This window comes from Indicator indicator, chromosome 22 (assembly GCF_027791375.1).
Source record: "Indicator indicator isolate 239-I01 chromosome 22, UM_Iind_1.1, whole genome shotgun sequence".
NCBI lineage: Eukaryota > Metazoa > Chordata > Aves > Piciformes > Indicatoridae > Indicator > Indicator indicator.
In genome coordinates, this window is record NC_072031.1 from 13681039 (window position 1) to 13749931 (window position 68893).

At 49.2% G+C, this 68893-nt stretch overlaps 3 protein-coding genes across 4 annotated transcripts in view; 2 read left to right on the forward strand and 1 right to left on the reverse strand.

Moving 5' to 3' along the window:
- Positions 1–2734: 2734 nt before the first annotated feature.
- On the reverse strand, positions 2735–18917 carry MMD2 (monocyte to macrophage differentiation associated 2). The gene is made up of 7 exons (XM_054390870.1): positions 18895–18917; positions 5449–5530; positions 4620–4780; positions 4449–4523; positions 4041–4142; positions 3328–3397; positions 2735–2938 (listed from the first exon to the last, which is right to left on the reverse strand). The coding sequence occupies exons 2-7, from the start codon at positions 5524–5526 to the stop codon at positions 2735–2737; spliced, it is 690 nt and encodes a 229-aa protein (XP_054246845.1). The 5' UTR covers positions 5527–5530; positions 18895–18917.
- A 3906-nt stretch (positions 18918–22823) lies between these two features.
- WIPI2 (WD repeat domain, phosphoinositide interacting 2) lies at positions 22824–46141 on the forward strand. 2 transcript variants are annotated; one of them, XM_054390859.1, is made up of 12 exons: positions 22824–22897; positions 31643–31725; positions 36322–36491; positions 37742–37838; positions 38436–38533; positions 38977–39069; positions 39913–39983; positions 40904–41011; positions 41773–41937; positions 42915–43022; positions 44516–44646; positions 45464–46141. In XM_054390859.1, the coding sequence occupies exons 1-12, from the start codon at positions 22824–22826 to the stop codon at positions 45574–45576; spliced, it is 1311 nt and encodes a 436-aa protein (XP_054246834.1). In that variant the 3' UTR covers positions 45577–46141. The 2 variants fall into 2 exon arrangements, with proteins under 2 accessions (XP_054246834.1, XP_054246835.1); XM_054390860.1 differs by having other exon boundaries at positions 44516–44613.
- Positions 46142–66005: 19864 nt separating this feature from the next.
- Positions 66006–68893, forward strand: part of SLC29A4 (solute carrier family 29 member 4) — a 4219-nt gene continuing 1331 nt past the window's right edge. The window contains exons 1-6 of the mRNA XM_054391184.1: positions 66006–66168; positions 66848–66979; positions 67103–67216; positions 67297–67425; positions 68162–68236; positions 68631–68893. The exon at positions 68631–68893 is cut by the window's right edge and continues 3 nt beyond it. Coding sequence (XP_054247159.1) covers positions 66009–66168; positions 66848–66979; positions 67103–67216; positions 67297–67425; positions 68162–68236; positions 68631–68893 — 873 coding nt within the window. The 5' untranslated portion in view covers positions 66006–66008. The remainder of the gene's footprint in view (positions 66169–66847; positions 66980–67102; positions 67217–67296; positions 67426–68161; positions 68237–68630) is intronic.

Here is a 68893-nt window from a genome sequence, read left to right on the forward strand (position 1 = left end):
GCTGGGAACAACCTTGCCCCAGCATAACTATGATGGAGAGGTGTGAGCCAGAGGGCAGGCTGGGGCTGGGCAGAGCCCAGGACAGGCAGCACTCCATGAGGAATTCTCCCTCTCCCAGAGAAGCCACTGCCCGTGAGAGAGGCTGGTGGGAGTGGATGGGCGATGAGGAGGAGGAATTTCTCTTCTGTGGTCAAAGTAAGTTCTTATCCTCTGCCCAGTCCACCACAGGTTTTCTTTCTCTCTGGACACATCCTTCCTCCCTGCAGTGGCAGCCTTGGAGCTTGACACCTCAGCCATGAACTTCACCACCACAGGAGGAAAAATAGCAACTAGTGACAGGACAAGAGGGCATGGCCCAAAGCTGTGCCAGGGGGAGGTTTAGGTTGGATATTAGGAAGCAATTCCTCACAGAAAGGCTGATTAGGCACTGGGATGGACTGCCCAGGGGGGTGGTGGAGTTGCCATCACTGGAGGTCTTTAAGAAGAGATTGGATGTGGCACTTGGTGGCATGGTTTAGCTGATGTCGTGGTGTTAGGTCATAGGCTGGACTTGATGATCTCAGAGGTCTTTTCCAGCCTCAATAATTCTGTGATTCTGTGCCAGAACAAGTAGGGCTTCATGCTGAAACCGGAGAGCTGCCAAGCCCTTCATCCAGCACCACCGAGCACTGGGCTGCTGAGGGCAGACTCACCAATTTGTTTGTTTTTAAGAAAACTCTGCAGCTTGGAGCTTAACCCACCCCCCAGCCTCCTGAATTTCCACCATGCAGCTGGTGTGAAGGGCAAAACAGTGCTGTGCCCCCCGGCAAGATGAGCCAGCAGCTGGCGAGGCCATCCATGCACCGGGGTGAGTCAGTGCTCAGCACCAAGCGGGGCCTCGCTACAGCTGTTGAGTGGTTCCTCTCCTCACCAGCAAGTGATGCCACGTGAGGCAAGGCAGAGAGAAAAGGAGTTTATCTCCAGATGCTGATTTTGATTTAATGAGCAGGCAACAGTGAGGTATCTCGAGTTTTTATTTCAGTCCTAGTCACACAGGATACGACGTTCACTAGCGTTATCTGCCTTACGTTTGCTTTTATTTGACCCCAGACTCTGTTAAATACAAAATACTGACCGAAGGAGAAAGGGTGGTGAAAACACAGGAGATGCTAAAAAGATCCCTCAAACCCTCCTCCAGACACCCTGAATGTTACAAGTCATTTGAAATTAGTATAAAATAGGAGGACAATCTGATAACCTGCTCTGTGCCTCCCCCCGACCCCCTGCCCTCCATTGCAAGGGAAGGATTTAGGAAGCCAGAGAAGAATGGGGAGCCCCACTTGGCAAATCTGGGCTCAAGGCAGGGTGGTGATGTCTCCAACAGTGCCTGGCCACCCATTCCCACCTGGGCATCTGGCCTGCCCTGGGTTTTAGCAGGAGGATGAGATGGAAAGGCCTCAGAAAGGTCCTTCTTGCACCTCCCTGAACCTCAGGAGCCCCCAGGTTGGAAGCCTCCCATGGCGAAATGGCTTCTAAGAGAAATACCTTGGGATGAAGCCCATGGACAAAACATGATGGTTGGCTCTGAGCCCCATGAGCATTGGGGCTGCTCCTGATGGCTGGATGTTGTTTCATGGCCCATTCTCATGCTTTGAGGAGCACTTTGTAGCCATAGTTAGGCATTTAAAAAAACAAGCATCACTAGGACTTTCCCATCACAGCTGTCCTCTGAAGATCACACAGAGGCATCTGTGGCGTTCCCAGGAATGTCAGAATTCCTCCCCCAAAGTGGATTTAAGTCTGATACTGAGTGACAGGCTCTTTATCAAAACAGGAGTGGAGAAGGAAGGCAGCCCTGGGATCCCAGTCCAAGGAGTTTCACTTCCCTCCCCTGGTGCCAATGGGCTGATCCCAGCAAGGTGGATGCCAGGAGCCAGGTCCCTGCTTTGCTCCTCACCAAAGGCACACATGTGGCAGAGCCTGGAAGCAGGGCTGTGCTTCAGGGCTGTTGCTGTCACCGGGACTGGAGATGAAAACAAAACACCCCAGAGAGAAAACGTTCATGGGGGCTCCATGGGCCCATCTAGGAAGGACGTACCAAGTTGTGCACTTAATACTGGCTTAGAGAAAGGGCTTTCCAGGCTCTGTGGAGCCCTGGAAGAGATTCAAGTTTCAATCTCGTGTAAGGCTTTGTTGACTCTGGACCTTTCCATCAAGAATTTGGGAGGGGGGGCAGTTGATGCTGACATGACTTAGGACTGTTTTGGGTGGTATGAGGATGCTGACGTGCCCCACTCCCAGCTGGGGCAGCCACACACGCAGGCAGTGCAAAAGAGGCTGGGTTTCTGCCTCGACCCAAACACCTCCAGACCCCTGGGTGGCCCTCACTAAGGTAGCCAAGCCCAGGGTGTTACTAGCCAGAGGCATGTGGGCCTCCCATAGGATGCTCAGGGTCAGCAGGTGAGTGAAGCCCCCCCCAACTCCCCAGTGAGGGGTCACTCCCCTATCACCTGCAGTCCGTTGGTCAGTCACCACCTCCTGACACCTTTGCCTAAAAAGATGAACAGTTCCCCAGGTTAAAAAAGGAAAATCTGTTTAAAATCAACCTCCAGGTTCCTCTGGCTGCACGGGAAGGGCACCGGCGGCTGCTGCCCTCGAGGTGAGTAGGTGGTTCAGGGCGAGCCCAGGGCTCTGGCTGGCTCCCCGCTCCCCTCCATGCCCCCACGTGCCAGCTGGCACAAATGTCTTTAAGGTTCTACCAGGACGGTTCAGCCTCCAGCGCGCCAGGCCGGTAGAGGTACCTCCAAATGGCGTAGTAGTGGATGCCAGCCCCGATGGCCACGAAGAGGTGCCAGATGGCATGGGCGAAGGGGATGCGGCCGTCGCTTTTGAAGAAGACCATGCCCAGGCAGTAGAAGAGTCCACCGGCCACCAGCTCTGGGAGGCCATCCCTGTTGGGCTGGGAGCAGGCAGGGAGGCAGGACTCAGTGATGGCCGTGGCATGCCTGCCTTTTCCCCACCTCTCCACCAAGACCTGGTGCCATGGGCAAAACCTTCACTTGACCTTCTGCTATACGCCCTCCCCTCCAGCAAGGCAGCGAGGTCCCAGCAGCCCAGCTTGGCCAGGAGGATTTCAGTGCAATGGAGCCCAGTCAGGAGGTCTGCTGGAGATGCAGGTGGTATCTGCTGGGCACCCAAAGCACTTGCAAAGCCAAGCTGAGCCACATCATATTTGAGGATGGCTTCATCCACTACACAGCCTGGGCCACACCAATACACTGGAGACAAACCAACCCTGCTGAGATTTGTCCCTCATACTGAGTCCAGTGCTTCCCAGCAGTGGCTTACCATGGAGAGAATGACCAAGGCAGGGAAGAAGCCCATGATAACGTAGCACACCAGCTCCACCAGCTTGTACCTGCAATGGATAGCAAAGCTGCTTGGAGGCAGATGCAGAGGGAGAGTCAAGTTTTATGCTTATAATGCCCACTGCCATACTACAGGAAAAGGGGCAGAGGTACCAGCACAGCAGGTCGCAGGTCCTCATGTGTAAGCCATACCACTGCTGTGGAGTTGGCACCCAGCTCCGAGGGTGATGGACCCCAACCCTGACTTGGGAGATGCCAGCTGAGCGCCAGGCTCTCCGGGCTTAGGGGAGACATCTGCGGCTTTTTGCTTTCTATTTGGTGCCACCATGTGGAAGAAGCTACTCATGGCAGCACATCCCTGCTCCGACGTCTCTCCTCACATCCCTCCTCTCGCATCCCTCCTCTCACATCCCTCCTCTCACATCTCTCCTCTCACATCCCTCTTCTCACATCCCTCCTCTCACATCCCTGCCACTAAAACTCCTAAAACCAGGGTGCAGATGGGGGAAGACATGGTCCAAGGAAGCTCTGCACTGCTAGCTGACCAGGAGGCTGTGCCTACCTGTCCACCTACCTTCCTGTCTATTGCCATCCTTCTTGCTCTCCCCTGCATCTAAACTACAGTTGAGACATTAAGAAGGGCTGGCAGAGCTGAGCTGGGCTCTGCAGTACCCACCAGGTGAAGGTACTCACCTCTCATGGAAGAAGAAGACATAGACAGTCCCAACAGAAGCCATGATCCAGATGATCCAACGCATGTGGGCAGCCCAAGGACCCAGCTCCCTCAGGTTCAGCCTGTAGGACCCATGTTTGAGGTGAGGTAGGTCTAGGGCAGCACCCTGGTCCAGGCTGCCAGCAGCCAGGTGCCAAGGAAATGCTGTCCTCACCCCCACGATCATCCCATCAATAGGTCTTCCCAGCTTGTAACTTCAGCTTCAAGGGGCTGAAGTCTATAGGATAGGAAGGTTTTGTGGAAAGGGGTAGGGTACTGCCTCAATGCAGAGGCAAACCCAGAGAAGGAAACCCTATTTGTTGGAACCAGGCTGAGCTTCTCCCCACCTCTGGGGCCAAGCAATGGCCCCCCACCTGCTGGCAACTCACCAGGGAGCATATGATGCAGCAATGAAGAAGTAGATCACCATCCTGTCAAACATGTGCAAGCAGTGCTCCACAGTCCTGTGGGACAGACAGACAGAGGGGTCACTGCTGGTGGCACTAAGGCCCTCTAGACCTTCTCCCTCTTTCCAAGCCCTGAGTGACCATGGCTGGTACCTGAGATGCCTCTTCTTCCAGGAGATGGTGTGGAAGATGGTGGAGACAATGAAGAGGCTGGACAAGCCAAAGCCATAGATCCAGGCTGAGATAGTTTCCCACTGGTCATCAGAGAGGATGTAGAGGATGGAGCTGCCAAGGATGCTGGGCAAGATCCAGAACTGGAAGGGAGAAACAAGTCTGTTGTTGACTCTCTGTGTTTCCACTGAGCAGCTGCCATTCAGTTTTTGCTTTTCCTTTTAGGTGCTTCTGGTCAAAGCTACCTCCTATAAGGGGCAGGCTGGCCACCTGCTCTGGCCAGGCAGGGTCTCTCACTGCATGCTCCAGCTCCAAAATTGATTCTCCAGGAGAAGATAGAAAGGAGAAGGAAGGCACAAGGAAGATGACTACCTCTGAGTCATCTCCTGGGGCTTGGAGTGGAAGTTGCCAGCTCCTGAGGGAAACCCTGATGTGGGCAGTGCTCATTTCCACTGCCACATAGGCTGCCCCATGGGTGCCTGCCACCATTCCTCCTGTGAAAACCACTCCATTTGCAGGGAGTTTTGCAAAACACTTCTGCTCCACTAAGCCCACAGCTGGCACCTCTGGGGACACAGGCCCATGGTGGGTGAGAGCAAGGGAGATGCACATCAGCTGCCCAAGGCAGGAAGAGGGCTAAAGCATCCTCACTCCCTGGGGAGCACTTGGGGCACATCTGCCTCATCACAGCCCCAGAAGCCTCAGCAGCTGCTCCATGGCTTGAACACAGGCATTTTTAGGTGTTTCTTGAGATTCCCCAGGGGATCCCCAGAGAGCTGAACAGAGAACTGGGCTGGGGACAGGGACTCACTGCGTGGGTGGCACAGTTGGCAGCGTGCTCGTACTCGGTTGGCTGGTACCTGCAGTTGGATGGGACACGGTGGTTCATAAACCTGCAGCAAGGAGAGAAACACTCTCAGGGAACAGGGTGGAGGAAAGTCCTTTTGGAGGAGTCTGCACTGAATACCCACCAGCCCTCCAGAGTGGTCCCCACTTCAGCTCAGCTTTGCTCCAGCCACCCTGCAGAAGTGAGCCCAGCACTGGACATGGCTTGTGCATCTGACTGGCCCTAAACACCAGGACCTCTGGGCTTGCTCAGCTACATCTCAGGCTGAAGCCTTTCCCCGTAGCTGCTTGTTGAGCAGAAGGCAGGAGCCAGCTCTGCCCCCTGCTGCAAGCAGGAGCAGACAGAAAACAGCAGTGGTGGGAAGGGCCCCAGAAGTGGATGGGGGCAGGTGGGGTATCACAGAACCATCAAATGGTAGGGGTTGGAAGGGACCTCCAGGCATCATCAAGACCTAGCCCCCTGCCAAAGCAGGATCACCTAGGGCAGGTCAGACAGGAACGTGTCCAGATGGGTATTGAAAGTCTCTAGAGAAGACTCCACAACCTCCCTGGGCAGCCTGCTCCAGTGCTCTGTCATCCTTACAGTAAAGAAGTTTTTCCTCATGCTGAGATGGAACTTCCTGTGGTCCAGTTTGCCTCCTTTGCCCCTTGTACTGTCACAAGGGGTTGGGGAGGGACCTGCTGCTTGTCCCCAATCCATCCAGCAGTGACACCCTTATGTCACAGTAGCATCCCCAGCTCCAACAACTGTATCCCTGTGATGTCTGTGATTTCTGGGTACCACCTGCATCTCCCTCTTGCCAGCAGAGCTTGGTGCTGGGGGCCCAACCCACCACGCTCCCTTGGAAGCCTGCATCTTTATTTCTGTTTCTCTCAGTCTGTGGCATCAGCTTGTTCTTGGCACTCAGAGGAACATATTGATTGCCCCTGACAGATCAACACACAGCAATGAAAAATAGTGTGGGCTTGGCTGGACACTGCTGGGTACATAATGCTCTATTAAGAGGCAAATTAAATGTGCACCATGATAACAGGTTGGGGCTAAGTGCTGCCTTGTCCAGTGTCCTCTTTTGACAGGGGCCAGCCTTAGTGAAAGGGAGTAAGAAATGGGAAAATGGAGTGATCCTTCCCTGGCTGCTCCTGGTGCTGAGGGTTTTGAAGACTTCTGCTGCTGTGGCTCAGGTCAGGATAGCCAAGCTAAATGGGCACTGATGGGGCTGTCCTGCAGGACCTGGGCTAATTGTTTCCTGACCTTGTTTGCTCTCACCCTGGCACCATCTGCAGCATGTTTCACAGCTGAGCTGTGCCCAGTGAAGGGGCTCAAGGTCTGGCCGGACTTTGCTGTTGGGCACAGAGTGACCCCTCAGTCTGGGACACTGAGAAAGGCAGTAGAAGTCCCCTCTCCCCATCCCCAAGCCACCCACATCCATATGGACTCCCATCTCCCCTTGCATGCTCAGCCCCACCACCTGATCCCCTCAGTCCATTGAAAGTGAGCCAGGATGGATTGAATCCCTCAAATGGCCAGGGTTTGAGTGTGTGTGTGGGGGTGGCCACAGCAGGAAAAGGTATGTGAGGTGCTCCCCAGCCCATGACAACCCACAGGCACCCTGTCCCCAGTCCCTGCCCTGCCTGCTGCTGGGCACTGCTGGACCCTGCATGGTCCTCCTCACCCAAAAATGTCTTGAATTCAGTGGGCTCAAATAGAGGGGGTCAAACTCCCACTGCCCTGCAAATCAAGAGAAACCAAAGCTTAGCAAGGCTGCTGTGGCTGGGAAGCAGCCAGGCATCCCTGGGGATGTAGTGGTGCCCAGCATGCTGCCACCTCCATCCCAGGAGACACCAGGGATGCCCTCCCCATCCTGCCATGAGTGCTGGCCAGGCTCCCAGTGCTGAAGCCATGTCCCCCTGGCAGGAGAACATCACTGACCCCTGGGTTGCCAGGACACTGTCCCCAGCTCCCCTTGGCTTTCTGCTTCCCTTTCTTCTCCCCTGAAGGGTAAGGTGCTGGGGAGGGGGAGGCCAGACACCCCGCATGACGTCATGGTTGCTGAGGAAACCTGTTCCAGGCCTTTCCCTTGAATTTATTTGTTCTAACAAAGCCATGCATCATCTCCTTTCCAGCCTGCTGGTTGCTGTTCAGAGCAGTCAAAGGGAGCAGCAGTGGGGCCAGCTTCTACAGCCTTAGGAATGAGGGACACCCAGACCTTTTAGGAAGGGGTCCCCGGGGTGATGCTCCCCAGCTCTAGCACGGCATGCAGAAGCCTGGAAGGGCCACCCCAGCTTGTCTCCATGGGAAGAGGTCAAATAGCATGTGTGCTCCATGCCTGGCATGTGCTTTTCCCAGAGGGAGAAGTAACCTTCAGAAGGAACTTTTTTCTGACGTGGGGAAAAGTTGTTCTTGTCTTCCAGCCTTGCTTTCTAATAAGCATCATCCCATGAAGGGTGGGAAATGGAGCATCACAGGTGTGGGACCTGCCTGGAAGTGCTGAGCCAGCCTGGGTACAGCAGGGCCCTCCTGGAGCAGCCTCATTTGGGGGCTAGTTGGACACTTTTTTGGTGGTCTTCTATGCTCAAGAGCAGTGCTGTGCAAACAGGCACAGGGCAGCCAGTATTTGCACATCTCCTGGCAGGGCAGGATGAGTCCCTGGCTCCCTGCAGGCCCTCACTCCTCAGGGGAGAGGACGCAATCATTTCCTTACCTTCTCTTCTCTCCTGGGACTTGATCTATCAGTCTATCCTGGGATGCCAAGTGAACATCCAGTTCATGTCATCCCTGTGCACGCTGGCATGAGTGCAGGGCAGACTACAAGGAGCTATGCATCAGTCCCACCTTGCAGAAACTTTCCATATCAGTGCATAAAATGAGACTCAAACCTGGGCTCCAGCCCAGAGAGATGGACAGACACACTTGGAGAGGGCACCTGCAACCCTTATTAGAGCTGATGAAAGCCAAGAGCCCTGGGAGTGGCTGCTCTGTGTTTCCCAGCCCCTGCTCTGTGTGACTGGGGTCAGGAGAAGGGGAATTGCTGGCAGCCAGACAGAGCTCCAGGGTTTTTCAAAGCAGGAAAAATAAGGAGAGGAAGGGATACACCTCTCCAGACTTAGAGCTGATCCCTGCAAAAGTCTCCTCCATGGCTGGCTGAATCCACAACCATTGCCAGCTCTGTGTTGTTGCACTCATACGCTCAGGGACACTTTGGCAGAGTCCCTGGGGTGGGAGGGGAGAGAAGAGCAACTTGTCCCAGCAGCCTCCAGCCTATTCTGCCACCTGCCCAGGGACAAGCAAAGCTATGGTGATGTGGCTCACTCGACACCCTTGATCTGTGAAGCCACAGGCAGGTGGCTACACACCAGCTGAGTGCTCCAAAGCCTTTTGGGAGGTGCTCTAGGATTGCAAAGTCCAAAAGGCACGGAGAATTTCAAAACCTCCTGCACAGCAGGAGTAGAAGCATGTTTAGGTGTCCAGCTTTGGGCTCCTGAACACAAGAAAGACCTAGACCTGCTGGAGCACATCTGGAGAAGGCCACAAAAATTATCAGAGAGTTGGAACCCCTCTGGTTGTGAGGCCAGGCTGAGAGAGTGGAGTTGTTCAGCCTGGAGAAGAAAAGGCTCCAGGGAGACCTTCTGGTGGCCTTTCAGTACTCAAAGGGACCAATAAGAAAGATGGGGACAGACTTTTTAGTAGGCCCTGTTGTGACAGAACAGGGGCTGTTGGGTTTAAACAGGAAGAGGGAGATTTAGACTAGATCTAAGGAAGGAATTTTTCACACTGAGGTTGGTGAGTCACTGTCCCAGGTGGCAGCTGCCCCATCCAGGTGAGGTCATGTGGGGCTCTGAGCAACCTGCTCTAGTTGCAGCAGGGTTGGATTAGGTGACCTTTAAAGGTTCCCTTCCAACCCAGACCACTCTATGACTCTATGTTCATCTCAAGAGGTGGTGCATGGGAAGCAGAGACCCAAGGAGCTCCCAGGCAGCTTTTTTTTTATTCTCCCCAGTGTTAGTTCTGGCAGCTGCTATACAGACTGGCTATATGAAGATGGGGGGCCTGGTGGGGGTCCAAGCAGGGGTTATTCACTGAAGCCCCAGGGTTTTTGCTGCCCTGCTTCCCCCTGGCCCCTTTCCCAGGGAGAGAGACAGAAAAGGGCCAGGGCACCAGGCTCTGGCCAGGGAAACAAAGAGCCCCTTGTCCCAGGCAGCCAGGGCAAAGTGCAGAGCCAGCTTCCCAGGCTTGTTCCTTTCTCCTTCTCTCTCTCCCACCCTGTTTTTTTTTTTTTGTTTGGTTGGGTTTTTTTGTTGTTGTTGTTACTTTGGGGGGCTTTTTAGAGTTTGGAGGTTTTTTAAGACTTTTATCCAAGAACAAAGTTCTGACCTCAAAAATCATGGAGATCTGCCTGGCTGATGCTTTTCCTTGGTAAGGCAGAAGAAGGTAAAAAGGGAATTACATTGAAGTATTCTTCAGAGTGGCACATGTGTGAGCATCTGAGATGTCTTGGGGACAGCAAGACGACATCCATCATCCCTTTTGGAGGCACCATGCACTCACATGGGCAGAGCCATTGGGACACTTTGGAGGCAAGCTGTCCTCTACACACATGGAAGGGAAACAGCCCTGATGGAGATCCAGGCCAGTCTGCAGGTTGGGAGAGATGGTATTTAGTTCTACCTTCAATACCAACTCTCTGGCTGGCTTTTGCCACATCATTTCTCTCTTGCCTCCTTTCCCCTCCTCCAAGTGACATCCTTTAGGCAAGCCAGGGGAAGAATAATGTGAGGAGGTTGTAAAATCACCACTAAGGTATGGATGGAGAGGTGGAGGGTGGGCTCCCTCCTGGTCCTTGGAAAGAGCTGGTCCAACCCAACCATGCTGTGAATCAGGCCACAGGTGGCTGTGTGTCCATGCACTGAGGAACTGGGCTCCCCCTGCACAGTGCTGAGGCTGTGGCCAGGGCTATTGCACTTGAAGAGGCAACACATCCCCTTCACAACCCCTGAAGCACTAAATGCCAGAGCTGTGCATTGCACCACAGGCTGGGTGCTGTGGGGACAAAGGAGCAGCTGGCACAGTGATAAAATAAGAGGGAACAGCATCATTTTGCACCAGGGGAGGTTTAGGTTGGACATTAGCAACAATTTCTTCTGCAAAAGGGTTGTCAAGCCTTGGAACAAGCTGTCCAGGGAGGTGGTAGAGTCCCCACCCATGAAGGGATTGAAAAGCTGTGCAGCTGTGGTGCTGAGGGCCATGGTTCAGTGGTGACCTGGCAGTGCTGGGTTAATGGTTGGACTCAATGATCTGAAAGGTCTCTTCCAACCAAAACAATTCTGTGACTCTATAGCCAAGGTTGCTCCCAGGTGATGTGAATCTCCCCAGGCCAGCTAATGGCTACAGGTTTCACCTGCAAGTGGCTTATAAAAGTGCTGGGCATGGGCAGTATCTGGTTATGTCTGTGCAGGAGGGCTGGGGAGCTGTTGGGGTCTACCCTCCTGCCTAGGAAGCTGAGGCACTTCCAGGCTGTGTGGCTCCCAGGAGACTTGACTGCAAAAGGAGGGGATTTCTCCTTCTCTTTGTGACTGGGTGTCACAACTGCTTTTAGAGCAATGGAGGAGCAGGACTGTATCCTGGTGATGGTAGTGTCAGAGAGGAAGGATGGAGAAGGCATTTGCTGCATGCTGCCTGGCAGTGGTGGTAAGTCCTGCTGGGGCTCTTTGGGTTGTCGCTGGGTAGAGCAAATGTTGTGATGCTTGAGGTGACAGTGATGGAGCAGATGTGTCCCTGCAGAGCAGACTGGCTCCAGATCCCTCCCCAGTGCATGGTCTGGATTTGCCCTAATGAGCCCAGAGGCTGCACACACAGTACAGATGCTGGGGCTTGGTCCTTCAGCTTGTGCTCACGTGTGAGCTGCTGTGGCAGCAGCATCCCTTGTCAGCTGGGGTTTACTGTGTGCTGTGCCCCTTGATCTGGTAATGCTCCAGCTGTAGTCCCTGGTAGAAGCTTCATACCCTTGAGTTTCTCTGTGCCTTGTAATGCTCTCAGTCCCTGGGAGCAGTGTATGATGTTGTGGTGCAGGACCCAAAGTGTTGCTTCCTCATGGGACACAATCACAGGAGCCAGAGTAGGGCCACTCAGGGTCCCCCCTCAAGGCCAGGTCATCAATAATTCAGTTTGGCACCATGAGAAAGGCTCATCAGCCCTTCCTTCTGTCCTTGTGGCTGCAGCTCTCAGTGCAGAACCCCAGACTCTGTAGTACCAAAAAGCTGCTTTTTGGCGCTCAGGAGCACACAAGAAATTCTGGTTTTTCCCTCCTTCCCCTCGGCATGGGAGTGCCTGCCACTAGGAAGCAAGAATGCAAGGGCTCAGCTTGGTGCTGCCCAGCACTGCCATCTGCAGAGCCACCCACACAGGCACGTGTGTGACCGTGTGGCACCCCAGGAGGAGCTGCAACCTCTATTTCCATGCCTGCTCCTCAGTGCCCAAATGTTCCTACACAAACACATGGAGCTCCTGGTTGGGAAAGCTGAGCTGTGTGTGCTGTAAGCTTGTGGGTTGGCTTCCTGGGCTGAGGGAGAAGGGAGAGCTGGGACAAGCCAGTTCTGTGGGTTTGCTCCTTTGACTGCAGCCCATCCCATTGGGAAGGGGCAGGAGGGCTGATGGAACAAGACAGTGCAGGGTTTTCTGTACTGCTGCCTGGCACTGTGCAAAGAGCTGGCAGCCTGGGTAGGGAGCAGAAGATGAAAGGATTTTCATCCAAACCTTTCTCCTGGGTAAATTAGCTGATCACCACAGTTCTGGAGCAGCCTGCCCAGATGCCCCAGGGCAAGCCTTGCTTCCACAAAGCTGCAGATTGAGCATCATTCATCATCTCTGACTACCCTCATCCTGATTTTGCTCATTCCCAGCACTCTAACATGTAGCAGCACCCTGGGCTGGCTGTAGACCATCCCCTGGCACTACAGAGCTTCCATGCCATGAGAAATGCTGAATGAGTCTGCTTGCCAACTTAGAGATGCTCCAAGACAGGGACCATGTGCTCAGCTGCATCCATGCTGTACTTGGCTCTAAACTCCAGGCACAGCTGTCCCCCATGAGGGGACAGGGAAGACATTCCCCACCACATCCTGCTGCCACAGCAGCTGGGTACCCAAGGGGCCAAGCCTGGCAGGAGGCAATATCACAGAATCCCAGCATGGTAGTTGTTGGAAGGGACCTCTGGGGATCATCTAGTCTGATCTCCCTGCTAGAGCAGGTTGCCCAGGATCACACACAGGTGTTGAAAGTCTCTGGAGGAGACTCCACAGCCTCTCTGGGCAGCCTGTTCCAGTGTTCTGCTGTTTCCTTGAGCATACCCCATTCCTCTTCCTTGCTTCTCAGCCTAGTAGAGACAAGTGTGGGAGGCTCCAAGCCAGACTGGATGCAGGTATGGACCATGCCTTCACCCATGAGAGCCCATACAGAGCTAGAAGGGCTTAGCTGGTGGGTGGAAACTCAGCAGGTAATTCCCAGCAGGGCCATAACTGTCCACATTCCCATCCTTTGTGAAGGGATATTTATTTTTCTCTCCAGCAGGCTTTCTACTTTTTCTGTAGATGGTATCTCTAACTCTTCCAAGTCAACTACAGCAGAGCTGTTTGTTTATTCACAGCAGATGGGGTTGGTGAGTGCTTCCCAAATTACTTTCTGAGCAGGGACTTCTTGTTTCCTTCAGTACTCATGAGACCTCCAACAGCAGCTGATTAGTCACAAAATGACTCTGATGTCCCAGGTGTTCCATGAATGTTAGGAGCACTGTTTCCAGAACTAAAAATTCTCTATTATTCACTGGTTGCTTGTTTGAAAAGTCATTGTGAATGTTCCTTGCTGCCTTGCCTGTGCTGCACTGAGCACTGAAGTTAGTGGCACAAATCCTGCCTGCTTAGACTCTGCCACCACCCAAGGTGGGCAGGAGTGAGCATGAGCACTGCTGGCAGAGTTATTGGGCAGTTTGGGGGCTGCAGCCTTCCTAGCCTCTATTCCTGGCTGCCACTGTGACTGTAAAATTACAGGGGCATGCCATAGTTTTTTTTCAGGTCCATAAGGTCTTCCCATAGCATCCTCTGAGTGACGGAGCCAGGCTCTCATTGGGGATTCCTGGATGCTACTCAAGTACAAATGATATTTGTAAATTATTCAGCAGATGTCTCTAGACCACAAAGGCACAGAAGGAGAATCATGGATTTCACCAGCCAGGCCAGCACATAGTAGGTTTTCCATTAGTATTACTTGCAAGAGAGAGCAAGGCTGTGTCTGGAGCTGTGGTACCAGCTGGTGCTGCTCAGCACAACAGAGGAGGTGACTCCTTGCCCCTGGCTTACTGATCTTTCTCTGCATAAAATCCTTTCCTCAGCAAGCCTGAATTAGGAACTTGAACAGGAGCACAGACTTGGGTCCAGACTCTCTTGAAGGTCAGCACTGCCCAGCTCAACTCACTGGCATCTGAAGCAAACATCAGGAATGTGATGCTCATGGTATCAGGTTATCACAGAATGCTAGGGGTTGGAAGGGACCTCTGGGATTGCCTCCAACCTCCCTGCTAAAGCAGGGTCACCTGCAGCAGGCCACAAACTGTGTTCCAGATTGTCCATTGTCCCTCATTGTGCTGCAGGGCACCACTGAAAATCACAAGAATCTGCAGTGCACCCTATTGAGTCCACCCAAATCTGAATCTTTGCTGCATGTTGAGGTTCAATTACACCTGGAAAACCCCAAAGGGAGACCTGAGCTCTGTGTGTTTGGCCATGCACAGCCCCTGCCCTAAGCATCCAGCCCCTTGCAGCATCTCTCTGGGCATTCCACCAATCTCCTTTAGCAGCTGCAGCCAAGCACCCCCCAAGAGCAATGAACTGAAATAACCATTGTGCTCTTGTCCCTTTCTTTCTGTAGGAGTTGTAGTTGGTCTGCATCTCTTTGTCTCACTGTGGAGCTGGGGTTGTGGGAAGAGAGGAGGAGGGAAGGCAAGCCTGGGAGCAGTCCTGGCAGAGCCCCACTTCTTGCATTCACTGACTGCCACTCTGGGCAGCAGCTCGAGTTTCCCATGCATCGTGTTGGCTGATACCTCCTGAAGCTGGCAACAGTGAGCTGTGCCAAAGAATCACATCAGGCTGACATCCAACACCAGCTGAAGGAGGGAAAAGACCATCGTGTATCCATCTCCCAGGCAGCCAAGAGACTGACTGTCCTTCCTTCCCCCAAAAGCACAAGGCACAGAGCTTGGCTTGCCTGCTGCTGCACAGCTCCTGTCTGGTGATCCCCACGTGAGCCTGCCCTGCCAGGTCCCTCAACCTTCTCAAAGGAGGAAAAGAGGCAGTTTTAGGGAATATCCCATTGCAAATGCTCTCAGAACACTTCTTGTCTTCTAAAGACTTGGTTCAAATGATAACTGCACTTATGTGAGGTGAATCTTATCTTGAGAGGGTATCTGAGTCAACCTGGCCCCCACAGAGCAAACAATATGGAACTGGTCAGTGACAACAGATGATCCTGGTTTTCCCTACCTGTTTTGGAGGAAGTACCATCTCCATCTCTTGGAGCAGCACCTTTTGTAGCAAAGGGTTCTGCTAAGCTGGGGGCAGTCTGGCAGATCTTAGTGGGGATGGTGGAAGGAACACAGTGAGGAGCCCCTGCCTCTTGAGCCGCTCTGAGCTGCAACATCAAGGCTGAAAGCATTTCCCTTCTCAGTGCTTCATCCCACAGGGGCTGTGGGGGAAGCAGAGCTCTTGGAAAGCATCTTGGCATGTGTGGGAGCAGGCAAGGGCTGCTTGTGCTTTCATTGCAAAGCAAATGGGGACCAGGTCTTCCCAATGGGGTACCCCTGCTCAGGCTGTCAACCTGGTGTTGTTTTTCTTGTGTTTGGGGTCTGAGCACCCCAGTTTGCTCTCTCCCTCCTAGTCCTGTTGGTTCTCCTCTCCCTTTCTTGCCTGGAGATGCTGGAGGAGGAGTCAGCAAATGTCTCCTTGCTTAGCAATTACAGGGAGCAACAAGGAAGGTCTGCCCAGCTGCCTTCCCCCAAACTTGAGAGCAAGTGTAGAGTTCAGATCTCCACACCTCTGTGCCAGTGAGGAGGTAGCAGTGTCTACACTGCAGATGCTGTGAAGGTGAGGACAAGCCTGGACCATGCACCTACAGAGACCTTTGCTCTCCATAACTGAGAAATGAATGTGGCTTTTCCTGGCTGCTCCAATCTGTTGCTCTGCACCAGGCAAGAGGAGCAAACGCTGTAAGACTTAGAGCCTTTTACATGATCAAATTGAGAGCTGTTATCAGTTTATTAGGATGATTCAGTGTCCTGTGCAGCCCGCAGTTGCCAGCAAACCTCTCTCCAGCAGCTGTTCCAGAGCTGCTGAAGATGGCCAGACCCAGCAGCTCCCCACTTAATCATGCTTCCTTTCAATTACAGGTCTGAATGACCAAAGTCTTGGGAGCATTCTGTGTTCCTACAGGGAGGCTGGGGCTGAGCTGCGGCCCTACAGCAGCTGTGAGGGCAAGAAGCAGCAGATCATGTCTGAATAGAAAGGGGGTCAAAGCTGGTGGTTAAGTGAAGGAAAGGATCAGATACTGGCTTGGTTTCACCTGGCTGATGAGTTTAAGTGACGAAGATGTTATTTGCACCAATCCGTGCTGTGGAGAAACCAGCATCAGTTTGGTGATCTGGGAGGAAGGGAGGAGGAGAACAAAGAGTGGAGGCATAACTGCCCAGTAAGTGGATAAAGCAGGAGGGATTACATCTGCTTGCACCCTGTCACTGTGGGCTGCTGCCAGCATCGTGGGTGAGTTTGGTCTGATGGGCAGGTGATGGATGTCACCTGCCATGGTGTGCAGGCTGTGAGTGACAGGGAAAGCCTTGTAGCAACTGTGCTTTTAAACTCCCTTTCCCCATGGTGTAAGAGTCTCCTGGACCCCACAGAAGAGGAGAAACCATCAAAAGCCTCGTTTTTAACCACAACCTGCTCAAACAGCATTGCCATGCATCACTCTTTCCACCACAGTGAGAACCTCCTCTCTTTGTGCTTTTCCCTTCTGCATCAGCTATGATGCTCTGTTCTCAAAGCCCAGCCAGGAGGAGGGGACACTTCAGTGCCCCTCCAACCCCAAGTTTTCTGCTGGCAGATCACAAAATGCTCCCACATTGATTGCTGCCTTTCATCTTTCTGTTCAAAGCCCTGTGCCTTTGCTGCAGCTTTCACACAACAGGTCTTTCATCACCACATCATTTTTATTTAGTCCTTTTGGTGGGTGTATGGCCAAGTTCCTCCTTTCTTGGTCCTCACTCAAAATTAGATAAAACAACACTAAAAGTGAAGCTGTTCCAGGCTTTTCTACCACAGAGTAAACTTTCTGCCTTTTTTTTTTTTTTTTTAAGAATGGCCACAAGTGAGAGTTTCTCATCCCCTCAAAACATACTGCAAGATGCTTCTGATGCCTTGAAAGATGTGCCACTGTGAGCCCCATGGCTCCTGCTCACCCCAGTCCCCATCACAGAGCCTGGTTCCTGTTCCTTGCAGTCCAGTTAAACCAAAAGATCATCCCCAGCACAAAGCAAAGAGCAGCCTTGTAGGGTTTCTTTTGGGATAGGCCACAGCAGAGTGTTTCCTCAGGGATAAGAGCTGGTGTGTGTAGAGTGCAGGGGGGACAGGGATTAGCAACTGTTATTTTTAAGCACTAGGCTAAGAGGATCTCTGCAGTGATGTAGGAAGCTCTGGGTTGGCATCATGTGCTGGCAACTGCCTTGGGGTGAAAGTCAAGGGAATACCTGCCTCCTGCTCACTGTCCAGCCCTGGCACCCAGTGAGAGGTGAAGGATGCCCAGGTGGACCTGAGCCTTCCCATGCCCTGTAGCCCCCACCCTGCACCCCCTAACACCTCATCCCCATTCAGCAAATCTCCAGAAAGGACCATGACAAGGTTTGAATGTGCTGATTGTGGATAAATAAAACAACAGGTTGGCAGATGGGTTCTGCTGGGGTAGAATTGGAGAGGCAACCCCTGCTCTGCTGTCCAGGTCCTAGAAAGCCTCTGCACCGTTGCCATGGGGCAAAGATATGGTTTTTCTCCTGCTCTGGGGGTGTAGAGCTTTGCCCAGCTCTATCTCCCCCTGGCCCTGTCCTCTGCATGCCAGTGGGCAAATAAAGTTCTGAATTCTGTTTTCACAAGTAGTTTTGCACCAGATGCAACGTGCAGACTCAGTACCTCCTGCATCTCTCCTGGGCAAAGGTGATGAGGCAGCTCCAACATCAAAATAGTCCTTGAGTAGGTGCCCACACATTTCAGGCAGCTTTTGGAGATGCAAGTATGGAGTTTTCTCATGGAACATCTAGAAGGAGAGGAGCTGGTAGCTTGTGGGGGTGGGAGAGAGGTCTCCTGCCTTCACCCAGCTCAGGCAAACATCCCTTCAGGGATGTTCATGCCTGGAATGAGTGTCACCACTTGTTTTCAAACAAGTTTTTCTCTGGTATCTGCCTCTAACAGGACCACTGGGAGTCTGGCAGTGGCAGCAGCAGAGCTGAGTGCCTCCAGGAGCTGCACAGCCTGTGGGACCCTCCAGAGCCATGAAAACATCCTCACCACAATCACGGGGAGCTGTGAGTAAAGCTTGTCCCTGGCACGCAACTGACACACACAAACACTCCCCCCTGTCTGGCCATGAAGTGTCCAGCACTGTGTGATCTGACTCATCCTCGGTCACCCAGCATGCTGGAGAGCTGCAGGCAGCTGTTGTCCCCACGTCACCCACCAGCTCCCTGCTAGAGGCCACATCTGATCCCACAGCAGCGTGTGGCCGAGTGCCCTCTGACCCGTGCCCAGCGATCCTCAGGTTTCCTCCTCTCTGCGCCGGCAACATCAGGAGGTTCCCTAACACACCTTGAGCTTTTAAAACAAGACCCTGCTGCTGGAAAACGTCCCTGGGTAGTTCATGGAAGGAGGGTAGAAGGATCCACCTCCCGTGCATCCCATGGGAAGCCCCATGGAACTCCCAGGTCCAGGTTAGGACCCACCCAGAGGGTACTTCACCTGGGTACAGTGGGACCTTGGCCACAGAGGGACCCTCCAGGGAGGGTTTGCAGCCAGCAGCGGGGTCTGTCTGCAAAAGGAGCTGGGCTCCTGGTCCTTCAGCAGCGGGTGAACAAGGGTGAAGTTAGACCCAGAGAAAGGCAGCGAGGGCTCCTGAGGATGCTCAGAATCCCTTAGGGATGCAGAAAAGCAGATAACCTTCTCCCAGCAGACCAGCCCCGCACCTGCCCTGGCTTTGGGGCATTCAGCAGTTTTTGAAGGTCCCTTTCGGGCCCCATCCTCGTCGGAGTCGAGGCAAGGGCTAGGGCTGTCCCGGGGCTCGGCAAGCCCCCGGGGAGGGCTTGGGGATCACCGGCACCGAGGGTTTTACCTGGCGTAACGAGTCTTCTGGAAATCCAGGAGCCGGGACACGAACATCGCGGCGGTGCCATGGGGGGTCCCGGGCTGGGGGGCGGTGGCTGCTCAGCCCCGGGCTGGGGAGGAAAGCGGTGCCCAGGGGAACGGCAGCAACTCCGCAGCCTCCGGCGGGGTGAGGAGAAGGGGCGGCTGGTCCAGCCCAGCCCAGCCTGGCCCCCTCCCACCCCGCCCCGGCTGCTCGAGAGAGCGACAAGGGAAAAACAAAGGCGACCTCCGGGATGGGGGGGCTAGCCCCGCTGCCGCCCTCAGATGTGCGAGGAGGAGGAAGAAAAAAGGGAGGGGAGGGGGATCCCGTCCAACTCCACCCGGCCACAGCAACCTGCTCGATCTCCCGTAGTCTCCCCGGCAGCTTTAAGCTCAGCTAAAAATATTCCTCCCCCACCTCCCCGCCGCCACCCCCGGAGGATCAAATAGCAGCAGATTGGAAATGAGAATGTGATTAAAGGGGGGGGGGAGGAGGGAGAGAGGGAGGGTTCAGGCAGCCTGCCCGCCCCTCCCTGGCCACGCTGCCCACAGCCGGGCCCCCCAGGAGGGGCACGGAGATGTCCCTGCCTGCCCCAGGGCAGGGCCAGGCCACCCCGGCATCCCCAGGGAGTTGCTTTGCTTGGCTTCGCTTTTATTTGTTTGACTTTAATGATTTTATTTTGTTTTCCATTATTTTCCAGGGGCCCTGGCAGGGGCGGGAGGCTCTGCCCTTGTCCCAGCGCTGTAGGGTGCCTGTGGGTGGGGAAACGGCTCCCACCAGCATGCCACCATCCCTCCCTGCTCGGGAGATGCAGGAGGATAGTAAGGCAAGGATGGGAGACACCAGGATCCTCACCCTACTTCCATTGTAAGCCTTCAGCCCTCCAGGGAAATGAGGTCCCAACACACATCTGAGGTTAGGCAGATCAGAGAGGGGATGTAAAGGATGATGAGAGCTTGTCTGCAGGCAGATGGGCATCACCCATGCCCATCCTATGCCAAAGGCTACAGGTACCTTCAGCGAGCAGCTAAGGGACAAGAAAGGTGACATAAGGTCAGCAGCAGCTGAAGGAGGAGAGCCCTGATCTCCCCAGTACAACCTCTTGCTGATGCTCTAATAAGGTTGGTGGGGAGAAGGTGGAAAAGCTGATGACATCTCAACACAAAGGGCCATGTTTCCATGGGAATTCACACACACACATCTTCCAGAAGCCAAAACTGACAAAAAATTAAGAACTCTTAATGCAAGAGGTGACTGAATCCTTAGCAGCCTTTGCAACCTCTTCCAGAAGCAGCTCATCCCTCCAGGGGATGGAAAAGGGGTGATACTCCAGGTGCACGCTGCCTTGTGGACTGTCCTCAAGAAGAATCCTGGTTCCCCAAGGCCAAGCACTGGTGCAGCCTTCCTGCACATTTCCCATCATGGGTGGAAGATGCCTTCACGAACCAGACTGGTGACAGTGGGATCCAGCAGGTGCAAGAGGAACAAATCAAACCCCACCTTTAGTAGGACCTTCCAATCTATCTGGGATAGTCAAGCCCTGGCTGAAAGCAGGAGGTCCAGGCTGAGATGCAGAGTGAGATCATCTCCAAAAACCTCTCCCACGCTCTGCCACTTAACCAAGAAGATTTTTTTTTTTTTCAAGTTTTTTCCCCAGTCTTCTAGATGATGAGGCTTTGGCAAAGGTTATTTCATGATGCCTGTGCCCTGCTTTACCTTTTCTCTGGGCCTAAATAGAGGAGGGAGAGAGAATGGTGATAAATCACATTTAGCAGAATAACCCCCACCCCCAAAACCCCCAGCCTGCAGCCAAGAGTGCTGGGGAGGGACACCTGAAGTGAACCATCAGTCCTGAAATAGATCTGTCTCAGAGGGCAAAAGGCAAATTGAATGAAAAATAAGTTACTATTTTTAAAGCCTGAATCCAGTTGTTATGGCAACCAAAGCCTCATGTGTGATGCTGGGAAATGGCTCCAGCCCCAGCGCTGCCTCCAAACCTGGAGGCTGGAGAGCTGCAGGCAGTCAGGAGCAGCAAGACTGTGGGATGCAGAGATGTCCACACTTCCACCACCTATATCCCACTAGGACATGTGCCCTCCATGCAGGGCAGCTCCCTTCACGTACTGCCTGGCCCTGAGCCTTGCTTTTTCTTTCCTTCTCCATCCCTGGTGCAAAGATCTGGGTAATTCTAATGATGCTAAGGAGAGTTTCCAAGGTTCAGGGTATCCTGGCTGCAATGACATGTTTCTAATGGCACCCAAAGGGGGTAGGAGGAGAGTTGCAGAGTTTCTCTTTAGAGGAGGAATGGGTGATGAAGCCCAGGATTGGTTCATTCCCAAAATCTGCAAAGTCCCAAACCTTGCATGAATTCCATAGCTGGAGACGCCTCTGTGTATTCTCTGCTGCTCCCAGTCATCGATCTCATCTGGATCCCAACTATGAAGAGTGTGAATATTTGCACCTTGAGTGCTCCAAGCCCTGGCAGTGCCCACTGTACTGCATGTCCCGAGGGAAGACGTGCATTAAGAGATTGAGATAAAAATCTGCCATCTCTTAGCAGGAAAAAAACACCCCGCAATAAAAGAAACTTTGGATGGGTAGAAGGAGTTATAGGACACAGATGGGTTGGCAGCAGCTATAGTGGAGGCAGAGGCAAGCATGGGGAGCAGGACTACTTGAGGTGTGGCTGCGGGCCACTGTAGCACAGTGGACAGAATCACAGAATGGTAAGGGTTGGAAGGGACCTCTGAGATCACCTAGTGCAACTCCCCTGTCACAGCAGGTTCACCTAGGGCAGGTTGCATGGGAAGATGTCCAGGCAGATTTTGAAAGTCTGCAGAGGAGACCCCACAACACCTCTGGGCAGCCTGTTCCAGTGATCTGTCAAGGCAGTGGGACAATGGACACAAGGCAGTGGGGTGCTGGGGCAGGGCTGCTTGGATTTAAGACATTTGGAGCAGTTTCCTCACCAGCAGCTAGATAGTGGTTAAACGTGGGGGAGCCCAGAGAGACCTTTACACATCAGCTGAAGAGCTGAAGCTCCATCACTCCCCACCACTGCATATGCATCACTCCTTAATGCCCCTGGAGGAGCTGGCCCTAGAGCTATGAACCCAGGCACCCTGGACAGCTCATTTCCCTGAGACTAACTGATTTCAGGACAAATCTCTCGATTTCCATCCTCTCCCCAGGCATTCCTAATTGAGTTGCCTTGGGGTTTTCCCCTGCAATTTATATTATCTCCCGACAAGCCGCTCCCTGGATCTGGCAGCCCCCTGCTCTGGAGCTGTCTCCTGCCCGCTCCTGGCTGGTCTGCAAGCTGGGGACACCCAAAGGCAGATGCACCCCTGGCCACCACCAGGCCTTTTCACTCAGTTGCGTGGTGTGCCCGGGAGCGGAGCTGCGCTGCGCCATCTGCTGAGCCGTGGGGACCTCCTGTGGTACGCAGAGGTTGGTACAGCGCAGGCTTTGACCCTGCCGTGTCTCGAGCGACCGTGACGGTAAGGTGGCAGTCACGCTCGGGGTTCCGGACAGCGCCCGCACTCTCCGTCTCCCATCCAGTCGGCGACTCCAGCGGACCCTGGTTAGCTTTAGATCCGCCGCTGCCCTCCGCTCCCATTGCCCCTCCTCTCCCCATCCGAGTTCGGCGCCACCCGGCGAGCGCACGCGCGATTCCTCCCTCCCCCTGCGGCGGGCGCACGCGCAGCGGTGGTACGGTGGCCGGGAGGGGCGGGGCGGAGCGGCGCAGGCGCGGGGTCGCTCCGCTACCCGCAGCATAAACAAGGGGCTGGCGGGGATGAGGAGGCCGCGGGTGTGCGGTGGGGGCTAGGGCCGCCGAGGCTGAGGTGTGTGCTGTCTGCTGGAGGTGTTTCCTTCCTCCTCCCCCGCCGGACGGGGGTAGCGAGGGCCGTCCCGCCATGAACTTGGCCAGTCAGAGTGGCGACGCCGGCAGCGGCCATCTGCTCTTCGCCAACTTCAACCAGGACAACACGTAAGGGGGGCGGCGCCCGGCCTGAGGGCGAGCCTAGACGGACCGCGGGGGACTGGGCGCGGGAAGGGGGCTGCGACTGGGAAAGGCCTGCCGAGGGAGCCTGAGGACGCCTGGGCCTTGGACTTGGGGAAGGGGGAGGGGGCGTGGCGGGGTCTTCCCGCTTCCCCCTGGTGCCACCTATTCCCCCTGGTCCATCTCTTCCTATGGTAGGCAGCGTTATCGCAGTCTCTGCCCTTACTGCCATAGAGTAGGGCCGCGGTCACCCTCGTCTCTGCAGCGAAGAGGGGCGGGAACAACCCTACTTTTCCTTCCAGTTTCTGTGTGCAGCCGCGCTCGTAGGGACACGTAGCAGAGGGTTAATGGGCGGCTTGAGCTGTGATTGCAGCATATTGACTGCTCCCTCGCCCATACCGATGCCTTGGGGAGTTTTACCTTCTTGTACTTGCGAGACAGTGCTCGCTGTTGCCTTGGGAAAGGGAGGCAGGGCTGTTGCATCTTCTTGATGCCTGGCTGTTAGGAGGGCCTGAGGTAACACGAAGACCGAAGTCTTCCAAGATGTGCAAAAACTTTGAAAGCTCATTATAGTTATCTTTTTTTAGAGCTTTTTTATTTTTCCCTTGCTGTGTTCAGCTTGCACAGACAACAAAGGCACTGTGCCTTTGGCTTAAAGGTATTTTTATGAGCCCATGCTTTCTTTCGATTTTGATTTTTCAAGAAGCCTTTCTCTGGTAGTTTGTGAAATTGCATTTATTCATGTTTCAATTCTAGAAATGGTCAGATAGTTCATGCTGTACGTCTTTCAAATGATTTAACTGTTGCAGCATGTTTAGATTAGTGCATATCAATTTTTATAGAGAGTATTAAAAAGCAGTAGTTTTTTTTTTTTTTTAGTTTCAGACATTTCTAATAGGTGAAATCAAACACTAAAGACCCTTTAAAGAGGGATTCAACTGTCTTAAATGCCTAAAAGATGAACCTAAGGGGCAATAACCAAAAGAACTTGTACTTGAGAAAGGAGTTGGTTTTGTTTAGGAAGTGAGTAAGAGGAAATGATCTCAGATTGGCATCACACAGCATAACCCATGAGTGTGGTGGTGGTTTTTCTTATAACAACTTATTTATTTGTTTTACATGCAACAATATCTTGTCCTCACAAGAGAGATCTTTTGATTATCTTCAGCATGTGCTGTAGCATATGGTATTTGTGAAGGTGAGATGATTTATGGAAACTGCCAGAATTGAGGAGAAAGGTCACATCACAGAAGGAAATACTCTGTTTGCTTTTGTAGGTTTTGTTGGGGTTCAGGAGATGAACAAGTGGAGCTGGATAGACTTGAGACAAGACACTTTAACAGTAACTTGCAGTAAATGATGAGGGAGAAGCAATAGTGTTCTAAGTATTTGTAAGTAAATCATTATCCATATATTGATTCAAGCCAGAGACTTTTGCAACTACTTTTCACATTTTTTCAAGTACTGCCCAGAGCTCTCTCTGTCATTGTGCTCAGAAATCATGCTTGTTTTGCTCAGATGCCATCCATTTTTTATGTATTACTAGATAAAACAAGTTATAATAACTGAGAAATCTGTCACCTCTTTCTTTTTTGCAGCTTATAAAAGTCATTATGTGAGTTTTTGAAGTTAAACTGTGCTGTCCAACAGGGTGATCTAAAAGTATTAATATTTGTCCTTCCTTCAAGCAACTGCCTGGTTTCAGTTGCAGCTTAGCTTTGTGGAGAGCTGTATAGAATTAAAGATCACTGAATTGTGACCAAAGAAAACCTCTTTTGAACAAGAGAGCTGCAGGCTTGACTTGAGAGCAAACCCAAGACAGAAGTAAAAAGAAAGGAAATGTAATATTAATCTGTCTAGGACTTCTTTGGTTTGTCCACCTTGAAGTCTTTCTTCAGGAAAGAGTCAAGTATGGTCCTTTTTAACTTTGAGGTTTATGAGGGAAAAACAGACAACTGACTAATGATTTTTTTTTCCTCAACTGTGTGTGCTGCTTTGCTACTTTACCCAATTTATTGTCAGAAATATCAAAAATGTTTTCTTCATTTCATGTGCTATAGCTGAGTTTTTTGTGTGTTGGGATTCAGCTTTCTAGTGTCCATTGTGCAGGTAGAGTAATTTCTTTTAGCATTATTTCTATATATGCAAAGCACCTTGAGATTAGCAGATTTGGGCATGTATCTTTACATGATCTAGACCTGGCCCATGTGTCTTTGCAGTTTAGAGTCTTGGAATAGACATTTTGTCTCTTTATTTTTTAACATCATTGCGTTTTCAGATATCTGTTGGAGAAAGAACAGAAATATAAAAAAGGCATCTGCTCGTATTTTTGTCTCAAAATGATGAGAATAATTTTAAAGGCCACTTACTTGGAGACAAATGAGATGGTTTAGGTGATGTTAAGGAAGTATCTCTTCTTTCTAATAGTCTCAAAGAAATCTCTCTGAGAAAAGTAGTATGAAAAACACAAGTCTTGTAGGTGTCTTTCCAAGCAGTTTCTTACTTAAAGCACTTCTCTGATGTGGTAAGTGGCCTAAAAAAACCAAGTTGCATTCTAGTTCTTAAACTGAGTAAAATTTAGTGGTTGTGTAAGTTCTTTAAACTGGAGTTAGAGATTTTTTTTTTCCCTTTTCTTTCTTAGTTTCTTTTTTGAACAGAGAAACAAGAAGGCAGCTATCTGGATTTATTAGTGTACTATTCTATAGATCTAGAAGCTTACCATTTACCAGGTCAGAAGAGCTACAAAGAACTTAGTGGGAAAGAATTACACTTTCCCATGCTGGCCCTCAGAACACTTACTTGCTTTCAAATTATATTACAAGTGACTGGAATCCTTCTCCAGACAGGCAAGGTAAACAAATGCATATTCTTTCAGCCAGTATATGAAAGGCAAGCTTTGTTTATGTCTTCCCAGTCAGTTTTAAGGTGTGCTTTGGTAATTAGAAAAGTTGCTGACAGTCAAAACTGGAAAAGCAATGACATGGGTGCATTATTATTACATTTAAAGCTTATAACCATAACTTAACAAAGTGCCAGCTCCACTCCAGTGCTCAATGTGTCTTGCTTACCTAGACAGCAGAACCAAGTGCCTTGTCTTAGGAAAAGATGGTACTTGTTGCTGGTAAAAATAGTTGCAAGCTAACTTTTCCTAGGCTTAATTAAGGGTTGATAATTAATTATTGTCTCCTGTGGGAAGGAGATGATCTTTTAGCATTGGGAAATTAGATTGCTGGTAGTTAGAAGAATGCTTTTGACGTAAAAGCTGCTGTTGTGTTTCCAAGTGGCTGTTCCATTTCCCAGCTGCTGCAGTCCCTGGTGGCTGAAGCAGGTATCTTGTCTTGCCTTCAGTTGTTTGTTTTACCCAGATGTAACTCTCTTTTTTTTGTATTTGAGGTTCATTCATGGCTGCTGTAGGCAGTGATGTTGTCTCTTGGAACAGTGCGTATGTTATTGCAAGTGTTGTCTTGCCTCTTTATTCCACGTTACCCTAAGCTTTATTTACATGAGAGTTTTGAGTTACTGGCTGGGACTGGAACTCTGCCTGAAAACACTCCACCTCTAATGCGGCAGAAGCAGTTGGTTTGTGGCTTCTCTTTGATATAGTGTGTTTTCATTAAGTAAAAACACAGAGAAGGTCATTTAGAGAAGATGTTAGTGTACTTGTTTTGAACCTAGCCTTTTTCCCCAGTGAATCAATCATTGCACAACTCGGCATGACTGGCATTCTCTGATTGAGAGGCAGAAGCTCCAGCCTGCAGAGAGCAAAGTAGCTGATCAGAACTTGGGTATCCCAGCAAAATTGTGCAGCAGAAGCTTGTGGGTGATTTCAGTGCTGGTTGTGTGGGTAACAACAGATATTTGGTAAGAAGTGCTGCTTAAACCTGGCTACGGCTTATATTACTTCTGAGAGAACTACTGAGCACAGATACCTTAATGAAAAATTAAACTCTCCTCACAAGCTGATACAAGCTTTAAAACCCTTAAGGGAAATGCAGGATGTAACAGAAGTTTGTAACTTTTTAAGCAAAGCATGACTTCCAAGACCTCAAAGCTTCTATGTGTCTATAAAATAGGTTAAACTTTCAGTCTTTAAATCGTTACACAAATAGTTCCAGAGGAATGCCTTTGGAAGAACTTTGAAGCTTGGATGGGGTTCAGATTCAACTTACAAACACATAACAAAAACACAACCCAAAGAACCTGCTTGTGAAATGGTTCTGGTGGGAAGACTATAGAGAAGCTTTAATCACCTTTTTTAAAACAAGTAATCATGTAACAGCACTTGGAAACACAATAGTCTTGGAACAGACTGCTGATGGAAGGGCAAAAGGAAACCTTGCCTTTGGACTTGGAATGAAGACACTGATGTGTGCCTTAATTGCAGGGTCTGCTTTAGTCTCTGCTTTCATTTATGTGTGAATTACATGTGATTGGTGTAAGTTTGTATCTGTTCTTTCTGATTTAATTCTGCCCTTTTTTCCCCCATGTAAATCAATTTCATTCTGTCTTCTGAGCAGATGCTTTAAAGTTGTACAGCTGGAGGAGTTGTGTTCTGGTTTCCTTACTGTGTGATGTTTGGATCTCTGTAGTAAATGGTGTGTGAGAAGAACAGGGGTTGAGTGCTGAGCATTCACTCCTCTGCCTTTATTTCCCCTGTGTTCAAGTATGTTCACCCATGATCCTTGAGGACAGGAGAGCTCTTTATTGCAAGAAGGCTTTGAAGATAAATAGACACCCCAAAAAAGAAAGGAAGGAGTAATTGTGTAGCTCTGGTGCTCAGGGAAGATAGTGGAGAGGAGGAGTCACACATGGTGTACTTGCTGTTGTTGCAGTGGAGCTAGCAGCCAAGGTGGGCTTGCCAGAGGGATGTTCCTCAGCGTGTAACAGCTTGCACAGGAATTTGGCCTTAACTTGGATGATGAACTTTCTGTTGTCCCAGTTTATTGCTGTGTGTTAAGTGATGAGCGAGTGAGGTCTCCCTTTGCTGAAGCAGATTCCTGGAGGTTTTCTTTTTAACATAAAAACAATGGGAAAATCTCCTGTGGGTCCTCAGAGCATTGCTGACAAATCTGTTGAACTTAGGGCTTTCTGTATCTGGCTCTTGTCCAAAATTGTGGCATTTTTGACCTTTTATTTATTGTATCTGTGAGATGTTGCAGCTTCAGTTTCAGCAGAGGTTTGGGAGGGGAAAATAAAGCAAAGTCCCTTTAGTAATTCTTTTCATATGTAATTTCATTGATTTTTTTTTTTTTTTCTCTCATGTTTGTTTTTCCCCCTCTTCATCATAAGCCCTTGTTCACAAAATGTTTTGTCTTTGGAAATTTACATTGGTTTTGAAATGAGGTGGAACATCAGTATAATGAGACTGGATCATAATAAAAGTAGGTTTAATTAACCAGTTATTTAAAGTAGTAATGACTTCAGGAGTCATTTTTATACTGCAGCTGCAATTGATTTTAATCTCTGAGAGCGCTGCCCTCAGTAAGATCTTTCTGATTAACGTAGAATATTTCTGATTAATAGTTAAGGTTCTTTATGATACAGAAAGGGAAAAACTGGTTTTCTTCCTTCTCTGTGTATATTAAAAAAGGGAAAGAAAAGCTGTATGATTCTAACTCACCTGAAAAAAAACTTGTTTCTAACTTGTTTCTGAGAAGCCAGAGAGATTGAAGGAGTTGATTTCTCACTCTAGGTGAGTGTTGCTTGCAGTGAGTGTCAGCATCCTGAAATGAAGGTGTGAAATACCTCTTAAGACTGCTCACTTGATGAGGTTAGTTTTAATTATTTGACAGCTGCTCTTGAAAATACTCTCAGGATTTATGTAATCTTGATTCAGGCTGCAGTATTATCTTTGAAAAAAAGTGAGGAAATAGTTTTATAAATCAGGGTGATACTGGTAATTTTGTACTGAGTAGATGACCCTTATGATGATACAGCTCAAAGTCTAAGGTGTGCAATAGGGGCCACACATAGAGCTAAATATCTACCTGTGTGTAGCATAATGCTAGAAGGAAAGAAAGGCTGGGTTTGGGGGTATTGGCTTTGTTTTCAATTTGAGCCTCTCATCATCTTCTGAAATTTGGTGATGATTAAGCATAACACCCACATTGTAAAAGGAGCTTCTGATAAACTACAGCAGCTTCTTCTTGGCTGCTGTCTATCAGAGCAATAGCTGAATGGCTTATTGATTATATTTCATCCCCATATGGTTGCACGTTTATTTTTTTTTTTCAGAGGTGGGGTAGTTTTGGCTAGATACTTGTTTTGTGGATTTGGTCATTTAGCTATTGGGTTTCTCAAGGGCTTAAGTGTAATGTTGGTGTGGGGGAAGATGAGGGATATAAATCATGGTGATTAAGCTGGTATAACTCAGCTTAGTGAGTTCTCTTATTACATATGAAAAACCTTTTTCTAATAGTTTCATAAGTAATTTGAGAGTGCATTAATAAAAAAAGGCCCACAAACAAAACCCCTCCAAACCAAAGAACGCTGTCCTGGAAGAAGAATAGGTTGTTTTGCAGTTCTGCTTGGATGCTGAAATGGCTTTAATTATATTGACTTGAACTGTTCTATGTAAACAAATGATTTGTGGCTTCATCACCTTGATCCTGAGCGAAATAACAAAAGGCAGTTGCCATGGATGGAGAGGTCTGTTCTATGCTTCTTCATTTGGCTCCTACTCAGTCTAATGATTTTTATCTCATACACAGCTCGCTTTTGCCATTGTCTGAAGCTTATTTAGATGAGGGATGGGCTGTGGGTAGGATAAGAAAAATGGGCTTTATTCTGGATGTCAGTGACAGTAAAACGGTGATACAGCAATATTCTGTATTTAAAGCTGTAAGTACAATGCAGGAATCAATTCTGCCTAGTAATACACTCACAAATAGCTGCTATGTAGAATTCTCAGTGAGGAAATCATCCTGTGTCTTTTGTAGATGGTTTATATTGCAAGGAGTCGTGTGACTCCATTTATTTTTAACCTCAGAGTGCTTGTTTACCTTTGTGAAGTGACAGCTTTAATGTCATTCTTTGCTAAACCTTCTGTTGAGGGAAGCAGCAGAACTAACTCATTGCTTTCATGTTTGTTTTGGTTTTTTTTTTTAATAAAATTTGGATTTTCATCGTGTTGTATAAAAGTAGTTGAGGAAAGGCACTGAAGCTCTGTGGTCACTAATCAGATTCAGTCTGCTGAACACACACTTTTTTGTCTGAAGTAAAATTAAATTCACTCTCTCTAAGGTGACTTAGAGGAGCAGCAACAAAATTTTGTTTTATAGTTGCCTTTCTGTCTCTAACCCTAATATGCTTTTTTTAATACCTTGGTTATTAAATCTGGGGAGACTTACTTCTCTTGCCTGGATAGTGCATATTTTAATTTGAAGGTTTAAACCTTGTCAAATAGAATTTCTTAACCAGATTGTGCCAGTTCTTTTTAAGAGAAGGTCATACCATCATGCAGAAGCTGATTTTTATAGCTGGGGATCTTCATTTCAGAGAATAAGCTACTGGAGGAATAATTTCTCATCTTCAGGGTACCTTAGAGTTTAAAAAGGGCTCACTTCGGAGCCATGAGAGGAAAATACAGAAAAAGAAAGACATCTAGGAATCTGTATTGTATTCCAAGTGCAGACCTAATTACTAGTGCTTCTGAATTCTAGACAATGGTCTTGCTGAGCTCAGAAGGGCATTTTGGCAGGCTGGTTGGCAGGGCTGGGTTTGAGCCTTGCCACAATTTGGCATGTTGAAATACATTTTATTGGAATTTAATTAGGTTTTCTGCATATGTCCTGGCAGTAAGAAATATGTGCACTATAAGCAGACTAATACACTTCTGCACGACCGAGTTGACTGTTAATTTTCCTTTTCTGTGGCATAAAATCATCCTCCTCGTGGGGAGGAGAAAATAAGAATGTGCCATTGTCTGCTGCCTTGATGTGTAAAGAGCAGCAAGACAAGCCTAAAGGTTTTTGGAGCTTAAAATTTAAGACCTGTCTTTGACTCTGACTGGAAAAGCAATTAAATGGTCTGTGAGCTAAGTGTGAAAATTGAGTAATGGAGGAAAGAAGGCTCTGTAGTCAGTTTTTTAATGTTCTGCTATTGTTAAAAATCTGTTTAACATCAGTGACTGGCGTTTTTAAGAGGGTGCCTCTGATCAAAGATTCAGCAGGAGTATTTGTAAGCCTGAGACCTAACAATGTTCTTAGGAGGTGCTAGAATATCATCAAATAAAACCATAGCAAAGCAGAGCTGGCAGTCTTTTAATGCCTTTTTTTATTACTATTTTTGATACGAAAGCCCTTTTGGGGTGGTTGAGGGGAAGGTTAGAGTACAAAGAGCAAAAAATCCCCAGACAGCCCAGTTCATAAGGTCTTGGAGGTCACCTCTAATGACGAGGCAATGATGTAATTGGTTTGCATTACATTCTTCAAGTCATCATCTTTTTCTCCACACTGAAGCTTTTAGTTTGCCTGGAGAAATCCCCAGGAGGAATCGGGCAGCAGGCTTATGCGAAGCTGTGAACTCTTCATTTCATCAGCGTGAAGCAGGATTCCACACCTGGGGTAGCTCAGAAGCTCTTTGCCCTTTTCTAAAGTTGAGGAAGCTATCTGTATCTGGCCTGGCTTTTTAGTGCTTTTCTTACTGAGCTAACCCAACTGGAGTTGTGGAATAGGGTAAGGGTAATCACAGCTGGCTTGGTTTATGTTCCTGACTGGCTTGTTTGTTTTTCAGGTCCCTTGCAGTTGGCAGTAAATCAGGCTACAAATTCTTCTCTCTTTCATCTGTGGACAAATTAGAGCAGATCTATGAATGCAGTAAGTATCTTTTTCTCTCTCTTTTTTTTTTTTTTTTTTTAATTTTAAATCCCCTCAGTTGGCTTCATTTGGGAAGAATAAGACATGCTTTGTCTTTTCACAGGTTGTTTGAAATTGACATGAGAGGAACCTTAAGTGTATGATGAAATATCACACAAATACAAACCAATTGATTGCTGGCAGGGTAAAGCTGTGTATTAGTGTTCTGTATTGAAACTGAGCTGGAAGGTTGTGAAATTTGGTAACAGCTGTGAGAACTCTTTGCTTTTATAACTTTAATAGCCAGGTTATGTAGTAGCTGGACATGAAGAAAAATAAATTAATTTACTGATGTGAGAGTGTCTCTTGAGTTTTTATACTGATTGTTGTGGCAGGCAGGCACAAATATACCTTTGCCAAATAAGAAAGGAAAACCTTTCTTATGTTCTTCTTTAATCCTAAAGAAAAATACTTTTAATGTGATAGTAACAGATTTACTCATCCAAAAGTTTGAAAGATCCAAATTCCCCCAACTTCTCAGTACTGATCACAGCTGGGTAGGACATGGGGTGAAATGGAGGGAAGTGGTATCCTCTGTGTTGCCACCAATTCAGACTTCCCCTTTTTTGAGGAGCTAATAAGTGAATTATGAATGCTATGCAAAGTATCCTTGCTCTTGTGTAAACTCCATGTGAACAGGTGGTACCAAGAGCTATGATGTCAGCATTTATAGTAGGATCCTGGTGTACCCTGCAGCACAACAGAGCTGTCCTTGGACTCAGTTCCCTAAGTGACCTGACCTTGTGACATCTGATGTTTGGAAATGGTGTGATTCGGATCACATCTTACCTGTGGTGATAGCCTGCTTCTAGGTACAGTCAATGGAGAGAAGTAATTGGGAGGTTCAAATTAGGCACCCATGATCAGGTTAAATTGTGTTCCAGCTACCTCTGCCTGTATGAGTCATGGGCTGGTTGTACTGGTTAATAGGTGGCTTGAACTCCATTTTATGCTGTTGAGTTTAGGTACTGACCTCTGTAGTATGTTAGGCACTTCCAGTATCTGCCCTGATCCCAGCCCAGGAGACTCAGTGAAGATGACTCCTGTTACACGAGACACTGACTAAACATACCAAGAGAGACTCAACTGAAGCTTGCAGGACTGCTTCTGCTAGATAGTCCTTGAAAGAACAGGCTGGATTAAGTGCTTTGCTCAGAATCTTGCAATAAACTGATACAGCAGGTGAGGTTGGAATTGAGTCCTGCTGATTCCAGTCTTCAAACTGCTCTGGGATGTCTGCATGGGCTTAACCTCTTTGAAATTGTCAGTTTTCTCCCATGGGTGTTAAGTCTGTAAATACAGAGCACAGAGTGTAAGGTAACAGTAGATTTAGTGGTCTGACCTCTGTACACCAGGCTGTCTTGACCCTTGGTCATGGGGCAGGCAATGGGCAGCAGATCTAAATATTTAAGATTGTGCTTGGGTTTTTTTTCTTTTTTCCTTGTATGAAGTTAAGTAATAAAAGTCTTGGGCTCTCAAACCATGCCTGTTTAGAACTTGATATGCAGGTGGAGGGCTTCCTATGTACTGGGTGCCTCCTTTCTGCAAGGAAAGGTGTCTTGAAGCTTCCCAGATGTGTGCCACTGCCTCCAGTGGGTCTAAAGACTTCAGGTTGTTTTGAGTGAATGCGTTTAAGAACCCCTCTCTCTCTTCTGTAGGGTTGACCTGCCAGATGTAGGTGTCTAAAATAAACTACAGAATATGCCCCAGCTCTCTGGTTCAGAGAGCAACTGAAAAGTCTGAGAGGTTTCTTTGTCTGCTCCCATCACTGACTTCTGTGACTGTACCAATCTCCTAACTCCCTGCTCAGTTGATCGCCTGATAAAAATAACTATTAGATTGGAGAGTGCTTTAAAGCTTAATGAATGCTTCTAACTTGCTTCATATTCTTGGATTGAAAATGGAATAAGAGCGCAGCTGATCATCCTCCAGCTGGTTCTAACCAGCTCTTGTCTGTGATGCTTCATACCTGTGTTTATGCAGCTGTTAATCTTGTTATGAATTTGCTGTTCTCTCCTCATTGCTGATACTTAACTCATTTTGTAGTTCTTCTTTCTATGTTTTGAATCTGATTTTCTGGCAATGCTCACTTGTGTAGTGTACAGGAGAAAATACAAATAGCAATGCTGTTAATCACAGGAGGGTTTGCTTTTTTTCTATGAGACTTATCTAGTGCTGCTAAACATGATTAATTTGGGACAGCTGAATGCAGATTGTACAGTATAGCCTGGTGTTGCACCCAAATAGTTGCTCCTTAGCAAGCATACATGGCTTGGCAGCTGTGAAGTGATGCTATCATTTCTTCCTGCTAGGAGAAGACAAAGGAGCAGAGGTACATCCTGTATTTTTAAAATGAATTTAATTAAAAAAACATCATAATGCTTTTCTCTAAAGGTAACTGTATTAGAGTAAGTCTTTTTATTGTGAAGCTGAAGGATTTTCTGTTCCTTTTAAGTGTTTTCCTTGCTGAAAGTTGTCTGGGTTTTGTTTTGGTTGGTTGGGTTTTTTTGTTTTGTTTTTTTTTTTCTTCTGACTGCTTAGTTCTTTAAGTGCTCTTCCCTGTGTGCCTACACATCCTATCAGTGCAGCATGGGAACAGCAGTTTTCCCATCTGAATATCTGCTGTTCCTCCTCTGAAATGCCAACTCTTCTGCCTGCCTGGGAGAATAACAAATCCCAGAAGCTGTGTGGGGAATGAAGCTGTGCTTGCCCAGAAGCAGGGAGCAGTCAGACTGTGGGTTTTGGGTCTCTGTGCAGGTCTTCTGAGCCTTGTAAAAAGATTCTATCATTATGAAGGACTCCAGGCTTAGATGGAAAGCTGATAATCTACACTATAGAATATCTGAGAAGCTTTTATGTTACTAGTCTGATTCAAAGAACATGGACCTCCTGCATTTGAAAGTCTATGCATGAATTTATGGAAGCAGATTTTTTTCATTATTTTTTTATTTCCTTTTCATGTCTTCTGTGAGGCATTAGAAAGTAGAGAAAAATTCCTTGAAAACCAAGTCATTGCTAAAATGCATTATCCCTCTTGTGTGAGCAAACTGAACCTTCAAAGCCTCTGTGAGCTGTTTTGTCTTCTCTGGAGAAGTACCATGGTAAATAGGAGATGTAGATAAAAGTCAGTTATGCTGAGTAGGATACTGAAAATGCTTAGTGTAAACCTGCTCCATTTCCATAAGGAGGCTGTTTCTCTTGTCTCTTTCTCTCTCTCGTAGAGCATTAAATATTTTCTGGTTGTTTTTTTCTTTTGATTTCCCTTGAAATAACTGCCTAGGAAAAGCACTTTCAGAGAAGACAATGTCACACAGTGATGACATTGTCATATGCTGAGAACGTTGGACAGAACTTTTTTCAGGGAATTTCTGTCACTGGTGATGAGAACAGTGCCCATTACTTATTTTATGCCTCTTGGACAAAACAGAAGCCTTCAGAAATAAGCTTTATTTTTTTTTTCCACTGGCAGCTTTATGATTTGGATTGTATTAAGCATTGAGCTAATCCAGACACTGACTTCTGAAAAACTTGGTTGTTTTGATGGATCGAGGCCAGAGGCCCAAGCTGCTTGTCTTGATTCAGTCCTGCAATGTAAGGACAGGCATAACCAGTAGCTGTGGGAGAGCTGCAGTGTGGTAAAACTCTCTCCAGCTTTCTCCTGCTGTGGGAGCTGTGTCCACTGTGTCTCTGGGGCTTTTGGAGGGCAGCTACAGGGTGTGGGGAGGGGGAAGCACACATGCCAGAGAAACTGGTGGTGAGACTTGGACTCCTACCAGCTTGGTCCTCTACACTACTCTGATCAAATGCTTTGAGAGTGCTTCTTTGCCAGAAATCCTGGACTCTCCTCCCTCCTGCTGTCTTCCCCACATTTGGAATGGTGACATGTTCCTCCTTTTGCCTCCAGTGCTTCCATGGTGGAACACTTGACAAAGTGAGGCTGGGTTATGGCTGTGTGTACGTGCTGGGCTTTGTGATTCCTGCACGGATTGGCTTTAGGGACTGTCAAGTCTTTTCATAGTATGTGTGAAAATACTGTTCAGTGGCTGGAGCAGTCTTACAACAGTGAGCTTCTTTGAGTGCAACAGCCTTTCTTTCTTCATCAAAAGGTATGCAGAAACCCCAAGGTGTTTTGGTCATCTGAAAACTCTTCCATGCACAGTATAGCTTGAAAAAGAAATCAAAACCCACACACAGGCAAAACCCCAAACCCCTTTGTTCTGGGTTTCTGCAGAGTTAAGACTGTAAAATTCTGGAGTTGGACACTTTTTGTGTCTTTGTGCCTTTTTTCTGTGGAATCTTGGGCAGGAGGAGTAGCTGCTCTGTTCTGAAGCATAAACTTGGAGGATACCTCAAGAGGGGGGAAAATCAGCATTCACTGTATAGATTTTGTGCTTTAAAAACCTTTCCTACAATCCCACTTTGAGCTGTTGTGACAATGTTTCTGGCATTAGGCTCTTATTTTCTTTTCTTAGCCAGTATTTCCTATTGTAGAGCATCATTCTTCATCCCTGAAACCTGCCTCTGTGTTTTTTTCCCCTCGTTGTTGTGATTCCCCAGCTGACACAGAAGATGTGTGCATTGTGGAGAGGCTCTTCTCCAGTAGTCTGGTGGCCATAGTTAGCCTTAAAGCTCCACGCAAGCTGAAAGTTTGTCACTTTAAGAAGGGGACAGAGATTTGCAACTACAGTTACTCCAACACCATCTTGGCTGTCAAACTCAATAGACAGGTGAGTAGTAACTGCAACAAGGAAGTCAAACATGGGGAGGGGTTGTGGATCTTATTCTGGCACTTACTCTGCTGAGTTTTTGTCTCTTTCTTTCGGTGACAGAATTGCTATTTGACATGAACTTGTACTTTCCCAACTGTAGCTTCTGTGTTACCTCCTCAGTACTCATATTTGGTTAAGTATTTTTGGTTCTTTGTTTGTGTATCTGCTTAGGAAATTCCCTGAGTAAGCTGAGCTGGACTAGAGATCTCCCATGGTCCCTTCCAGTGCGAATCATCCTGTGATCCCAAATGGGGAAGTTTGTGAAACTGGCACTTTCTGTTCAGGCCTAAACTCAAAACTTTTATGTATTCACTGTTTATGTTTTGAAATTTGATTTTTTTTTTTTTTTTTTAAATCTATTTTTAATCACTGAACTGGTGAGGTTTTAAAATACCTGGAACCATACTTTGCTGTGTCACTAAATCATTACTAGGCTTTTTTTTTTTTTTGCAAGTACAGACTTTACTGTCTTCAACCAGTTCATTCAAAGTAGAGAGAATGGCATCTGAAGGGGAAAAAAAATCACCTTAGTGTCCATCCCTGTGTCAAAACTCAAATCACCTTAGCGTCCATCCCTGTGTCAAAACTCAAGTGTGGGAGGGTGAGACTCCTGTTTAAAATCATAAGGGAAACAGTGGCTGATTTGATTTCTGACGTATGTAGCCTACAAAAGTGTAAATGAGATGTTGAAGAAATTAGTTTTAAAAAAGAATAGCCCCTGACAAATAATTATTAGCAATAGGTTCTAAAAATGGTTAAGACTCTTGAGTCTTTTTCTGTTTTCTGTTTAGGCAAAGCAAAAAGCTATTTCCATGTGTGAATTTGCCTCTTGAGGGTTGGAAATACATAAGGGCAGGTACAGAATAAGAATTAAAAGAGCTTTAAATGAAAGACTCTGGCTTGCTGACTTCAATCAGTAATGTAAATCATTTTCATTGAAATCAATTTGCACTTGGTGTGGATGGGACAAGTGAAGGTCAGCTCAAGTGACTGAGGGTAGTGTTGCACTGTTGAAGCCTTTTCAAGAGGTGTTTCTTGTGTAGCCTCTGTCAGACTCTTACTGCCTCCCATCATGTGGGCACAACCTTTTCTCTGTTGAAAAGAACCTATTGCATTTTTGGATGTAATTTTTTTTTTTTTTTAGGATTGATTAAATTACTATAAACCCCAGTCTGATATCAACATTTAATCCTCTTTCCCATGTCTAGAGGCTGATAGTATGTCTGGAAGAGTCTCTTTATATACACAACATACGAGACATGAAGGTATTACATACAATCAGGGAGACACCTCCCAATCCTGCAGGTAAGTGTGTCAGAAGCCACCATAGCTCTGAAAAGTGCATTCTGTGTCAGCTGTGACATATTTCTTACAGGGAGCTGTAACATTCTTAACTCCACTTTGAAATAAAAGTAACAAATGCATGACTGTTGTCTTAAGGCCCACCTGTTTAATCCAGGTGAGGTTTTGAAGAACATACAGCAATCTCTGCCTTAAACTGCATCTTCCCAGGGTTTTAGCCTGCTTGAGTGGATGTGTTGATATGTCAAAATAGTAGCAGAGATACAAAAAAGAAGTAGCAGAGATACAAACTGGATTTTGCTAGCACTTGGTATGGTTAAAGGCCTTATCAGGCTTGGGAGTCATGAGAGACAAGGGGAAATTCTACTGCTTAATCAGTTGTTGTAGCTCTGTTGGTATTCCTTTTCTACTTTATATTATAATTAGTTGAGTATGTTACAGATTGACTCTGAGATTACTCATCAGTGTTCTGTTTCTGCTGCTGCCTTGTGAGGATAACTTAAGTTACTTTTGTAATACTCAAATGGAGCATCAGAAAGTTTTGCTGCTTAGGTGTTGGAAGTCTGCCCCTTGCCAATTTGGTTTCTGCTTCCCTTCTAGGCTTGTGTGCTTTATCAATAAACAATGATAACTGCTACCTGGCCTATCCAGGAAGTGCAACTATTGGAGAAGTACAAGTCTTTGACACCATCAACCTGGTAAGGATCTTTGTGAATGCTGTTTCCCCTTCTAAAGATGCAGGGTTTGGACATGACTTCACTTCCTCAGAGAAGATTTCTTAAGACTGGGTTAGGCTCCTCTACATCAGCCTGCAGCACCTCTTACAGCCAGGCTTCACAGAAGGCTGGCAAAGAAAATACCCTCAGATTTGATGAGTGGAGTTAGGCAAACGAATGGAGCAAAGTAATTCCTGTTCAAATTGTCTTTTAAGTGTCCTTCTACTGCTTGCACTCTCCATGCACATGCTTCACTGATAATTTTATGTTCTTAACCTTTACTGAAACAAATATGGAAGCTGTTTTCTGTAATGGAAGACCCATATTTGCCTTGAATACTCTTAAATATGCAGTCTTGAGCTGCAGACACATAGCTTTTTTTTTTTCATGTACTAAGGTTATATTTTATTGATTCACTCCTGCAGAGAGCTGCTAATATGATCCCAGCTCATGATAGCCCCTTGGCTGCTCTGGCTTTTGACGCCAGTGGTACTAAACTTGCCACTGCATCAGAAAAGGTAAAGTTGCTTTTTATTAACAGTGATTTTAAAAAAAAAAAATTTCTTTGAGAAGAAAAATTAAGGAGACAGTTTTAAACCATCACAGTTTGTTTCTAAGCACTTTAAAATTAAGCACACACAATTCCACACCCAAGTGCCAGAAAAGGCAGCTTGCAGTTCTAATGGCAGATCTAAGTTAAGAACTGGTAATGATCTTTAACACCATTTCCATGCTGTGAATTGTTGGGTAATAAGGTTATTTTAATAAGCACATTTGAATCTGGCAGCAATCAGGGCAATCCATTAAGTGCTTCTCCCTTTAATGCAGGATTCTTATTAGAAATTACTTGTCTTGTTTTGATGCTGTCTTCCTAATGAAAACAAGGCAGTTAAAGGCAGAATAGAGAGCAGTGCCTTGCCAGCCCTTGGCACACAAGAACAAATTGCCCATCTAAATTGTATAGCTTAGAAAGTCTTGAAGCCTCAGCTCGTTGAGTAATAAGCTTAGATTAGAAAGGTGTAACTGATTGCATCTGATAATGGCACCAAGACATCCAGATGACTGTACTTGTGGTACTTGTCTGATGTGGTCATTTTCATGATCAGAGATGATAAGAAGGGCTGTTCTTGATGCATAGCTTGTTCTCTGCATTAGGAGCTCCCACCTCTTGTTTCTCTGCTCTTCAAACACATCCTACGAGCAAGCTCCATAAATATTTCATGCCAGTGTGTGGTGTGCATCAACAGCAATAAGTTAACAGCATAATGGTTTGCTGCTTGCACTTGTACTCTGCTCACTGGAGCTAATACTGTGAACAATCTTGAAATGAAAAATTAATTTTTCTTTTTTTTCATTTCCAGGGGACAGTAATAAGAGTGTTTTCCATTCCAGAGGGACAGAAACTCTTTGAATTCCGAAGGGGAGTGAAGAGGTAAAGTTCAACTGGGCCAATTGTCTGAAGCACATTTCTTGTGGTAGATTTTCAGTATGCTCTGCAGTTGAGCTGGCATCCTCATTTTTGCCTGTTTCCATCTTCATTTGTCCCTGCTTGTAGGCTTATAACAGTTCCAGCTTGAGCAGCTTCCAGTTTTCACTCCTTTGGACTAAAGCTGTTCTACAAATCAATCCTGCTGAAGTCATGCTCCCTCTTACCTTTTAAAAATGCAGCAGTGAGGGAACTTGTTTAAAGTGGGTCACTTTCTGTAGGATATATTGTATTCTTAGGCCAGTTGCAGGCAGCACCTCTGATACTCTCTCTTTCCTCTAAATCCTGCTAGTGCTGTGATCATTGATAGCCACTGTGAAAAATGGTAGTGTGGTTTGTGGTAGTAGTAACTCTGTAGTTGTACGTGGTACAGAGGTAAGACTGAGTTCAGATCGTTGCTGATTGACCTCCCTGTCTGGTATACATCCTGTCATTAGTGGAGATGTTGCTCTTGAGGTGCTTTAAGAGGGTATCAGAGAATTCAGAATGTTTACTGTGGAAATGTTCTTTTTTTCTTATTTGCAAAGCAGTGGTGACTGAGGAATCTGCTTAATTAATAATTGAGCCAAATACTTTGGTTTAATTGCGAGTCACCTACAATCTCTGACAGGAGAAGAGGAGCAGGTGAGTCTACCATGCAGCCACAGCTCTCACAGTGCAGCTCCTGTGAACAGTATGAAACTCCTTAGGGGTGAATGTACAGAAAGGGCCCTGCCTGTCAAAACAGAGAAAGTAATGTTCTCATTTAAGCCAATTCCCATGAGTTAGTTAAGACTAGCTTTCTTACACCAATTGGTACAGTACTAGAATGTCAAAAATAACACTTAATTGGTTTTCCTTTCTCTTTTTTTTTTTTTTCCCCCTAGGTGTGTGAGCATCTGTTCATTGGCTTTCAGCATGGATGGCATGTTTCTGTCTGCATCCAGTAACACAGAGACAGTGCATATCTTCAAACTTGAGACTGTGAAAGAAAAGTAGGTTTCAGAGGTGCCTTAGACTTCTTTTTTCCCAAGGAAAAGGCTTTAAAATTGATGATACTCAACAAGATGAGTTCTTCAAAGCCTGGACTGACTTCTTTTGAACACTTCTGTGAAGGGCAGAAGTCATTTATGAACCAGCAATTGTAACTGAGCTGCACAGTGTTCTCCCAGTGAATAGAAAAGATCCTGAAGAGAAGCTGGCCATCCTCTAGAGAGCAATGTGGAGCAGTTTCAACTTCCAGTTGCATTTGTTTCACCTCTTCTGGCACTCATAATGGAAAGAGCTATCTCAGCAATGCCTTCCAGCTGCTGGTGGGGCTTTAAAAGACACCAGGTTCTACAATGTTTCTATTGATGATTCGAGAGGACAGGTCTTACCTTACCTTTGTGGAAGGTGTTGGAAACAATAATTTGTTTAGTGATAAATAGGGGAATGAAATCTTCAAGCGTAGCCCTTCCCAGCAGATCTTGCTTTTGTATAATAAACCTTGTGAAATGTAGTTTTATAAGCAGAAGGATCAGTTTACAATCAAACATGCTTAAATAACAGGCTGAGGGTAGGGTAGCACACATGGTGCCCTGTGGCCTAAAGGATGTGCATTTAGAGTTCTCAAAGCTGCTGTTTCTGGGGAGAAACAAAATAGCTGTTTAATGTCTTGAAAAATGAAAAGCTCTTTCAAAGGTGTTCACACACCTTTCTCTCTAATGTGAAGGCAAAGTCAGTCCAAGTTTGGTTTGTTTTTTCTGTCTCCTAGACCTCAGGAAGAGCCTACAACCTGGACAGGATACTTTGGGAAAGTTCTGATGGCCTCAACAAGCTACCTGCCCTCTCAAGTGACAGAAATGTTCAACCAGGGCAGAGCCTTCGCTACAGTCCGTCTGCCCTTCTGTGGGCACAAAAACATTTGTGCACTTGCCACGTGAGTAAAGAAACTGAGCCTGTGTTCACCACCCCACTGGGCTGTCACATTGGGCTGTGGAGAGGCTGACACTGTAGAACCTAACCTCCACTGCCCCAGAGCAGTGGATCACCTCTAATTGCTTCAAAGCCTCTCTCAGTTGAAGAGCAATCTGTTAGCACCAACACTTTACCATCGTGGGAGGGGAGGAGGGAAAGGCAAAATATTGGGAGGGGAATAGACTCTCTCTTAAGTGGTGTTTTTTTTTTAAGTTTTTGTTTAATTTTGAAAGAAGAATGTTGACCAAACCCATGGGGTTGTGGCATTTGTTCCTGTTAGTGCTGGGGGCAGTGATAACAGTGTGTTGTGTTTCAGTGAACTGCAAAAGCAGCCAACCCAGTCTAAGCATTGAAGTAGCCAAGTTCATGTTATGCTTGTCTTCTAAACCAGCACACCATGCATTAAAGTTAATTTTCAGGACTAAATCTGATCTTTATTCTGTCTTTACCAAAGGTCCCATTTGGCACAGCTACCAAAGCAATAAGCTGAGTGTTAGTAAACTTATTTTGGGGGTTTGGAGGGGGTTATAGTTTTTTATGCTAAACCAACTTTGTGTCACTCCTCTGATCTCAAAGCACCCTTTAAGCCATAATTAAGCCTTGTAACATTCCTGAAATAAGGAAATGCTTCCCATTAGAATGTTTGTCTTTGGAGTTGCACAAAGCTTGATGACAGGATGATAACTTCTTGATCTGTTTTACTGGGTTATATAGAAGTTGCTTGATTCCTAGGGTACCCCATTAGCCCCAGAGTGTGGTTCTGCTTTACTCTGCTTTTTTATGCACAATTCTTTCCTAGGTGCACTGTCTGTTAAGTGTTCCCTGTCTTAGAAGTAGGAGTGTGGAAAATAATGGCTTAAAATCACGGGAGGGCAGCAGAGTGTGCTGATACCATCACAAGTTCTTACTAATCTTTTCCTCTCCCCTAAACCTTCCTAGGATCCAGAAGATCCCTCGTTTATTGGTGGGAGCTGCTGATGGCTATCTCTACATGTACAACCTAGACCCCCAAGAAGGAGGAGAGTGCACATTAATGAAGCAGCACAAGTAAGCTCACATTAGCTTGGGGCTGAGATGTTTTGCTTTGTTTTTGTCATCCTGTTGCTGTTTTGTTGTAGGTTGAGTTTTGATGTGTGGGTTTGAAGGGTTTGAGTTCCCCCCGCCCCCCCAATATCCAGTTTGTTCTTACTTAGTTCTGTTCTGCAAAAGTCTGACTTAGAATAGCTCATTTCTTTAAATGAATCTTTTTCCAGACCTCTGATATGAATGAGTAACTTCAGAATCCCCCTATGCCTGCCTTTCTAGTACCTACTGCACTGAGCAGTGCTTTATCAGCAGGGACTTAGCAGGGTCTGATTGCAGCAAAGGATCAATCGCTGTCAGCTCTGTGATCCTGGCTCCTCTTACTTGGCAGCTGGAGTTGAGTCACTTAGGGAAGAACCTGAAACGTCTAACACCATCCTCTTCATCAATAAATGAAGCAGAGAGATGATAAAGATGTTACTCTGACTGAATTTTCTGTATTCGCTCTATACTGGTGTCCTTATTAAACCTCCTTGCATATAGGCCAGCTGACTAATGTTCTGTAGCAGCACTGGAGAACACTTCAGGAAAATATGACAAGGCCTTGTTATTTTTTTAATAAGGTTTGGCAGACACAGCTGGGGTACTAGAGTTGAACTGCTTGCATGATCAGCTATGAATTAAAGCCAATAACTCTGATAATTCAGGCTTGCAGCCTTGGCCAGTCTGTAATACTGGCCAGAAATCATGCCTTTATGTGAATGTTTTAAGGTATGACCTCTGGTTTCATTTGTAGGTGAAGTGAAGTCATAGAGGGAAGTTTTTTATCAAGTTCTTAATCTCTGAAATGCTCTGATACCTTCACTGGAGGGTTTTTAGTATATATGGATCATAGAATTGTCAGGGTTGGAAGGGACCTCAAGGATCATCTTAGTTACAACCCCTGTGCCATGGGCAGGGACACCTCACAACTACATCAGGTTGCTCAGAGCCACATCCAGCCTGGCCTTAAAAACCTCCAGGACTGGGGCTTCTACCACCTCCCTGGGCAACCTGTTCCAGTGTCTCACCACCCTCATGGTGAAGAACTTCTTCCTAACATCCAATCTGAATCTACCTACTTCTACTTTTGCTTTATTCCCCCCAAGTCCTATCACTACCTGACACAATTCAAGAGAATTTATCTGTAGTATAGACTATTGATAATGGTTTTGTGGGGTTTTAATGACACTCTTGAGTCCTTTTTTTTCCTTACACTAGCTGCTAGGATTTAGCTCCTGATGCCATGTCAGAGGCAATCATGTTGCCAGTGAGACTTCAGTGTGAAACGTGAAGTGGTGTCAGATGCCTTCTGGACAGCCCTCCAGAATGGACGGACCAGGTCCTTCCTGTTGCATGTATTACATATACATTATTTTTGCACCTCTAATGAGACCTTCTCCCATAGCTGTCAGCTAAAGCTGTATTACCCCCAGGCAGGTCACCTCTCCAGCTAACCTCTCCCTTCTGCTTGCCAGGCTCGATGGCAGCATGGAGCCAGCCAATGAAATTCTCGAGTCTGCATCTCATGACCGGCCCTTGGTAGCACAGACCTACAGTGCTGCTGTGACTAAAGGTACATATGTGCCTTCCTCACCCACAAGGCATGGTAAGGAGAAGGCTGGAAACAGGGCAGAAAAGCACCTCTGCCTGTTGCTTCATTCTAGATGGCTGCAGGAGCTCGTCTGCTTCAACACTGAGCTTTGCATAACTGCAGGTTGTGATGTGGAGCAGTGGTGAGCAGCAGGAAAAGAGCATTTGTGATGTGCAGTAGCCTCCTTTAGATGGATCTCTGCTACTTCCGGAGTAGAAGTTTGTGTCAGATTGTGGTTCATTAGTGATAGTTGCAGTACCTGCCACATGGTTCTTGAGGGGCCCTCACAATTATTTCATGCAGGAGTTCTGTATCCAGACCTCATCAGAGCATCTGAGTTATAACCCCTTGAGTTTATTAAACAAGGTTTGGTAAGTACTCCTGTAGTTCCTTTATGGGGCCTGTTAGCCTGATTTGCTGCTCTCTTAAATTGAGAGCATGAGAATTGGAGAATTTACTGAATGCTGCAGCTCTTAGTGGAGCTTCTACCATTTTTGTGTGGCACTGACTTCGGTGCTTCAGCTGCAGAGGAGGAGCAGCCTACACATACAGCATCAGTTGCTGCAGTTACACCTGGATTGCATGGGTGGAGGTGAAGAACATCAGCCTGCCTAAAGCACAAGCTTGTGCTGTGCACACGCAGGGTGGTTGAGGTTTGATCATAAAGTGCTCCTGGCTTGGAGAAATGTGGTCATGATAAAAGCAGTCATAGGGTGGCGGGCGGTGGCGCTGTGGCGGGCGGTGTTTGTTACTTCAGCTCTAATCACTCTCTTTGGATCCAAGCCCGAGCCTGTACTCTTGATCTCCCAACTGCTTGTTCCTTTCTCCCCAGCCTATAGTGATGACCTGGGTGCCGTGGGTGGAACTTGCCTGGAAGATGAAACCAACTCACTGAGATTGGATGAAGACAGTGAGCATCCTCCCATGATCCTTCGGACAGACTAAACCCTGACCTGTGAACTCACTCCTGAAGCAGAGAACACTGGCTTGATGTTTCTTGAGGAATCTCGTGTTATGCTGCTATGAACTTTGACATGAGTTGGGAGAGAGGATGACAGACTCTTTACAGTTTTAAGTCGTAGCTGTAGTCCTAATTCTATACCATTGGAAAAAATATATGGTTTTCAATTCAGTGGCTTTTAATCTTGCTTATCTATTTTAGCTGTGTTTATTATTTTTTTTCTCTGTTTTGTTGCCAAAACCTGCTGTTTGTGCAGCCCTCAGAGCCTACTAGCTTTGCATGCATTCATGTGCCAAGCAAGCATAGGAGGGGGAGAGAGAGAGAAGCCACTTTATAACAAACCCAAGTTTGTATTTTTTTTATATATGTATATAATATTTAGCTTATATACAGAAGGAGCAGAGAAGTGGTTCTGGAAGCTGAGTTCTGCACTGACAAAGGTCCAAATGGTTTCCTGTGCATGGGCTTGCAGGCATTACCTAGTGACTGACATGCAACCTTTCAAATGCAACAGCCTGGTTTTTTGGGTTTGTTTTGGGTTTGTTTTTTTTTTTTTTGGGGGGGTGGTTCTCCCTCCCCTTTCCTGGACCATTTTGTTAATTAAAATTCCTTCTGAATGTTGTTATGTATTTGTGGGACTGTTCTGTTTGTGGGGATGGAAAACTGAAAGTGTTGCCCTGCATAAGGATATAGAATATAGAAAGTGCCTTTACAGGGAAGAAAAGGAATTGCTGCAGGAAGAAAGCTGGAATGAAGGAGGAATTGTGAGAGACTCTTGTGTGTGTGCACCTTTAGTGCTTGGGTGCCCAAAGTCCATACTGGCTGATAAGCTTGTGGGGATTTCTTAGAGAAGACTTGGAATGCACTTTCTTTCTCTCCTGTAGATTGTCTGGTTTCCTTGGCAGAGTAGCAATAACTTTTTTTATCCTTTTTTTAAGTGTTGCAAATCAAGGATTCTGTCAGGCTGGAGGGAAGTCCCTGCAGAGTGTGGCCGCCCTGCTCTTTACACAGCCTGATGGCTCTTGGCTGGAAGGCATAGCTCTCACTTCTTGCTTCCCTTCAGTCTAGCCTGAGTGAACTCTAAGAGTGAAGGTTGATGATTTTATTTTCCAGATACCTATGTAAATATAAATGATTCTGAAAGGTTAATTTTTCTTCTGGGTCTATTCTGATGGGTAATAGTTCTTCGCTTTTAATGTTTGCTTTGGGGTTTTTATTTCTCCTTTCATCAAAGTACCTCTTGTGATACCCTCAAAGGACTAGTTGTCTCTTTGGCAGTTTTGGAATAAATCCTTAACTGCTCTGACCCTGGAGAGGGCTCACCAAGGCTGAGCAGTGCTGCAGACTATTTTTAGGGTTGTAATGTGCCTTCTCTTCAGTCTTGGATAACAGTGAGAAAGCGATTAGCAAAGTGCTTAGTGAGTGTTACTTTTCTTTGCCAAAATGAGCCTGCTTTGCCTTTTGGGTGGCAATGTGGGTTTTTACCTTCCCCTCTACTGACTGCTTGCAAAGAAAGAAAAGCAAAAACAGGCAAGGAAATTATGGACCTTGATATGAAGACAGAAACTGTGTGTGAACTTCCTACCACAACTAGGCAGTGCTGTGCTTTTAGGATTTGGCCCTGTTGACAAGTCTCCTGAGGAGAATAGCAGGCTGTGCTCTTTGTTCTCAAAGCCCTGTATGAGCAGGTGGGCTTCCCTTTCCTCTAGAAGTACAGAAGCTTGTGGTGGCCCCTGCCAAGAGAGCTGCCTGGATTGGTGAAGCTCCTGTTAGACCGTATAAGTGGAAGATGCTTTTAGACAAGCACAGATGGGAGAGAAGGGATCAGGCTTGTTTGTTCACTGAAAACCCTTGGCTGTCCAGAGTAGTTGGCTGGAGTGGCTTGTGGTGTCCTCTCCAGAGCCCAGCACATTCACAGAAAACCACTGGGCCATGCCAAAATCTCCTCCAGTCTCTTCACTTTAAGCTCTGGCTGACAACTAAATTCCATAGTCTGGAATTATGTTGGGGTTTTGGTGTTTTTTGTTTGTGTTTGTTTTTTTTTTTCACTACAAGTGCTATCAGCTTTGCTGTGAAGCTCCTAACTGCAGAGTAAAATGCAAGTCTCTAAATAAAAGCTCAGTGAGCTTTGTTGGCAAACTGAACCACCCAGGAGCTGTCAGATGTCTGCTCCTTCCAGACTCAAGTTGGTAACACTCCTGATAACATGCTTGGAGGCTTGGCATAGATTCCACCAGCAGAGTTAGCAGTAAACACACATAAGCAGCACAGGTCTGATAAGCACACAAGTCTTACAACTCAGTTGTAACAAAGGCCATGTTACACAGTTAGCCCTTAATGTAATCAACTTCCACTGCTGAAAATTGAAATCATTTATTGTGCTAATCTCACCCCCTTCTTAATTTTCCACACCTTACCTTCCACAGGTGAGCTGGAGATCCCATGGTTACTGTGTTTGTGTCTTCCATATGGTGTAGCCTGCTCCTGAACCACTCACTGACTGGAATTGCTGTGCCCTGCTTGGTTCACTCTCAAGTAGAAGCTGGAAGCCAGCTGAAGCATCTTTTTGCTGTTATAACTGGGGGTGGGGGGAATCTTTGTGGAGAGCAAAAATTATTAATATTCTGGGATTAGTGACCAGCATGGAGCCAGTAGGGTGGAATAAGTGGCTTCTGGTTCCCACTGCCAGTGCATCTAAGAGTAGTGACAGTAGCTTGTCTTAAGTTCATTGCATGAGGATATAAATTCTTTTCTCAGATAAAATATGACTAATACCATCTCCCTCTGATGGTCTTAGGCCCTCAGTAACCACCCTGTTGTGGTATGCTACCAAAGTTGGAAGCCTTTCAGGTTGGGGTTTTATCCCAGTAACACAAAGATGTTTGCTTGGGTTTGGTTTCTTCGGGTTTTGGTTTTGCTTTGGTTTGGTTTTTTTAATCTTAAACATGGCAAAAATGCTGCTTGCAGCTGCATCCTCACCTGAGCATGGAGCATACAATTGCACTGTTCCACTCTGTGGATTGATCGGGTAGTGGTGAAACATTTCTCTCCTGATGGTCTAACAGCCCTGGATTCCCCAGGGGAAGCCAAGGAGGCTGTTGCCATGGGCTTCCAATCAGGATATGGGAACACCTATAAAGCCACTCTCATTTTAAACTGACCTTCCTTGGAAGGACAGTGTCTGTTCTGTGACTCTGTCTCTCTCCAGGTGCAGACTGTACTTCTCCATGGCTTTTTAAGCTCTCTATAGGGGATGGGGCAGAGACAGACAACTGAAACAACCAAAGCTGGGGAGGTGGGGAGTGCTTACAAATTTGGAATCCTAAACTCAGGTCTTAGATTGCAGTGGGATCTGTTCCCAGTGAGTTCCATAGGGAAGGAGCTGTTTCTCTTGATGTGCAAATAGGTAGTGAGTGTGCTGCTGTCTTGACATCTGTCTGTTTACCCTACTTCATATTTCTAGTTCAGAGGCAGAAAGCTTTTATCTGCTCTGGTCTCATGTCACTGTTTCCAAAACACCAGTGATAGATACAAATCTAGCAGTTAAAAGGCTGGGCCTGGCAGAGGAGGAGGAGGAAGTAAAAATCATGGTTAGTGAAAGCTGGGTCTTCTGAGGCCGTGTTCAGCAAGACTTGGGTGTGAGTGCTCCCTCTGGGAGCATGCACCTGGCTGCTGCTGTTCCTACACCAGTGAGTCTTGGACTTGTTTCTGCAGAGGGCTGGTGTAAAGGTCATGGCTTTTCAAATCTGCCTGAGTACAAATAAATCTCTAAGAGGACTCCTAATACAGTCACAGATGTCTCCACAGAGGAAACTTGCACCTGACCTGCCTGTAACTCAAAAGGGAGGAATGAAGTGAAGAGCCAGCAGCTCAGTGAGCAGGTTAGCACTGATCAGCAGAGCACCCTGCTGCAGCCCATGCCGTGCTGTCTTGGCTCTCATAATGGCATTAGCAGCAGAGCAAGGTGCAGTCAGATGTAGAATTTCCTCCCTTGTAGCTGGCTGAGCTGCTCAGTGTGCCAGGTGTGTGTGCAGATGCTCCGCTGCTGCTTGCAGAGGGGCAGGTGCCTGCCCATGGCTTTGGTGGGGATTAGTCACTGCAGAGGGCTTGGGGGTGTGGTTTATTCTGTGCTCCAGCTGCTGGGGCTGACAGTCACCCTGATCTAACCTGTTAACATCTGGGGTAAGGCAGAGTGTCTTCTCCACACATGCAGTGCAGGCCTTTCTTTTTCTGGATACTGCTGCACCACGAAAGGCTTGCAGTGAAGACAGCAAGGCTCTGGCTGTAAACAAATCTGTCCAGATTCCAGCTGCATGACCTAAGGAATTCAGCAAATTCCTGTTTTTTTTCTAACCATGACATGCCTTCATGTTAACATTCTTCAAATTGGCAAATCTCATCTTATGCTGCCTCGAAAAATAAAGGCTGAGAAGTTTTTATTCTGGTTTGCAAAGAGCTCCTGCTGTGCTGGCTCCAGATGTCTCAGTGCTGCAGCTTGCTGCAGCCACCTGTAGGCTGCCTCCCCTGCACTGCCTCTGCATGTGTCCGACGCCATTCTGAGGAGTGGGGACTTGTTCCTGAACCTGTAGCTCTGGGTTTCTATGAGGTGTTGACTCGACCCTTTGTCTAACCTGGATCTATTTGCTCTTGTGTTTGCTTCCTCACCTGGAATCAATCCCCTGCATCCTGCAGTGCTCACTTAACTCTGGTCAATGTCTGTGTTGATAAGTGGGAAAATCTGTCTTTAACATTCCACCTCACCAAGTGTCCAGCTCTCACTGCTAGCCCATTGCTCTTTGTAATTTTATAACTGCCTAAGAAATTAAATGTGTTGTGATAAGTATCCTGTGTCTTCTTCCTTTTGTTTGCTGCTTGGAGATGGGGCTGGATAAAATCAGGGTGGTGCTTGGTTTGTTCTGGCCACTGTGGCCCAAACCCAAATGCCAGCAGTTATGAGCCCTCAGTCTGAGCTGTGCTTTGTAGCTGCTCTCAACAGGCACTGTCAGCTTGGGCTTTGCAGGGACCAGGAAAAGAGAAGCTGAGTTTCTCCTGGCACATTTGGCTTGCAAAGGTAGTTTTGCCTCTTGTTCCTGCTTTAAAGCTGCTCTTTTCAGGACTTGCACTCCTGCACTTTTCTCCTGCCCCTCAGGTGAGTTCAGATAATGTGCTTTACTCTTTCTTTCCTGGGTTGCAGCTGAAGCAGTGCTTTCAAACCTGCACCTCATTGTGCTGTCACTCCAAGCTTGTTGCTTCTCAACTTCAAGCCCAGGAGGAAGATCAGGAGTGAGCCCATGCAGACGAGTGAGGAGGCATCTCCTGCTTCTGTGTCCCCCCTTCCTTTCACAAAGCCAAGACAAACACTTTGATCGAGGTGGATGAGAGGAGAGAAAGCCTTTTTGCTTTTGCTGGCAGTGCTGGAGCACACAATGAGGAGGCTTTCCTTGTTCTCCTGCCTGCCTGTTTCAGGGAGAGGCCACAGCTGTGAAGCTGCAGACGTCTCCTCTCCTGATCTAGCTCTGGAGGGCAATGCTGCCCTGTCAGTGCCGTTTGTGTGCCTCCAGTTGCTTCAGGCAAAATTGGCTGTGTTAGCTCAGATGAGTGTTTCTAAACTGTTCATTCAGCTGCTGGTGACATTTCCCATCTTCTGCCTGGAGCAGACTCAAGATCTCAGAGGAGCTGCTGGGTAGATTCAGTAAGTGGCAGCAACTCCCAGCCGTAGTGGTGATGCCAACTCTGTCCCCCATACCCGGACTGGATGTGATCATCCAGACCCACTGATGCTCTGGGGATGGTCTTACTGCTCCTCTGCTCCTGCCCTAGGAGAGCAAAGCAGAGTGCTCCCTGGTAAGCATGGGGGGGACATTGTCAATAATGGGTCAAACCCAGCCCTGTTTTGTCCAGACTAGCAGTCTCATGTGTGTCTGCTGTTACTGACTGCCTCTTAGAGCCTGAATTCCCAGGGAAGGGACTGGGAAATCTCATCTCCAATTATTTATCTTATTACAAGTGTAGACATGGACCCATGCCCATCTTCCATCCCAGGGTTCTCTTGGCAGTGGGTGGGCTTTGGGGTTTAGCTGTGCTGCAGTTGTCTACTGACTGATCATGCACTGAGACCCTTTGCTATGCAGGGCTCAAGGCCAAGGCAAAATAACTCGGAGCAAGAGCCCAACTCTGGTGTAAGCAACCCAATTTCATGGGCTATGACTGTGCTGAGCATGCTGCAGGGAGTGGGCTTGCCCCCACCTCAGCCTTGTTGGTTTGCAGAAAGCCTTCTATGGCAGCATCACTGATTTTTTTTTTTTTTTAGGTAGAAAACAGATGCTGGGGTGGTGCTGAGGGAGCAACAGGCACAGGTAAGCACCAGTGCTTCTCTGATCCTCTATTTGGGAGCAGCTTGTTCTCCTGCAGCACTCATGACTGGCTGAATGTTTCCTTGTCCCTGAGCATGCACTTTTCACAGCTAACCTGGCCCTGGAAAAGTGGCAGCCAGGCCCTGGGCAGAGTAGTCTTCACTAATTAATGGTGTGATGTGAGCTAATGAGGCCTTTCTGCCCAGCCCACTGGAGTTGAGGAAATTGCTCCCTGCTGTTCCAGCATCTAGTTATGGCTTGGATTTGGTTTTTTTCAGCAGTGAGTTAAAGTTAAGTTTGGAGATGCCTAAGTGCAGGTAAGGCCATAAAACAGGCTGGAGGGCTCTGACAGGGTTTAGATGTTCTGGATACTGTTTTGTAGGGGCAAGGAAGATGCTGGGAGAGAGATTTGTGTTTGTGATGGGGCTGTGCTGAGGGACACAGGGGAACAGACCTACCTTGTCCCCACCATTGCTACAGCCTGGCATGTTTGGGTGCCAGTGTGACATGCACCTGCTCAGCATTTCCCTTGGCACAGCCTTCCCTTCCTGCCTGCTCGGGGCAACAGAACCTGGTGCTTTGCTGTCGTTCCTCGGCAGCTCCAGCTCAGGGCAGCGGGAGCGATGTGCCTGTGGCATCCTGAGCCTCCTGAGTGCGGGTGAGGGTCCGGGGGGGCCGCGCTCCGCCGCCGCGCAGCCGCTAGATGGGGGTGCGAGGCGTCCCTGCTCCGCGGCGGCATCCCGGCCGGCTGCCCCTGCAACATCAGTCTCATTTCCTGCCTTCCCTGAGACTATCTCAGCCTCTTTCCCCCCGCGGAGCCATCCCTACTCCTTCCCTGGCAGCATCCCAGTCTTCTTCCCTTGGAATATCCATCTTCTTTTCTCCCTCGCCTGGGACCATTCCAGCTTTCTGCACCCGGAGCATCCTCACTTCTTCCCTGGCAGCATCCCAGACTTCTTCCTGTGAAACATCTGTTTTTAACTTCCTTCCCTGGGGCCATCCCAGCATTCTGCTCCCAGAGCATCCCTGCTCCTTCCCCACAGCATCCTGGCTGCCTGCCTCTGGAACATCCATCTTCTTTCCTCCCTTCCCAGGACCATCTCTACCTTCTCTCCATGGAACATCTCTGCTGCTCTTCCAGCAGCATCCCAGCCTTCTGCCCCTGGAGCATCCCTGATACTTCCACAACAGCATTCCAGCTATTTTCCCCCACCATGAACATCCCTCTGGCTACTTCTGCAGCAGAGACATTAGGTGCATGCTCAGGGCACCTTCTCTGCACTGCTGCTCCATGACTCAGAGCAGAACAAGACAGAAAAACAATAATCATGGTCTGTGTCTGCCCTCACCCAGCCACTGAGCCAAAGCTGCTTGGGGAGGCAGAGGGCTCTTGGCTGCCACAAGCCTGCTGTGTGGGAAAGCTGCTGAGAGGCTGAAGAAGGAGCCTTATCTGCAGCTCTGCTGAGCTGGTGGGACTGGTGGGGCCAGGCCATAGCACAGAGGTGATGATTTCAGCTGTGTCTTTAAGGCAGTGACTCTACCACTCCTCTGCCACGTTTCCCTGAGCAAATCATATTGCAACTGTTGAAACGGTATCCAAAAATTGAGTCTTGGAGAAAGGGAGCAAAATTCTGGGCTTCACCTGTCCCCACAGCTCTGAAGTCTGGAGTAGGTCTGGTTTGTAGGGAAATACAAACCCTGTGCTGTGATGCCTCCCAGTGTACCATCTGGCTACAGGTGCCTCTGGGGAGCCCCTGGGCCTTTCAGTGCCCTGTGCTTGCTCTGTATGGGGCAGCAAGCCCAGTGAAATCACAGAGAGCATCTCTCCTCTCCTCAAAACAATTTGAAAATGAAAGCAGGAGGCAGAGCCAGGAGATGTTATCTCGCTGCTTTTTAGCGTTTCAGATAGGAACCAGCCCTTCATCTCTCTCCCAGGCTGAAAGGCAATTTGCATTTCAAGAGGTCAGGACGTACCTGTTTCTTTTTCCCATTTGGAATTAGGTATTAAAAGTCTATTTGGAAACAAAACAATGCACACATGAAAGACGGCCTCTGCAGGCTCACGTTAACTGCTCCTGTCAGCCCTGATTTCCCTGGCTGCTGCTGGAGGATGCTGAAGGGAGAGCACCGCTGGAGAGATGCAAAGGGTGCGAAACCAGGAGCTCCTCTGGCCATAGGGCATCTACCATGCTGAGAGGGACAGAGATGTCCCCTGGGATTCAGGGGGGTTTGCACCCCATTGCTTGGCTCTAGAAGGGGAGCTGCAGTGAGGGTAACTCAGTAACCACCTCCCTGTTCCCTGCCAGCTCCCACGCTTGCCCAGGAGCGGGACCTCAGCCTGGCCCCAGCAATTCAATTCTGTCTAATAAAAAGCCTCTGGCAGCCTCAAGCTTGGCCTGGGTCAGGGTTTGCTGGGCACTGCTGGCTTTGTTTTCTCAGCTGCTGCCTCTGCCCTCCTTGAGCTCACCACTGCCTCTTATTTATATTGGAGTTTGCATTAGCAGATGCACTCTGGGATATTCAATTACTTAGAGCTGCAGCAGCACAAGCCTCCACCGGAGCGATCAAGGGGGTTGGGGTTTGCTTTTTATCTTGGGTTTGGGTATTGTTGTTTGGTTGGCTTTGTGTGGGTTCGTGTCCAGTTTTTGTGGGTTTTTTGGGTTTTGATTTTTTTTTTAAGTGACTTTTAAGAGAGATGTAGGGATAGGTACAGTGGTGGTGGTGGATAAAGTAATAGTAATTAAAAAAAATAAAGTAAGAAGTAAAGTGAGGAAGGAAGAAATAAATAAATAATCCTGTTTATGAAATGAAACAGCCAGATAAAAAATGATCTCTGGGAAGAAGGCAGCTCCCTAGGCTATTCTTAGCTCTTTTGTTTCTTTTTCTCCCCTTTTCTCCGCTCCATGCAGGCTGTGGGTTTGGTGCATGTCAGTCCTGCTGTTCTCCCTCACCTCCTGACTGCCAGGTGATGCTTGCTTTATTTATTTATTTATTTAATCTTATTTATAGCATGGAGGGAGGGGGAAGGGCAACAGCAGGCAGGAGAGGCCATGCAGGCATCGCTCTCAGCCTTAGTTGGAAAAATGAGGTGCAAGATGGGGGTCATCCAGGACCTGTGTAGCAGTGGGGTTAACCCTGAGCTGGACATGGGCCTCTCATTGCTTCTCAGCAGCTTCAGGAGATGCTGTAACCACCTGCTAAGTCCCCTTTGCCTGGATCCTGGGTGGCTGCAGTTGCTGTGCTCTCTGCATCTTCCGGACAGGAGTCCCATTTGGTGCAGTTTCATCCTTTGTGAGCCCCATGCTGTTGCAACCACCAAGACTGGAGGAGCCCTGGAGCTCCATCAAATCTCTCTTCTTCCCCTGAGCACCATCATTATTCAACTGATCCCAGCAGAGCTCTCCTCCTCTGCCACTACAGGTGCTGCAGCCTTCCCCAGACATCCCTCCCACTGCATCCCTCCTGGAGTTGCCACTGCATCCCTCCTGGAGTTGCCACTGCATCCCTCCTGGAGTTGCCACTGCATCCCTCCTGGAGTTGCCACTGCATCCCTCCTGGATGGTGCTGCCCCAGGACCCCTTTTGCTGCATCTCCTCTGCCTCCAGCTCCCCCTTAGCAAGCATGCTCGTGGGCTCCCATCTTGGTGCCTTTATGGAAGAAATCCAGAATTCTTTTATTATTCAATTAGGAATTTAACACACAATCAGGTGATCGCTTTAAGAGGATTTCCTATAAGGCAGGATTTGTATAACTGGGTGACGAGTAATATATTCCCTTAACTGGTTTATTCCTTTATCAGATTTTTTTTTCCCCTCCCCTAAGCACTTTAATGCATTTACTTTCCCATTGTCGACACTTTTCTCTGCACTCTTCCTCCCTCCCCGAGCTTATGCAAATCCCCCGTAAGGCGTTTAACGAGCCCTGCGTGTCAATGGTGCCCAAATCTTCACCACCGCATTAGGCTTCATGCATGCCCTGCCTGATTAAGAGGGGTGGCGGGGCCAGCCTGCTTTGCCCCAGTCCCCCCTTCTCAGCCCTTGTCGTGGGGGCGGGGAAGGGGCCCCCAGGCTGGGAGCTGCATTTTTCTAGTGAAAAGGCTGGAGCTGAAAGTAGCTCTTTTCTTTTACAGGGCGAGCCGTGAATGGGGAGCGCAGGGCTGACCTGTCCGCCGCTGTTTGCTGCTCTGTCGCTCAGCTTTTGGGCTGCTGGAGGGTGTGGAGATGTTAAACTGGGAGCAAAGGAGCAGTGAGACAGTATCACCATCGATTTGTTTGCATGTCACCTGCCCACATGGCACTGGGTGTGCAGGGTGCATTGCTCCTGGGTGCCTACCGACTCCCCACAACCCTGTGGGAACAATTTTGCACATCACTGGCAGGAAAGGTAGAGGTTTTCCTGTTAATTTTGCCACTGAGGGCTTAGGTCAGCTCTGCCTATTGCCATGGTGCTGGGTGATGCTACTTGGACTCCCTTGCACCACTGGGTTGCTCTTGGAGGAGGTAGCACCTTGCAGGCAAGAACAGCTTGCTGCTCTCTGAGCCTGGTTTTGGGGTGTGGGGGCTTAGCAGCCTTCATGGCTACAGGGTTCTAATGTACCCAGGGGTGGAGGACAGTCCTGGAGTGCTTGCTTTGGGGTGGTTGGAACTTGATGATGTCTAAGGTCCCTCCCAATCCAAACCATTCCATGATTCTATGCAGTTTCCCCATTGCCAGGGTGGCTTAGGCGTTGTGGAAGCCCTTTGGGAGCCCAGCACGCGAGGGGAAAAACCCCACCCGAGGGTGTCTGTCACCATATTCTCCTTCCACACGAAAAAAAAAATCTCTTCTCTCAACCTGAGTCTTTAAATAGCCCAGTGAGTGGGAGTGAGCTGAACTGGCCCTTCCCGGCCGTTGTTTCCTCTGCACCCGCTGCTGATTGTCTCCTTTTTTATCCTTCCATCCTGCCTCTGCGTGCAGCAATTATGCAAAGTTGCAATCAAGGAGCTGAATTAGCAGCTCATCTTGGATTAATTAGTGACGGATGCAAATCTCTTCCAACAAAGAAATGGAGTTGGGGGAGGAAATGCAAAGGCTGTGGGTATCCTCTCAGGGTTTCTCCAGCTCTCCCAGGCTGGTAGCTGATTTGGAAAGCTGGAGGGAGGCACAGAGCAACCTCCAGCAGGAAAATCGAAGCATCCACGTGGAAGAAGTTGGTTCTTGGCCTTGGGTTGAAGGCTGGGTGCCCCAAAGCTGCTGCTTATCTCAGCCCCTGCAGCATTCCAACGCAGTGCTTTGGGCTTAGAGTGACTTCTCCTCCCCCTCCAGTGCTGGTGCAAAGCCTTGGGAAAACCAAATTAATCCCCACGGCCTCCAGGGCCGAGCCCCAGCCACCACCAGGGATTTCTGTTCACCTGCAATCCGATTGCAGCAAACCCCTCCACTTGCACTGGACAAATTCCCTGGCTGCTGCCCACCTCTCTTGGGCCCTGATAATCCCCCAAGTGTGACTCCAGCCAAGAGACAACATCCCTGGGTAATCCCCACCCTCTGTGTGCAAAGCCAGCACAGCTGAGGATGCTCCCCGTGCTGGCGCTGGGAGCAGAGCCCGGGAAGGGCTGTGGAGGATGCAGTGCTGTTTAAAGAAGCTTTTCCAAGCGGGAACTGCAGACTTGGGAATGGCCTCTTCTTCCCATGAAGCAGAACAGATGGATGTGCAGAGCTCACAGGGAGTACACCTTGAGTACTGTGTCCAGTTCTGGGCCCCTCAATTCAAGAAAGACGTTGAGATGCTGGAAGGTGTCCAGAGAAGGGCAACAGAGCTGGTGAGGGGTCTGGAGCACAGCCCTACAGGGAGCAGCTGAGGGAGCTGGGGGTGTTTAGCCTGGAGAAGAGGAGGCTCAGGAGAGACCTTACTGCTCTCTACAACTACCTGAAGGGAGGTTGTAGCCAGGTGGGGGTTGGTCTCTTCTCCCAGGCAATCAGTGACAGAGAAGAGGACACAGTCTCAAGCTGTGCCAGGGGAGGTTTGGGCTGAACGTTAGGAAGAAATTCTTCGCAGAGAGAGAGATTGGCCATTGGAACAGGCTGCCAGGGAGGTGGTGGAGTCACTGTCCCTAGAAGCGTTTAAGAAAAGACTGAATGAGGCACTTAGTGCCAGGGTTTAGTTGATTAGATGGTGTTGGGTGAGAGGTTGGACTTGATGAGCTCAAAGGTCTTTCCCAACCTGGTTGATTCTGTGAGTGTGTGAGGAGGGGGTCACCTCTTTGCCTGGTCCTTCCTGCTCAGCAGTCACAGGTAAGATGTCAGCAACCCCAGCTGGTGCAGAGGGGACATGGCATTGGGCACACTTAGAATCATAGAATTGCAGGCAGAAAAGATCTCTGAGCTCATTGAGCCCAACTGTTAACCTAGCACTGCCAGGTCACCACCAAGCCATGGCCTTCAGCACCACATCTACACAGCTTTTCAATCCCTCCAGGGATGGGGACTTCAGCACTGCTCTGGGCAGCCTGTTCCAGGCCTTGACAACTTTTCTGGGGAAGAAATTTTTCTTCATGTCCAACTTAAACTTCCCCTGGTGCAACTCGAGACCATTTCCTCTTGGCTTTTAACTTGGGAGAAGAATCTGCCCCACACATGGCTCCAAGCTCCTTTCAGGGAGTTTTAGAGAGCCAGAAGGTCTCCCCCAAGCCTCCTCTTCTCCAGGCTAAGCAACCCCAGTTTCTTTGCTCCTCACAAGACTGTTCTCCAGAGCCTTCACCAGCTTTGCTGCTTTTTTCTGGACTGATTCCATCACCTCGCATTGTTCCTTGGAGTGGGTGTCCCAAAACTGAACCCAGTATTAAAGGTGTGGCCTTACCAGTGCTGGTATGCAAGGGGCCACACTATTTCTGATGCAAGCCAGGATGCTGCTGGCTTTCCTGGCCACCTGGGCACAGGCTGGCTCATGTTCAGCCAGCTGTGAACCAGCAGCTCCAGGTCCTTTTCCACCAGGCAGCTTCCTAGCTACTTTTCAACAAGCCTGTAGCATTGCATGGGGTTGTTGTGACTCAAGTGCAGAACCCAGCACTTGGCCTTGCTTGATCCTCATCCCCTTGGCTTCCCTCACTCCCCAAGAGTTTAAAACCATGGCTTGAGGTTTTTGAGAGTGTGGTGGGATGCAGACACCTGAAAAGTCTTTTCCTTCCTCTTATCTCCACAGCAGCCATAACTAATAAAACCTGAGTCTGCTGGAAGGACAAGAAAAAAAGACTACAGGAGCTTTCTGGAGACCATCCTAACCTGACATGTCTGAGCCAAAGGACTCATCAGTGTCTCACTCCAGCAGCAGGACTCGTCAGCGTTCCACCAGGCTCCAGGAAAGCAACGTGAGGCTCTGCATAGCAAGAAGCAAGGCAGCCTCAGGGTGTTAGCCACTTCATGGAGCTGAACAAATCCCTCCTCATAATCCAGCAACTGCCACTGGGATGCACCAGCTTGTGCTGGGAGCTGTGGGACAGCAGGGAGGGCAGGGAAAGGGGAGAAGGCAAAAAAAATGCCTCCAAAAAGCTGTGGTTTGGGTGAGGGATGCTCTGTTGGATGTCAGTGTGCAAGGGGAGATTTCAGGGTGGGGTTTATGTGTGTGAGATGTCCTTCCTGCCATGGAGACTGGGGTGCCTGGGCCAGCTTTGTCCCATCAGACACAGAGCATTGTGCCTGGCAGGTTTTCAAGGCTGTTAAAGTGGGTCAAGCAGAAACCCAAGGAGCATCCAAGCTCACCAACCTCGAGCCAGCTACATCAAAGCTGAATTATTCAGGGCCAGCTTAAAAAATTGAAGAGCCCAGCAAAACTCAGGGAGAGCCCAGCTCAAGGGATCACCCCTCCATACCCTATTGGGCAGAGGTGGCTCAGCCTGTCCATGCTCAGGGGGCATCTTGAGAAGGTGGACAGTGTCATTTGGGTCCAATACTGCCCTTGGGGATTGGGGAGGCTGAGAGAAAGAACTTGGAGAAGCTCACTCCAATAGATTCACCTCCCTGTGGTCCCACATTAGCCCTCCATCCATAGCATGTGCCCCAGCATGGTGCCATTGCACCCCCAGCAGAACCAGCAGACAGAGAACCCTCTTGTTCCCCAACCTGGGCATCAAAAGGTTGTGTGATTTTCAGACAGGGCTGTAAAAGTCAGGAGTTGTTCTTCCCAGTGAGGTGTTTGGTTGCAGCAGCTCTCTCTGAGCAGAGAACACCAAGCACATACAGGATCTGAGATGTTCCCCTGAGCTCAGTCAGTTTTAAGACATACATTCCCACCCATCCCCAACAGCCTTATCCCTTTGGGATGGGGAAGATCAGCTGATGGGGAGAATCCCTGCAGGAGGAGTTGGCTAATGCTGCCTGGTGAGCACCAAGGCAGCAGAGCTTCTCTGGCAAGCCATGAAAAGGCAAGTGCACAGATGCTGCAGCTTCTCCTGCTCTCTTGGCACAGCACTCCTACCCTCTGGGTGCTAGTCAGCAGCAGGCACTGACAGGGCACCCCCACCACAGTAACCCCTTTCTCATACATCTTCAGGGTGCCTGGCAGGGTGTGACAAGCTCTGGCATTGGGCAAAGGGACACACCCCAAGAGGAGTGAGGTGCTTGGAGATGGTTTCAGTGGCACTGTCAAATTAGGGCTGACCAAGCTGCTCAGAAATTGCCCCTTGCAGAAGTGCATGGAGCTGTGCAGGTGCTGAGTCCAGGGAGCAACAGAGGAAGCTGAGCCCCTGGCTCACGGCAGAGCTCGGCACAGAGCCTGGGTTGCTCTGAGCCAAACTCAGACCAGTTCAGCCAAGGAGAAGAGATGGAAATTTCCACCTGGTCTGTCCTCCTCCCTGCAATGGATTTGTGGAGGACCCTTGGGCCAGCCCTGCTTCCAGCAGAAGGTGGCTGAGGAGGCACAGCCAGTCTGGGCTCTGATTTCCTCTGGTGTGGGTGGTGGCCGTGCGTCCCACCGGCCCCACGCTGCTTGCTACAGCCCAGTGGCTCTCACCTGCCAGGAGGTTGTCATTCACAGCCCAGTGCCTTGCAGCCAGGGAGTGTGAGCAGGGCTGCTGCTATGAAGACAGACTGAGGAATTTGGGGCTATTCCATCTGGAGAAGAGAAGGCTCCGAGGAGACCTTATTGTGGCCTTCCAGTATCTGAAGGGGGCTACAAGAAAGCTGGGGAGGGACTTTTTAGGGTGTTAGGGAGTGATAGGACTGGGGGGGATGGAGCAAAACTAGAAATGGGTAGATTCAGATTGGATGTTAGGAAGAAATTCTTTACCATGAGGGTGGAGAGACACTGGAACAGGTTGCCCATGGAGGTGGTAGAAGCCTCATCCCTGGAGGTTTTTAAGGGCAGGCTGGATGTGGCTGTGAGCATCCTGCTGTAGTGTGAGGTGTCCCTGCCCATGGCAGGGGGGTTGGAGCTGGCTGATCCTTGAGTTCCCTTCCAACCCTGACATGTCTATGATTCTATTCTATGATTCTCCTGCTTCCCACTGCTGATATCCTCCTGTGCTCTGCAAGGGCTGGCTCCCCAGCTCCCTCAGTGGGAGATGGGTTTGCTCCTTCTGCAAGAAAATCCTGTAGCATCATTTTGATTGTCCCTTTGTACTTGGCATAGTGAGGCTGCTGCTTGAGCTTTGGGCCCCTCACTCCAAGAAGGACATTGAGGTGCTGGAGTGGGTCCAGAGAAAGGCAACAAAGCTGGTGAAGAGTCTAGAGAACAATTTTTTGAGTTGCAGCTGATGGAGCTGGAGTTGTTTAGTCTGGAGAAAAGGAGGCTGAAAGGAGGTTGGAGCCAGGTAGGAGTGGGTCTCTTGTCCCAGGGAACTGGTGATAGGACAAAAGGAAACAGCCTCAAGTTGCACCAGAAGAAGTTTAGGATGGACATTAGGAGCAATTCTTTTTCCCAAAAGGATTGTCAAGCCTAGGGCAGGCTGCCCAGGGCAGTGTTGGAGTCCCTGTTCCTGGAGGGACTGTAAAGCCATCTACATCATGCTGAGGACATTGTTTAGTGGTGGACTTCTTAGGAGTGTTGGCTTAGTGGTTGGACTAAGTGATCTCAAAGGTCTCTTCCAACCCAAAGGATTCTATGATTCTAAAAATCCTTGTGATGTTGCCTGCAGCCCTGGCCAGCTCACCCAGCTCAGGAAGGGTGGGGAAAGGTGGTGTCACTGTCCTTGTCTGTCCCTTCAGGCAGTGTCCTTGCCTGGAGCACCTTCCTCAGGGATATGCATCCACTCCCTGGCCAGATATCCCTGCTGCCCCATGCTGCTGGTTTCTTTCCTCCCTCCTCTGGTTATGCTGGGGAGCAGAGCCTACCCTCTTGCTTCTCTAAAATGCTGGGGGATTGCTGCATCCTGGTAGCCAGAGCTGCTGTCCATCTGTCCATCCATCCATTCTTCTGACCATCCCTCCATCTATTCTTCTGTTTTTCCTTCCTTCTTTTCTTCCTTTCTTCCATCCAGCCACCCATAGGGCAGCTCCTGCTGACCCCATCGGTCCTTCTGATGCATTTGCATCAGATACAACCTCTCCCTGCGAAGCTCATGTCCCAAGTGCAAGTCCCTAATTAATCTCTCTTTGCAATTAGCTTCAAGCGTCCCAAATCCCCCTGAAGTACCTACAGGCAGTACCTATAGGCGGTACCTACAGGCAGGGAGACAATCGCGCTGCGTTGGCTGGAAAAACCCGAGCCTGGGCTGGTGGAGTGAGGGGATGCTCGGAACGCCCCGGGGCTGGGGGGGGTCCGGGAGGGAGCTCAGGAGGAGGGGAGAAGGGAGGCGGGAGGAGGCGGAGAGACGGGAGGCAGAGCCGGGGCCGCCTCCGCTGCTCGCCGGCAGCCGCCGCTCTCGGCTCCGTGTCCCCCCTGCAACCCGCTCCCCGGGCATGGCGGGGCCGGGGGCTGGCGGCCGGCGGAGCTGAGCGGGGCGGAGAAGCCGCAGCGCCGGGGCCGGTGCCGCAGAGCAGCCGCGGCGGAGGGAGGTAAGAACCGCCGCGACCTGTTGTTGGACACGGACGGGAGCGGGGAGACGCCTCCCCTCCAGCCCCCCCCTGTCCTCCCCCGGCTCCGAGCATCCTTCCCGCGGGCGCGGCCGGGGGCTGGGCTCTCTTCCCGCTGCATCCAGCGAGGAGCCCGGGGACTGAGGGTGTTGAATTCCCCCCGTTTATTGCAACTTCGCTGCTTGCAAGATGTCGGGTACCCTTTTGCCGGAGGGAAAATCGTTTCTCTGCCCTGCCAGGGTGGCGGAGGTTCTGCGGTGCTTGGGGATCTGCAGTGCACGGGGAGGCTGCACTGCCTGGGGGCCCTTAGGAACTTGGGGTTCCCCCCTCTGCCCGGCCCTGCAGGTGCCCTATCCCTGCGTGAGACCTCCCACCCTAGCCGTGATGGAGGGACCTCATCCTCTTTCTTACGGCTTCAACTTGCACCAGGGAAGGTTTACATTGGAGATTAGGAAAAATTTCTTCCCCCAAAGGGGTATCAAGCACTGGAACAGACTGCCCGGGGAAGTGGTGGAGTCACCATCCCGGGAGGTGTTTAGATGCAGTGCTGAGGGACGTGGTCTAACAGTCGTGTACAGGGAGATGCTAGGTTGTGCTTGGATCTTAAGGTCTTTTCCCATCAGGTGATTCTATGATTCTCTCCCACCCTGGGATCCAACTCCCCCCTTGAGCAGAGGGGTGCCAATCCAAAGGGAGGGCATCATTTGATTGACTGTGGCACAGGGATGCTACAACAAGGGTTGGTCCAGCACCCAGGCTGTGCAGAGCACCCCAGGGACCCCAAGAAATCTGGAGTGCAGTGGGTATGGGGTATCTCCAGCCAGCATGGTATTTACTTTCTGTATAAACTTGTCTAATCTCACCTCTTTAGGGCTTGTAGTTGTTTTTGAAACCCTCCATGGCAAGCTATAAAATCTGCTTCCCCCAAAATGCAGAGTGAACTAACCAACATAAACACAGACTGCACAACACTAGTTGAGGGGTTAGGACAAGAAGAAGCAGCCTCTAGCTGCACCACAGGAGGTTTAGGTTGCACATGAGGAAAAATTTCTTCCCCAGAAATGTCAAGCTGTGGAACAGGTTGCCCAGGGCAGTAGTGGAGTCTTTACCCCTGAAGGGATTAAGCTGTGTAGATGTGGTGCTGAGGGATGTGGTTTAGTGGTGACCTGGCAGTGCTGAGTTCATGATTGGACTTGATGGTCTTAAAGGTTTTTTTCAAACTTAAACAATTTTGTGATTCCATCTTCTCCAGATGGGATCTCTGCTATGGAAAAACCCTGCAATAGGCTTTCCCAGCATCCCAGAGGATGCTTCCACACTTGGCCCAGGGTTTTATTGCCTGGGGGTAGCATCAGGAGCAAGACAGTGCTCAGTGAAGAGAATCACAACCAGCTCCTCCACAAGCAATGGCATGGAGCAGTGTCCCTAGCAAAATATGCTCCACGAGGTTGTCTTGCCTGTGGTGCTCTGGGATGGGGGTCTTGGGGCCCATTCCCGCATGATGCAGGGTGGGGACCCTAGCCTGGCCCTGTCCAGGCCTCTGCACAGCCTGGGGGCCATGGCAGGTCTGCTCTGTTCCACCAGTGCCTGCAGCAAGCAGGGATTTAGGCTCTATGTTTGCACTCACAGAGTCTGTGGCCACCATATCTGCCACCCACCCTGGGCCCCCCCCAGCATCCAACCCATCCTGGCAGCCAGAGAGATGCTGGAAAATCTCTGCTCCTGCAAACGCCACTTCTGGCATGGAGACAGACAAATCACTGCCATTGATTTTTGCTCCCTTGCCTGCCTCAACCTACTGCCTTGGAGGAGGGTTTCTTATGCCCCCTCACCCCCCAGCCAGATGGGTGGTCTGCAGGTGGTGGGCACAGAGCCAGGCTGGCATCTACTTGACTACCACCAGTAATACAGAGCAGACCTACCCTGCCCTGGCCTGGGCTCAGCTGGCCCCAGACGAGACTTGGGTGGCTCTGAGGAGGGTCACTGAGGGTCCCCAGATGTTCGAGGAGCTCATTTTGGGATGCATGTGGGGCAGACTCCCTTGTGTAGCTGCTGGAGTCTCTCTGAGTGCCTTCATGTGTGCCGTGGTACCTTGAAGACCTTATAAGTCTGTCTGCATCCCATCCCCTCCTTGAAAAGGCTGCAGGAGCATTGTCAGCCCAGGCTTGGTGGCTCTGCCCCAGCCCTGAGCAGCAGAGATGCTGAGAGGCCATAAATCAGAGCAAGCGTGTGCTGCCTGCTGAGAGGCAGGGCTTCCCGAGCCAGCTGGGATCTTCCCCAGCAGCCGCCCACCCTGGGTGGCTTTCACCCCTTAATTTCTCTAATTGCTTCTGGAAATCACAGTGGTGTTTGGAGGTGCCATCATCCCAGTGAGGTGCTGAGCTGAGCTGGGGTGAGCGCTGTGCCTCATGGTGTCTCAGGCAGACTACCCTCCCCCAGATCACTGTTCACCAGCTTGAATCCAAGGGACTCTGCTGTCATCAGGGAATGCATCTTTCCAGGTGGAAAAAGCACAGGAGGGCACTGGGACATCTACTTTACAAGGAAAGGCTGAGACAGCTGGGGCTGTTCAGCCTGGAGAAGAGAAGACTGGGCAGGGGAGGATCTTCTCAGTGCTGCTCAAGAGTAAGCACCAGGAGGATGGAGCCAGACTCTCCTTAGTGACAAGGGGCAGTGGGCACAAACTGGAACACAAAGAGGGTCCAGGTAAACCGAAGGAAGGCGCTTCCCTTCGAGAGTGGCAGAGCACTGGAAGAGTTTCCTCAGAGAGATTGTGGAGTCTCCACCTCCAGAGGCATTCCAAACCTACCTTGATGTGTTCCTGGATGATGTCGTGTGGATGATCCTGCTCTAGTGGGGGGGTTTGACTGGGTGATCTTGGGAGATCCCTTCCAAGCCCCACATTTCTGTGATGCTGTGAACATGGCAGGGTGAAGGCTCTGAGCTACCCATGTGCCGTCTGTCCTTTGTGGACCCCTGGCAGTACCTGGGGGATGATCCCCAGGAGGGGACACAGGAGCTGTTCCCCACCTGTGTGTCCCAGAGGTGTCACCACTCTCCCTCCCAGGTTGGCCACGATGGGCTCGGTGGGAGCCGAGCGCTTCAAGGAGCTGAGCCCAGTGGGGACCCCAGAGGGCAACGTGGTGATGAGCTTCAGCTTTGACAGCTACCAGCTGGAGGAGGACGAGCTGCAGAGGGGCAGCCAGGCCAAGGGCGTCCTCACCTTCATGGAACCAGGTGAGGGCAGGCACAGCCCCAGCCCACAGCATGGTTCCCTGCTGGTTTCCCACGCTTTTTTAGGCGCTTCCTGAGATGAGTTGAATAGCCACAAATGGCCTGAAATGACCTTATATTGCCTTTTTTGGGATCTATTTGTGCCCATGTGAGCCACTGCAGCATCCATGGCAGTGGGCTCTGCAGGTTGGCAAGGAGTTGAGGGTTCATGCCCTGATTCTCCTGCAGGGTTCATCCCCAGCCTGCAGCTTCACCCTTTCCCATGCAGGGCTCAGGAACGCTCCTGGGATTTATCCCAGCCCTGCTCCACATCCTGGGGCAGCCCTGCCCAACTCCAGCCCCCCCTCCCACCCCCCCTCCTCTTCTGCACCCTAACTTTTGCTGTTTGGTTGTTCAACTGCAACTAAAACTCAAAAGCCTTTAAAACTCTGGGTGTTTTCCTACCTCCTGGGTCTTTCTTTGGGATGCCTTTATCTAGGGAGGGTGTTTCTCAGGGCTGGGGTCATTATTTGAGATCCATAGGGTGCTGAGCTTCTTGTTGTGGGTGGAACACCCCCCTCATGTGCCATAAAAGATATGGAAGCACCATTCATCTCCCCAAGGCTGGGCTCTGCTGCAGGTCCCACGGGCGCAGCAGTGCCACTCTCACGTCTTTTTCTCTTTTCTTTCTCTCCTGGACCAGTTTCTGAGGATCCTGAGCCCCAGGATCGATACCATGGGATCTACTTTGCCATGCTGCTGGCCGGGGTGGGATTTCTCCTGCCATACAACAGCTTTATCACTGATGTGGACTACCTGCACCATAAATACCCAGGTAGCTCTCCAGCACCTGCAGCATCCCAAACACTCCAAACCTGGGGGAGAGCTTGGCCCCAGTTCCAGGGCAGCTGGGGCCCTGCCAACCCTCCCCTCCTCCCCGTCACCTGCCTCTTTCCAGGGACCTCCATTGTCTTTGACATGAGCCTCACCTACATCCTGGTGGCTTTGGTGGCCGTCATCCTCAACAATGCGCTGGTGGAGCTGCTGAGTTTGCACACCCGGATCTCCGTGGGTGAGTGGGGGTCCCCCTGCCCCTCAGCAGTGCCAGCTCCTGCTGTCCCACCACCACCTGCCTCCATTTCCCACTTGCAGGCTACCTCTTTGCCCTGGGGCCCCTGCTCTTTGTCAGCATCTGCGATGTGTGGCTGGAGCTCTTCAGCCGCAGACAAGCCTACGCCATCAACCTGGTGGCTGTCGGGGTGGTGGCCTTTGGCTGCACAGGTATGTCAGACAGCTGCTGGCACTCTGGCAAGCACAGCCCCTCAGATATAGGGGGTGGGAAAATAGCCCCAACACCAAGAGCCTTGGGATCTTGGGACAAATCCTTGCTCTGATCACTATAAGCTGATCCTCACATCCCTGCTCCATCCCCTCCACCTATGGGCAGGCACTGCAGGACTGGACAAGGGCAGCAGCACCAAACCATGTGTTTGTCCCAGACACCACCCATCTGGGCCACCACGATGGCTTTGCTATGTGGGCTACCATGATGGGCTGCCCAGGGAGGTGGTGGAGTCACTGTCCCTGGAAGTCTTTAAAATAAGACTGGACGAGGAACTTAGTGCCATGGTTTAGCTGATTAGATGGTGCTGGGTGATAGGATGGACTTGATGATCTCTAAGGTCTTCTCCAACCTAGTTAATTCTGTGATTCTGTAATTCTGTGGTTCTCAAGTCTCTGCTGTTGGGGGGGGCACTCTTAGCGGGAGTAGCCATGGTGGGGCAGTGAGAGAGGGCAAAGAGCCCCTCCACTTTTGGGCAAGGGGGCCTCAGGTGCTGCAGCAGCAGTTCATGAAGAGCACAGCTCCTGGATGGCACACCACAGGGGGTGCCTGCAGGCTATCTTCCCCCTCCCAGATGGCACAGCACAAGGGGTACCCCTGGGGTCTCTTCCCCCTCCCTGGCGTTTCAGCTGCAGCAATAATTCCTCCTTCTCCCCTTGGCACATGCTCCTGAAGTGCAGCAATCCAGCTTCTACGGCTACACAGGGCTGCTGCCCAAGCGCTACACGCAGGGAGTGATGACAGGAGAGAGTAAGTACCTGCGGCTGCTGCCCTCTGACGTGCCAGCCATGTGGGCTTGCATGGGGCAGAGGGGGGGTTACTCCTTCACCTTCTCCCAGGGCCCCAGTGAGTCACACCCAGAGCCCCACTGGTCCCAGCACAGCTCAGCTGGGTCACCAGCAGATCAGGGACACCTCAGGGTGCTCCCCAGCTAAATGGTCTCTCAATCACTTGCAACACTTGCTGCCATGCCAAGATGGGGTGGGGATGTCTGCTAGGAGCTGGCTTCATTGCCCCCAGAATCACTGCTGGCAGCTCCTCCATACCTGGAAGCATGGCACCCATGCCATGGGGAGTGGACAGGGGTCCCTGAGCTGCAGGGTTCAGCAGGACCCGGTCCCAGCAGCTCTGCCATGCCCCTCAGGCACCGCTGGGGTCATCATCTCGCTCAGCCGTATCTTCACCAAGCTGCTGCTGTCGGACGAGAAGGAGAACACAGTCATCTTCTTCTTCATCTCCATCGGCATGGAGCTGACCTGCTTCGTCCTGCACCTGCTGGTGAAGCGCACTCGCTTCGTCCGCTACTACACAGCCTGCTCCCGCCAGGGCCTCCCCGAGGGCCGGGGGGCCAGCGAGCCCGGGACCAGCTACCGCGTCCACCACGACGTCACTGCCGAGGACATCCGA

Coding starts and splice junctions, on each gene's coding strand:
- MMD2 (XM_054390870.1), bottom strand. CDS start 5,526: ATGAACCACCGTGTCCCATCCAACTGCAGGTACCAGCCAACCGAGTAC. Junction 4,781..5,448: donor CCAACTGTGCCACCCACGCA/GTGAGTCCCTGT, acceptor TCTCCCTTCCAG/TTCTGGATCTTGCCCAGCAT. Junction 3,398..4,040: donor GTCTTCTTCTTCCATGAGAG/GTGAGTACCTTC, acceptor TATCCATTGCAG/GTACAAGCTGGTGGAGCTGG.
- WIPI2 (XM_054390859.1), top strand. CDS start 22,824: ATGAACTTGGCCAGTCAGAGTGGCGACGCCGGCAGCGGCCATCTGCTC. Junction 22,898..31,642: donor AACTTCAACCAGGACAACAC/GTAAGGGGGGCG, acceptor TTTGTTTTTCAG/GTCCCTTGCAGTTGGCAGTA. Junction 36,492..37,741: donor CTGTCAAACTCAATAGACAG/GTGAGTAGTAAC, acceptor TCCCATGTCTAG/AGGCTGATAGTATGTCTGGA.